Source organism: Rosa chinensis, chromosome 4, assembly GCF_002994745.2.
Source record: "Rosa chinensis cultivar Old Blush chromosome 4, RchiOBHm-V2, whole genome shotgun sequence".
NCBI classification, from domain to species: Eukaryota; Viridiplantae; Streptophyta; class Magnoliopsida; order Rosales; family Rosaceae; genus Rosa; species Rosa chinensis.
This window is the reverse complement of record NC_037091.1, coordinates 40,714,419-40,786,507: the sequence shown is the minus strand read 5'-3', so window position 1 is coordinate 40,786,507 and position 72,089 is coordinate 40,714,419. Positions and strand designations below refer to the sequence as shown.

Here is a 72,089-nt window from a genome sequence, read left to right as displayed (position 1 = left end):
AGAAAACACTAAGTTGTTATCTCTGACATACCCAGATTGGATACTTTTAGGGAGATTACTAAATTTCCCAACATACCTAACTGTTTAACTGATTATCCAGCATACATAACAGTTTACCATTTTAATCAATTATCCAGCTTACATATTATATGTTTTTTTGGTACTTTGTTCAGTATTAAGAATTAAATTATCATACTTACGATAACTTACTCAAGTACTTGTAATGCTTAATTGCTGCAAATTCTGATTACTTAGAGAGCTACTTAGTTAGAGTCCTAACCCTAAGAGAAATGGAAAACAAAGGAAATAGAAAAGCAAAAGGAAAATTCAATTCAATTCTTAGATGATCTTTACAATGCGGCTAGACTCCAGCTATATAGTTGAAATAAATGACATCATTTCGACATATTTGGACCTACTATGAGCTTACATAACCAAAAGAGCTATTATGGGCTTGGATACAAATTTGGGCTTGGTTGATCACAGAGTTGGATACTAACAACACCACCCCTCTTCAATTGAAACTTGACCTCAAGTTTAAGAAATAATTTGCTGCTCAAGCAAATAGCCACAATCTCAAACCAGAATTTTGAAATTACATAACCATCCTGCATTGTTTCCTTGTAAGTCACCCCTCCTACCCATGAATACAGTTTATACAAATCAAAGCATCTCACCAATAAATAATGGAAATCTGTCCTCTTGTCTAAGTTCATGAAATTTGCAGCAAGTGAATCAACTTAAGGCTTATACCTTATCTCCCAATCCAGTTCAATCTTAGCAAGCACTGAAATGCTATACAGAAAGTAACCCAAGTGATAATGGTGATCAATGTAAAGTCCAAACCCGAAGTCTGCACCATAATCCAATGATCCTTGTTTAGTAAAATTTCCACCCCATTTAATCTCACAAGAACCATTTTTACCAAGAATTCCATCTAACCATGACTCAATTGTATCCCTCAAGTACTTCTCAATCGCTAGAATCACCAGAAACTCAGCTGTTAACTTCACAGTAGCATTTGCAGCTTTTACAATAGGAATGTAAAAGAATATGAAAATAATGGTGATGATCCAACTTCTGGAACATTGATGCAATAGACTCTTCAGTGCATAATTAGGTATAAGGGCTATGTGAATAAGCTTCTTTCGACTTTTGGGGAATCAAAATTCATCAGAGATGTTGGCAACTATGGATTGAGAAGATGAGGAATGATCATAATATCTATTACAGAGTGTAGAACCTAACAGTTTGAAGTCTTTCTTGCTGGTTGTTTCAAAATCATGATCTACGAAAACCATGGAATTGCAATATGAAACAAAGGATATGAGATTGTTTAAATTGCATACCATAATTACAATTAGTCCACCACTCCCTGTTTGCTTTTGAGCTTCTGCTTCTAGCTTTGAAATCTCTTCCTTATAATTCAATGAGCTTCTCAAATAAATGTTGCTAATTATATCCCTCACTTTGCCCTTTGTGTGCCACAAACACATGTTATAGTGAGCCATATGAGAATCTAAGTTGGTAATGTGCAAGTCTTCACCAGAATAAAAAACAAGTCCAATAGCAACTGCTCCAGTGGGAGTGATGTGAAATTCAATATCAAACATAAGCTCTTCTCTCATTTTCACCTCTTTAAGGTCAATATACAACTCTGCCCTTTTCGCTTGCCAATGAAGACGCTCAATCTGCTCTCTAATATCTGCCATAATTTTGAGCAAACTCACAAGCAAAATAGCAAATTCTTTCTCCAACTCCTTTACAAACACATAGAACTATTTCGAAACCTAACATCATTCTTAAGAAGTTTCACATGTAGAGGACGAGCCAACATAAGCAAATCCTCATATGCTTTTGTCTCCCACTGATACTCCAAATTAAACCCATCTTTGAACATGGTGGGGATAGAACAACTATGTATCCATCATTTCTATTCACAAGAAACTATTGAATTTAATGCCACAAGAGATAAGCCCCCCAGGTATCCTCATATTCCCTGCAAACTCTTTACTTAGCTTAAAATGTTCATCTGTTAAATGAGTGTGGCCACCACCTTTATCACAAACATTCTTATCGAATCCAGAGAAGCATAATTGCAGTACATAGTGACTACTCTACTTTGAACGCTCAAAGTAATGCTTAAGTCTTGCACACAATGCATTAAAAACATTCACCACAGAACATGTACCACCAATATTCTTTCCATAATTATAGCACTTAGGTAAGGCATACTGGAAGTAATTTCCTGCCATAGCCAACAGGCTATCAAGCTCTGTAAGTTCACCTGTCCTATTTTTATCTGCATCTTCCTCCTTTGGTACAAGACCTCTAGTTGGGGACATCGCCTGAGCTAGTCCTAGAGAAGTTTGAATTGATGACAGCGGCAGCGAGCTCCCTAATTCAATGGATTGTGGATGTTGTGATAAAGAACCTAAAGGTGCAGGCTCACCATTTCTATCAATTTTACTCCCAAAACGTTCATTAGTATTCACTTCTTCATCTGATCCTGACACAATCTGCCATTTAACTCTCTGACAACCATCACCATGACTTAGAGAACAGTCGCCATAACTCTCTACACTTGAGTAAGAACCAGTACCCGATTCTCGTTCCAACTCTTCCAACAATTGTTTAGCAGGTACAAAGTTCCCAAATATAATGTTGTCATTTTCCCTTTCATCGTCCTTATCATCATCATCAACTTCACAATCTTCAGCTTCAAGTTCTTTTTCCTCTCTCTCCTGGAAATCAACTTCATCAACACCAGCAACATCAGTTTTCAACTCCACATTCCTTGACTCAGTAATAACCACTTTGTCATACTCGGACTGCAATTCAACATAATGGCTAATTTGGTCAAATCCATTCTCCAAGCTCACAACTATTGGAACCTCAATGTCTTTAATTTCAGATTCCACCATCGTGCTCAAACAGCCAATAGCTTGCACTTGAAAGGAGCCCGCAGTCATAATCGGAAAAGAACCCGGTGAGTGAAACAAGTTGATCTCCAGGCCCATCTTAGTCAACCCAGTTCCCGACTTCTGAGCTCCCCATTCCCGATTAAGCTGCTGAGGATGATAAGACTAAGGAGGTCCGTGAGGAAGAGATTGAGGGTGATAATGGTGTCCATAATAAGGAGTAGGTAGTGGCGAAGGAAAAGAGCCCGGCGGGGGAGGTAGGTGGTTGACATGAGGTGGCCGACTCCACTGTGGTAGAGGCGACGGGGACTATAATGAGTGGTACTAGTATTGGTTCAAGTACCATGTGTCTTGCTGCTGGTAGTGGTAGGGATCAAAGGTGGCTAGTGGTGGTGGCGGCGGTGGCCTCATGTACTGTTATTGCTGCAGTTTGTAAGAATCCATGGTCTCGAATTACAACACCGAAGAGATAGGTTGAGTCACTGACGAAGATATGATCGCTACTGGAGAGGTCGACTGAGAATCGATTTGAAGCACAGAAGGCTCAATCACCTGAGCTATTCATCCCAATCTCAGTTGTCTAAACTCGTTTAATATATTAGACTGGAATAAAGTCTGTTCTGTCGCCATTGATGCCATAGATTTCTGAAGTTCATGGAATCCTACCGCTGTCTCTTCTATCTCGATTTAGAGCTTCATCCTCAAATTACTTGGGTCAGGTGGACACAGCAGAGTTGATGAATATTGTGGTGGATCTCCAACTCTCCTCGGCCCCATGATTTGGAGCTCTGATACCACTTGTTAGGGTCCTAACCCTAAGAGAAATGGAAAACAAAGGAAATAGAAAAGCAAAAGAAAAATTCAATTCAATTCCCAGATGATCTTTACAATGCGGCTGGACTCCAACTATATAGTTGAAATAAATGACATTGTTTTGACATATTTGGACCTACTATGGGCTTACACAACCAAAAGAGCTTTTATGGGCCTGGATACAAATTTGGGCTTGGTTGATCACAGAGTTGGGCTTGGATAATATGGGTCTAGACCCAAAGAAGGTAGGACAATAAGAAGAAAAAAGGTAATTGCAGAGAAATGAAAAGCAACTTGTTATATTCATTGATAATTCTCTCAGAGCCTCAGGCCAGTACATATAGCATAGAAACGTGAAAGGAAAGAAATTGGACAGCTGTCCAATTTCAGATAAAGATCAAATCATTGGTGACTCATCACAATTTTCCCTGAGAACTTACTGCTAGATAACAAATGAAAACAGTAAAAGCAAGTTGAATATTGGGTCAAAGCCCCAACATTCCACCTCCCTCGACAGAAACCATCACAAACTACCCTTGAAAATCAGGAAAATGTAGTTGAAATTCATCTGCACTCTCCCATGTAGCGTCATCTTCAGAACCATTTTTCCATTGAACTAACCACCTTACCTCAGGATTGTTACACTTCTTGAATAAACTCCTCTGTAATATCTTTGCTGGAACCCAGTTACTCTTGTTAGTATCAAAGCTAGGAGGTAAAGTTGGAGATGGAACTACTGAACTTCCCAGTTTCTTCTTTAAAAGTGACACATGAAAAACTGGATGCACCTTTGCAGTCACAGGTAGCAGCAATTTGTAGGCGACTTTGCCAATTTTTTCAATCACCTGATAAGGGCCAAAGTATTTTGGAGCAAGTTTGTGGGATTTCTGACTTGCACTGACTTTTGCTTGTAAGGTTGCAACTTCAGGAACAACCAATCACCAACATCAAACTCCCTCTCGGTGTGATGTTTGTCATAGTATACCTTCATCCTTGCTTGGGCTTGTTCCATGTTAAACTTGAGGTTGGACAATAGTTCATCCCTATTTCTCAATAACAGATCCACTTAATGAACAACAGTACTACCTGGAACATATGTTCTAACTTGGGGAGGAGGGATCCCATAAAGAGCTTGATAAGGAGACATCTTAATAGATGAGTGGTAAGAGGTATTGTACCACCACTCAGCCCACAACAACATTTCTGTCCACTGACCTTGTACCTCAAAAATCAGGCATCGTAGATACTGTTCCAGAACCCTATTTAAACATTCAGTTTGACCATCTATTTGGGGATGGTATGCAGTGCTCATACATAAAATAGAACCTTGTAACTCAAAGAAATTTTTCCAAAATGCACTAAAAAATATGGGGTCCCTATCACTAATAATATTGTCAGGCATTCCATGAAATCTAAAAACCTCTTGAACAAATAATTCGACCACACTTCTAGCAGTATAAGGGTGCTTGAGAGCAATAAAGTGTGCATATTTAGTAAGCCTATCAACAACTACCATAATGGAAGTTTTACCTGCAGAGTGAGGAAGGCCATCAATGAAGTCTATCGAAATATCAGTCCAAAAGCCAGTGGGAATAGGGTTAGGTTGCAGCAATCCGGGAGGTGAAATTGTCTCATAGTGAACTCGCTGACAGATTAAACATTCAGAAACAAAAATTTTAACTTGCCTTTTGATTCCAGGCCATAGAAAACTTCTAGAAACCCTTTTGTAAGTTCTTAACCAACCCGAGTGTCCTCCACTCTTCCCACAGTGAAACTCCTTGATAATTTTCAACCTCCAACCATCAGCATCAAGGACATAAACTCTCTTCTTATAAAGCAACTGACCATTACAGTAAAATCCTTGGAAGTGATAGTTCCCTGCTCAATGCTTTCTATCAACTTGTAAGTTTCACAGAGTGATTTTTGCACACAGTATATATGTCACTCATGAATGTAAACATAGGACTCGAAATTCCCATAAAAGAGTTTAACTCACCATGTCTTGATAAAGCATCAGGGACAACATTAGTATTACCAGATTTGAAAACAATGCTATAGTCATACCTGAGTAACTTTAATAGCCACTTTTGTTATGCAGGGGTGGTAATCCGTTGGTTCAAAAAGTACTGAATAGTCCGGTGATCTGTAATTATCCTGAATGAATGTCCCAACAAATAAGGTCGCCAGTGTTCAACTACAAAAATAACTGCTAGCATCTCCTTATCATAAACACTAAATGCTAAATGTTTGGGGGCTAGAGCTTTGCTAAGATATGCTATGAGGTGACCTTCTTGAGAAAGAACTGCTCCAATCCCAAGGCCTAAAACATCACATCAACATCAATTTTTTTTTTTTTTTTTTGTGAAATCAGGTAAACCTAACACCGGTGTTGAACATAAAGCTGCCTTTAGCTCTTCAAAAGACTTTTCAGCATCTGAGGTCCAAACAAAATTGTCCTTCTTAAGCATGTTTGTCAAAGCTTTTGCAATGATTCCAAAATTCTTCACATACTTTCTGTAATACCTCGCCATGCCTAAGAAACCACGTAATCCCTTAAGAGTCATAGGTTTCGTCCAATTCTTGATCGCTTCAATTTCTTTAGGATCAACTACCACCCCTTCTGCTGAAATAACATGCCCAAGGTATTCCACACTTTTAGCACCAAATGTACACTTGCTCATCTTAACCTTTAAATGATGTTTCTTCAAAATAGAAAAAACCATAGTTAGATGTTGAAGATGCTCTGAAATGGATTTATGTAAATAAGAATGTCATCAAAAAACACTAGGATAAATTTGCTCAAGTGTTCCTTGAATATATCTTTCATCAAGGATTGAAAAGTGGAAGGAGCATTGGTGAGACCAAACGGCATCACAAGGAACTCATAGGGCCCTTGGTGCGTTCGAAAAGCTATTTTGTGTACATCAGCCGGGTGCATTCGTATCTGATGGTAACCTGACCTCAAATTCAATTTACTGAAGTACACTGAACCATGTAGCTCATCTAATAACTCATCCACAATTGGTATGGAAAACTTATCCTTGATTGTTACCACATTAAGAGACCTATAATCAACACATAACCTGTTGCTGCCATCTTTCTTTTTTACCAAAATTACTGGGGAAGAGAAGGGACTAGTACTTGGTTGTATCTCTCTTCCTGCTAAAAGTTATGCACATATTTTTTCCACCTCATTTTATTGAAACTATGGATATATACCGATAAGGCCGTACATTAACAAGAATAGAACTTGGAAGCAATTCTATTATGTGATCATGTAATCGAGGAGGAGGTAATCTAGTTGGATTTTCAAAAAGTGTCGCAAAGTCATCAATTAAAGAAACAATAGCAGGATGAACATCCTTCAACTTTTGGTTATCAGTAGCAAAAATGGCTAATAGTTCAATAAACACAGCTTCCTTTTCTTGCTTTAATAATATGGTTATAGTGGCAGAACTCACCATTGAAATTTCACCAGCAAGAATACCCTGTAGAAAGTAAGATTTTCCTAGCAAAGTGAATCACATTGACATTTTTTCAAAATTTCAGATTATATCACCCAAGGTTCTCAGCCAAGCAGCACCTAATAGAATTTCACAACCATTAACCCAGGAAGAACGAACACTTCTGTGTCTATAGGCGTATCTTGTCATTGTAACTGAATTTGTAATTTCCCGGCTGATTGTACCTTTGATCCATAAGCAAGGACAACCAATAAAGAACTACTATAATCAACCTTGATATTACCGTCTTGCAACAAACTCGGGTGGATAAATGAATGAGTAGCCCCCCCATCAATGAGAACATGGACTTCCTTTTTGTTAAAAATCCCCTTGAGTTGCATAGTCGTTGGGTTATCAACACAGTTGATCACATGTAAGGTGGTTGTCTTCTCATTCTTACTGTCTCCACATATTTCATTGGAATCACTTTCATCAAGGTCCGCATGGGAATCAACTATTTCCTCCTCAGGGATGCCTTCGATCAATCAACAATGCTCTTCCTTGACCAACTGTTCGTTTGCATACATGGCCTCCCTTATACGGTTCATCACAGAAAAAACAAAGTCCCCTAGCTCTTCTTTCATGGTAATCATTTTGAGTCCGTTTTTTGTCTAAGCTACTACTAGCATGCAAGTTAGATCGCACAGGTTGAGAAGGAAGAGGTCTCCATGTTGATGTATGGGCAGCCCTTGATGTAGAATTAGTAAGAACTGGAATTCTATGTGCAACGGTAGGGTTTGAGAATTGAGATATTTGTGAAAAGGACCTTGTACTTCTATGACCAGCATGTCTTTCTTCAAATATCATGGCCAACTCATAAGCCTAGTACAAAGAAGTTGGTCTCATTGCTCTCACATCAACTTGAATGTATTCCTTGAGTCCTCCCAAGAAACAGGCGAGCAAAATGTCATCTGAAAATCCTGAGCTCTTCTTGCATATTTATTAAACTGCGATTTAAATTCACTCACTGAACCAGTTTGATTCAATCTAATTAAGGCAGACTAATAATCAGTTTGGTTATGGGAACCAAATTCTCATTAAGAGATCAGCAAAGCCACGCCAATTTCCAGGATATTGGTGTCTAAACAGGTGCCAAACATCAACTGCCTCATCAGTGAGATGCATAGCTGCAATGGAAACCTTTTTGTCCTCCGAAATTTGATAAAACTCAAAATATTGCTCCACCTTATTAAGCCGTTATAATGGATCACCATCACTAAATGTTTGAAACTCCAACCTCATTTGCCTCATAGTTGGAAGATTAGGATCCATCTCAAACTGACCTTGAAGTTGAGGTCCATGCTGCAAGGGACCCCCATGAAATTGATTTTGAGAGTAAGGGTACTGTGTTTGCGGTGCTTGGTAGAGCTGTGGTTGCTGGAAGTGAGTATAAGAAGATGGAATTGTGGAGTATGTTGGTGGTGCATAAGATGGAATGGTCTGAGTAGACATCTGTGATGTAAGGTAATGATTCACAGCAAACGGTAACGTTTGCCTAACATTCTGCTCCTAATAGTTGGGTGTGCTCAAGGATAGTTGCCATGGAGGTACAGCTGATGAGTGATTAGACTGTCCTTGCTGTAAGGGACCCCCAAACACATAGTTTCCATGGACATAATGCATAGATGATGTAGGTAAGCCATGAAAAAATTGTGGATTATAAGCTGGTACATTAGTATATTGATTAGGAACCATAGTATGTTGATAATAATGAGATTGATATGGAAATCCATCGTAATCATACCCTTCAACTCTATCTCTAAACTGAAATGCATCATTCAACAATCGTTCCCTACTTGACATATCACTAATAACAACGAGACTACCACCAGTAGCAACCACTTTACCATTTTGTATACGAGTACTACTAGCTCCAGATCTAACATGAGTAGTAGCAGGAGGACTAGAAATGGGCATAGCAGGAGTTGCAGAAGGAACGAGTATACCTGAAGAGGCTTCCTCTGGAGTGATGCTTAAGACTCCCAACCCTTAAGGACAAATTGGTTCTGAGAATGAAATCCTCAAATTTTCTGGTTCAGAGGCCGGGATAGAACTGGAATGCAGTGGGTTTGGAGAGACTGAAATAGAGTTAGAGCGGGGCATATAGTTGACTCGGAGAGCTCGAAGCTCTTCTAGTAGCTGAGAGCAAATTTCTGCATTCTGAGCATGAATCTTAGCATTTTCAGAGCAGATCAATGCTTGAGCAACCCGAATTTCATCAACCGAGTCGTGCACCGCTTGAAGTTGAGCCTCTGCCACCGCTTGTTGTGGTAAATAATCCATCTCAATAGCCGAAAGTTCCTTCGACGACTGAGGATTGGTGCCGCCCTTACACGATGGTCCCATGAGTGTGAAGCTCTTATAAAAGATAATATGGGTCTGGACCCAAAGAAGGTAGGACAATAAGAAGAAAAAAGGTAATTGCAGAGAAATGAAAAGCAACTTGTTATGTTCATTGATAATTCTTTCAGAGCCTCAGGCCAGTAAATATAACATAGAAACGTGAAGGGAAAGAAATTGGATAGCTGTCCAATTTCAGATAAGGATCAAACCATTGGTGACTCATCACAATTTTACCTGAGAACTTACTGCTAGATACCAAATGAAAGCAGTAAAAGAAAGTTGAATATTGGGTTAGAGCCCCAACATTAATAAAAAGAAGATTTCATAGTTTCTCATATTCCAAGAAACTTGAGAGAAAATGTTTAAACCACTTTATTATTTACCAAAGTTTCAAAATATTTATTTTTCAATCCCATGAGGGTGATAATTGTATGTGATAATTTTACAGGAGATATCCATTTATTCAAACTTGAGATAATATCCTCACAAGCTTCAACTTTCTTCACCCTCAAGGGTTAGCAGAATACTTATTAAATTTAACTTAGTCGGACACAACTGATTTGTTTTATTTTCAACATAAAGTAAGGTAAAAAATAAGACACTCAACAAGTATTAACTTTTTGGACAAAATACTGTTTACTCCCTATACTTATAGGGTTTCGACATTTCAGTCCCTGACATTTCAATTTTACATATAAACTCTCTAAACTCTCTAATTTCACTCAATTGGTCATTTCCGTCAAGCCTCCGTTATATTGTTGACGTGGCAGTCATTCCCACATTAAAATATATTTTCTACCCTCATTTACTCTTTTTCGATTTATTTTTTTCTCTCTTTTTTTATTTTATTTTTTACCTCTTTCTTCTTCTTCTTCTTCTTCTTCCATCATGTCTCTGCACTTCGGCCTTCTCTTCCTCCACTCTGGTCTCTTTTTCTTCCACAAAATTTGACCAAACTGAACTATTTACAATCCCAAAACATTTTCCACAACATCAAGTGAACTATGAACACAATTATACATATTCCAATATCATCTAAAACATTTATTCCACTTGCCAACCTCAATTAGCCAGTAGAACAATCATCTCAGTTTAGCACAAGCACACCATTAAAGTACAAACTCTTGCAAAATCACAGAAACTATATAAATCGCCCTCTCAATTACACAAAACATAAACAAGAAGCCACAAATGAAAAAAATTCAGCCTAAATTTCTCAAATTCCACAGAGAAGAGCTACAAGTTCCATCGATCAAGAGAAAAATCACATTGAACTAGTTTTTGTTTAAAAAAAAAAAAGTAAAAACACTTATACACAGTCGTAGTGTACCAGATGAGAGTTTGGGAAAAGCATCACCGGCGGTTATCATAATCGACGACCTCGGAATCGGTGAAGGATCTGGAGTGCTGGACTAACGAGCGTCCGATAGAGTTGACATGGGAGTCCTTAAACCAGAAGAGCTTGCCTTTCTTGAGGACGAACCAGCGACGGCGGTGGTGAAGGGGATGAGGAAGAGGTTGCTGGAGATGGTGTGGAGAGAAAGAGGCTAGATATTCGGAAGATGAAGCAGAGAAAAGCAGAAGTAGCGGCGGAAAAATAGGAAGAGATGGCGCATAGCAAATCGTTGATGAGCACACCGGATCGTTGAATATCAATTGAAGGCCGCATTTACGCCTTGTTCTTGATCTTCGATACCTCCTCCCCAATCCCCGCTCTTCTCATCGATACAATTTGGAGATTTCGAATTGTTGCATAGTATTTTGCCGTTCTGAACCGGCATCAAGTTCGAAGCCAATTTGGAGATTCCGGCGATGGAGAGAAACGAGAGGCCGGTCTTGAAGCTCCCGCCCAATTCCGCGAGATTGTTTTGGACTCCCAAGAGCACCGCCGACAGTGAAGGCGGTGGAGAATTGGAGGAAGGAAGAGAGGATGACGACGGCGGAGGCAGAGTGAGGAAGGTGGCCACACCGCAAAGGTTGCAGTGAAGATGAGGATGTAGACGAGAGAGAGGGGAAGAAGAAGAGGTAAAAAGAAAAGATAAAAAAAAAAGAAAAAAAAAAAAAGAGTAAGTGAGGGTATAATAGTCATTTTAGTGTGAAAGGAATGTCACATCAGCAAGATAATAGAGTTTTTGACAGAAAATTGACGCCAGGGAACTATTGTGTGAAATTTGAGAGTTTAGGGAGTATTTGGGTGAAATTGAAACTTCGGAACTCTACAAGTATAGGAAGTAAACAATATTTTGTAATTTTTGCCTAACCTTTTCAGCAAAATAGGCAATCGATCTGCACCTAATAGTACGTCTGACTTTATTCACGTACATACTACTTCTGCCTTTGACGTCACTTTAACTGAAATAAATAATGATTTTAGGCATCGCCAATTGTCATTGTGCGACTAGTAATATGTAACAAATAATGATTTTAGGCATTGCCAACTGTCATGGTGGCGACTAGCAATATGCAAATTCTAGAATGAATCCATATGACAATGGTTGACCCAATGATTAATAGTAATTTCAACTTCATAATCCTCTCTTTTTTCATGCTGTATATCAATATATACGGAAAGAGAGTAGGGAGCTTCTATTCATACTTTTCATATTAGTATTTGGACCTCCCAACTTTTTTGAAACTTTAAAAATCTTATTTTGTCCTTAAATAAATAAATAAATAAAATCTCAAATATCATTCACATCCAATACCAGCGATTAGACGCCTCTCTCAAAAACCCTAAACACGTTCCCATCTCTCTCTCTCTCTCTCTCTCTCAAAAGAAGCAAAATGTGATGATAGTAAGATAATTGAAGAATTTGACACAGAAGATTGCAAATATATTTCTCAAGAACTAAAGCTGGAACTATACAAACTCAGGATAATACCTTTAACATACTAGATTTTGACAAGTCAAAGAGTCTAATGTAAAGGTGAATCGTGATATCAATCAAAAGGTAGATCATAATTATACAATAGTGATTATCTCTCACTCTCCATCTGCATCTGCTTTGACAATTATCAGTTTTTTCTTCCATGGTAAAACAAACTCTAGAATATGGTTGGAATTCACACAGAAAATGCAAACTTTCTATATGTAAATTGAATTAGATTTCTGAGAGATGACAAGAATTTAAGGGCTATAAGAACTAAAACTTTTTCCAAACATTTGAAGAAAATTTCTGAAAGTAATTGAGATACATGTTCCCACATCAGATGAATCACAATATGATTTTAGCAATGTGAGTGTCCCATGGACTGATGTAACGTCTAGTAATAGGTTTGCTTTCTTGTCATAATTGACATGTTCCGTAGCTGGTTGCTGGAGGTGTTAGTGGAACATTGTCGGCGTAGATGAAAGAGGTACACGAGTGGTGTGAAATAAGGGTAAAACTGGAAACATGTGGGTTAATTTTGGAGAGAAGGTCTAGATGCTAAAATAAGAGGTATGAATAGAAACTCCTAAGATAATAATTCTAGTAATTTTTTTATTTTTTTTTGAAAAAAAAGTTCATTGATCTAGCGATCAAAATCGCTCAGGAGGGCATTCCAGTGGGGAGCATGCAAAGGCCAGAAACGCCTAAGACTTTGAGCTAAGCTAGAACGAACTAGAAGATGTACTACACCAACCAATTGTTCTTGTACAACTAAACTCTGCTCTGAAATTTTTCTAGAAGAACTAGCAAATTCCAAAGGTAAATCCTCATTGTCTTCAAGATAATTACCAACAACGAAACCATTGTCATGACCATGAGAGTTGTAGACCCAACAATCAAAATTTGCGATTCGAGCATGCAGAAGATCAACAGACCAATCAAGACTAGACTCGACCCAGCATAAGGGACGCTGCTCGCCAAAGAACGCAATTGGTACTCACAGCATGACTATACCGATCCTTTTTTATAGAATCTAGAAAGGCTCAATCCACCTGAAAGCAAAAGCGGCGCACCCAGAAACCTCGTCCAAATTAACATAGAAGCAGGTAAGGAGTCACCTGGGTCCCAGATCCAGAATCATGGAAAGGTCTGTCCCAGCAGATGGGCCCAACACCAGCCCATAAGGATAACCCAGATTACTCTGGGCACCTCACGCAGAGAACCCAAGCACCAGTGCCCGCTACTACCCGACGTGATCAACAACCATCTCCGCCACCAGAACAAGATCAGCCACCAAGGGAAAACCAAGCCTCCACCGTGCAGGAGAGCAGAAGCCCGCCTAGCCCAATATCGACATCGCCGCTTGAAACATACTGGACTGAATTCCACCAGTCGTGCTTGTACCAGTACGAACCAGATCTGCCCGCTTGTTGACCGATCTCTTCTCCACCACTCGCCGGCTAGGAACGACTGCAATCCAACCAGAGTACCACTAGGATCCCACACCACCAGAAAGCCCCAAACCTGAAGCCATATTGCAAAGGACAACTGGCTAATCAGATCCCTTGCCGTCGTCGAAAAATCGTCTCATCGAAGGATGAATGGCGTGTAGCCATAGTGAAGAGAACTCGTACGCCTGAGCGGACGCTGGAGAGAAGGTGAAGGAGGCCTCCAAAGAGGATACCCATCGGTGGCGGCGCTAGGGTTTAGAGAGCTCTCTATCATCTTGTGTCTGCGTATGTACATACAACTGATTACATAATAATTCTAGTAATTGTGTAGAAGAGAAAAAGAATATATCCTGAAAAAACTTATTCATTTATTACCATAAAAGTTGATTGAACGGTTGAACCTTTCAAAAAAAAAAGGTTGATTGAAAAAAGAAAGGATTAAATACTGTTTAGTCCTTGAACTTTTATCCAGAAAACACTTCAGTCCTTCGCCTTCTAATTTCACACGTTTAGTCCTTGTACTCTTCAATTTTAGACCAATAGGTCCCTTCCGTTACTCTCCGTCCAAAATTACCGTTAAATCGCTAACGTGACATTCCTTCCTCATCAAAATGTCGATTATACCCCCGCTTCCTTTTTTTAATTATTATTATTATTTTTTAATTTTAATTTTTTCTTCTTCTTTTTGTTTATCTCTTCTCCCTCCATCCTCGCGACCTCCACCACCCCTAACCCATCCCCACTGCTCTCTCCAATGTCCACCTCTGATCTCCCTCGATCAGCAACACTTGCAAACCCTTCTCAATGGCCGGAAAAACCGATGCCTCCATGTTGCCCCACCACTACTACACCTCTATCCTCCAAACCCATTCTCCAACTTCAGACCGCCTCCTCTGCATCATCCGATCCGGCCAGCAGAAGAGGGCTGAGCGACGGTGATTGCGCTGTAGAAGAGGAACCCAGCTTGAAAAAAAGGGCGCTGCAGAAGAGGAACTCAACTTGTGTAATTTTGGTTGCAGATCTGCGATCTCCTCATCGAGCTTGTCCTCCTCTGTATTTTTCTCGAAAATCGGTGATCGGAGGGGGAAGGAAAATAGCATCCGAAGAGTTGGGTATTAGGAATTATAGGGGATTTGATTTTGGGGTGGGTATATGGCTTGCCTTTGATCTTCTGTTTCTGAAACTTGTGATTTGGAGTTGGGGATGAACTTGTGGGGTTATATGATTTGCCTCTGTTTTCTTTGTTTATGGGAGGTGATCGATGATGCAGGTGGCGAATGGGGAGGGCAGTGTAGGGGATGCCGCAGAGAAAGATGCTGAGGGAAGGAGAGTCTCCGACCACAGAAACTAGGCTGGACCAGAAACAAGAGGAAGAAAGCAATTGCAACATGGTGAATATAAGACATGACGAACAAAGTAATGGCCGGGAAAGTGCAGAGGGGACGGCGGAGGTCGATGTAGATAGGGAAGAGATTTCGTGGAGCTGGAAGAAAAAGAGAAAGCAGAAAAAAAAAAAAAGAAAAAAAAGAGAGAGAGAGAGAGAGAGAGAGAGAGAGAGAGAAATTAAATATTAGAAAAAAAGTGAGGGTATAATCGACATTTTGGCGCAAATGGATTGATACGTCAGCGATTTAACCGAGATTTTAGACGGAAAGTAACGGAAAGGACCTATTGGTCCAAAATTGAAGAGTACAAGGACTAAACGTGTGAAATTAGAAGGTGAATGACTAAAGTGTTTTTTAGGTAAAAGTTCAAGGACTAAACAGTATTTAATCCAAAAAGAAATTATATTTAGATGAAAAAAAAATTACAAACCCAATTCAATAAGGGAATTCATTTAGAAGATACGATGTGTCGCTTGTTAGGTGGAAATAATATAACAAACTCACATGTTTAGATGAAAAAAAAAACTACAAACCCAATTCAATAAGGGCCTTCATTTAGAAGATATGATGCGTCGCTTGTTAGGTGGAAATAATATAACAAACTCACATGTTTGTTCAAAAAATGGAGTAATGCAGGTCAAAATACAGAACCAGTTCAAGTCAATATGATGACTAGGTTTCATGGGTAGCACAGCCTTATCATTCAAATTGGAGTGAATATAGTTAATTGGATATTTGCATCCCAATTCAAATTCAAAACCACCATACTCCATCAAAACAAGTGGATGATTAGTTGGAGAAAAAGCAGGTATGCAAATCAACGTCCAAGGTGGATCTTCAATTATGATAAAATCAAAGCCAAGCTAACTGTCATCAATTCAAATCCCAGCACCAAACTTGGTCAAACCGATTTTGAATATCAAATTTCAAATTCAAATCGGAGTCATCCTCAACTCTACCTCATCCATTACTCCCAGTCTCCCCTATAAAAGGAGCTACTACACTGATGGAAAGGGGAAGGCAAGGCAGAAGCAACAAAAGGAAGAAAAAAAGTAGTGAGGTTGGGGGAGAGAAAAAGAAAAAAGCAGAGAGAAGGAAAGTCATAGAGCAACTAGCAGAGAGAAACACGTAGGGAGAGGGGAAAAGGCAAGGGAGGAGCAGAGAAAGAAAATGAAGGGAAGAAGAGAAGAATAATTCGAAGCTAAGAAGAGACCATGAGAAGCTACAAGCATCGAGCAGTGGGTATAATTTCTTCTATATGCTGTCAATTATCATTTTCACTCAGATGTTCTATTTGTTCTGTATTATATGATTACAGAATGCTAAATAGGTGATCATGTAAAACTATGAGCACTCCAAACAAGAAGTTAATGGTCTATCCTCTCTCTACAAAAGTCCTCATTGCTCTCATCCTCACAATGTCACCAACAGCTCCGGGCAAGACACAAAGTCAACATCAAGCCCTCATTCGCAGCCGCGACATCACTCCATGCTCACTTTTGTTTTCGATGTCTATATGGCGGTGCGTCCTTCTTATAGGCGGCGAAAATATATTGTGAGCCTAGAGAAAGAGCATAGAATTTCACTTCTAACTTTTGATGCCTATATGGCGGTACGTCCTGCGTATAGGTGGCAAAAGTGAAGTGAGATACCAACTTTTCTGACAACGGGAAGAAGCTGGTAATGCGTAGATGTCAACAAGACGGAGCTACAACATTGACCCTCTACCAAGTTAAAGAAACACCTTTCAACAAATGGCGGTGCCCTTCTGATAAAGGAACGCTGCATCAGGGTATGTAAACCACACAAGCAATGACAACAGTTAGAGGCAGCAAGCTTTGAATTGTAGCTCTTGCGTCATCGATGTTCACGACAATAAACTTTGGCGACAAAATCATCTCTTCTATCAATGATTATGAGGCTTGCAAATGAAAAAAAAAACAACTTTTGCATTATCGTCTTGAAAAGAGGCAGACGAAGCTGCATGCTACATGGCTATATGGCTATCTCTCTCTTAATACCGAAGCTCCATAGGCCATAGCTCCACTTTTGCCACATTGAAGGAGGTATCGATCAATTGTTCTGCAAATCACAGAGACAAATAACAAAGTCAATTTATGATTGTCGTTGATGCTCAGTTCGCTGCAAAACAAGATTGTAACATGCATGCACAAGCTTTTCTACTACCAGCTAAATTATGGGACACGGGTCCATTTATCCAAGAGACAATTGATGGATTCCTAACCAAAGTGATTAAAGAATGGAAGAAGCAAATTGAAGACCAAAGCCCACCGCTCACCGCTCCACCAATAAAGAATGATGAATTCTTTAGTGGAAACATATTGAAGAAGGGAGCATGCAGATTAGAGACAAACTCCACTACTTTCAAGTACGTCAAAATGAGAATTATGAATCCCATATGAAATATGCCACTTGATATCTACCGTGTTGGTCTTTGAGCAAGACAACAAGTCTAAGGCCAAAAGTACATGCCATGAAAGTTTGTTGGGCAATTAACCCCAAAACGTGAACCAATAAATTAATGGATTATTGATCAAATAAATATATCCATTAATTTAATAGTTTGCCTGACAATTCTCAAACAAAGTTGGCCTCCTACAAAAAAATGAAGCAAGCCTACTTTACAAAGGTCTACATCAAATCTTCGACTCCAATCTCAAAGCTTGTCTTGATGGGTGTCCAGATTAATATTCATCGTCAAATGATACAAGCTTCAGAGTCATATATGTCGACAACTTCACCAAAATTGGGGTGTCCACTCAAGATATTCAATTGAGAAATTCGCTAAAATATATGTTGATCACTCAGTACATAACTGAAAACTCAATTCCTGATGAACTACAATGGTTTGATCCCTTCATAGGGTATGTAGGCAGTCTAGCGACCCACTAGATGCAACTGCAACTCCAAACAGAATCCCTGACTCCGCCAGTCAAATTCGACCAGTCCCAAATGGATCACTGACTCCAGTCAAATTCTCCTAGCACCAGAAAATCAAATCATTCCCAAATCACACAAATTTTGAAGGCTCTAAACCTTTCAAATCTCCCAAACACAAATCCAAAATAAATGGGTCATCTACCCATTTAAATCTCAAATGCTTGAACTACGAGTGGCTTGATCCCTCTCCAAGGGTACGTAGGCAACCCATTCAAATATCCGGGTGCAGCTGCAAAAACAAACAAACACACATCCCTCAATTGGTTTCTTCATAAATGGAATCAAATGGTGTTTCTCTATAACAAATGATTGTAATTAAGAGACACATTCTGTCTTGAATGGGTCGAACCCAAAATAATAAAAACTCTATTCACTAAATGAATATGAGTGAAATTATGTTGGGTGACATTTTCGCTCACTGTGTGCAATTTTTCCACCAACAACTCATAAAAACAAAAAAAAACAAAAAATTAATTTATTACCATAAAAGTTAAATCTTGAATTTTTTTTTTAATTTATTACCATCCTCAAGCGTTTGAAACACACCACACAATTTGCATGCATCAACTAGTGAATGGTGATAGTGAGTGTAACGGTGGTCTTTGTAATTTGAACAAATAAAATATACTTCGCTAAACTTTGAATGGTATCAGTTAGTCAAAGTTTTTACTTCTTTCTCACCAGTATAAAGTAGTCTTCTTCATTGTTATGAACTTATGATTCATCATCCCTAATTTTAAGATAAAGAGCTAGGTGTCAATCTTAAGAGAAAGAGACAGAGAGAGTTTAAGTTCAAGAAGAATGGAGAGTAATGTGTATGAGAATGTTTTGGTGGTGATGGTAGGTACCGACCCGTCCGACACTGCTCAACTCCATGTCGGTGCCAAACATCGTCTTCAAGAGGGAAGGTTGTCGTGCTTCCTTCTGGAAGAAACGGTCTTTCAACCGTTTAAGTCTTCATTTGGCCAAAAATTTCTGCTCTTTACCTCTGATGCCGCACGCATTCAGTACTTCAACTTTCATGTCCAAAGACACTTTCATAGACTATGTAGACGAGTATGTTTCCCGTTTCAACGTCAGCCCCCATTACTGTCACAATGTTGAGTTAGCTTTTTACTAAGAAGTTGCTCAGAAATGGAAGGTTGCAGTGAAAAACACTAGGACAACTTATAAGGAGGTTTGCCACCAAGCGTACATCGCGGATTTCTTGGTGATTGCCACCGGAGACGATAGCCAAGCGATTATCCCAGACTTGCCTGGACTTGAGACCTTTGAAGGAAAGGTTATTCATGCGAGCAATTATAAATCTGGAGCGGGCTTTAGAGATAAGAGTGTGCTGGTTATTGGTTGTGGTAACTCTGGCATGGAGATTAGTAATGATCTCTCAGAGAATGCGCTCATACATCCATTGTTGTTAGAAGCCAAGTAAGATCTTGAGCTTGCTCTATTTAGACGCGAGCGCGCGCGCACACACAGATGCTATCTAGAGCGAAATTTCGCTTTGAAATTAAAGTGCACATTTAGAGTTTAGGGTCACTTTTAGGTCGCATATCCACATCTCGACTTTTTAGTTTTTAGGTACTAATGTATAGATTACCTCAACAAATTTTCAACCAAATTGATGATCGTTAAGGTACTGATAACTGCCTTAAAGCTAGTACGGTTCAGGGTGGACAGATTCAGTTTGTCAATTGGTTTAAGCAAGTTAGATACCTTAACGATCATCAATTTGGCTGAAAATTTGCAGAGATGATATATACATTAGGATTAATTTCAGTTTACCCCCCCTGAGGTTTGGGGGTGTGATTTCACCCCCTCAACTTTCAATTTTGAATTTTTACCCCCTAAACTTTTCAATTTCAATCAGTCGTGTCCAATTTTTACTGTTCCGTCCAAATTGGACGTTAAGTTTGACTTTTGAGGGTTAAAATGGTCATTTCAACATAAAAAAATAAAAAAATATTTTTTTTTTTTTTTTTTTCTGTTTCTTCATTTTATTTTATTTTTTAATTTTGTCTCCAACCTATATACCACAAGTTATAATAGGTTTATAAAAACAAAAAAATACTCTAGGTAGTTGAAAGCCGCTCGCTGGTCTACGATATTTGTGACATATCTCCGATAAAGTGAAGAATTTAGGATATATCCCAAATAAAGTGAAGAAATATTTGTAAAAAATAATTTTACACTTTATCTGTAAATAAATATCTGTATATTCCCAATAAAGTGAAAAAATATCTGTGTAAAATCATTTTTGGTCTACGATATTTGTGATATATGTCCAATAAATTGAAGAATTTTAGGATATATCCCCAATAAAGTAAAGAAATATCTGTAAAAAATGATTTTACACTTTATCTGTAAATATCTGTATATCCCCAATAAAGTGAAGACATATCTGTGTAAAATCATTTTTTACAGATATTTATTTACAGATAAATATTGGATATATATCACAAATATCGTAGACCAAAAATGATTTTACACAAATATTTCTTCACTTTATTGGGAATATACAGATATTTATTTACAGATAAAGTGTAAAATTATTTTTTACAAATATTTCTTCACTTTATTTGGGATATATCCTAAATTCTTCACTTTATCGGAGATATGTCACAAATATCGTAGACCAGCGAGCGGCTTTCAACTACCTAGAGTATTTTTTTTGTTTTTATAAACCTATTATAACTTGTGGTATATAGGTTGGAGACAAAATTATATAAAAAAAAATAAAAAAAAAAAAAAAAAACAAAAAAGCAGAAAAAAAAAAAAAAAAACAGAATTTTTTTATATTTTTTTATGTTGAAATGACCATTTTAACCCTCAAAAGTCAAACTTAACGTTCAATTTGGACGGAACAGTAAAAATTGGACACGGCTGATTGAAATTGAAAAGTTTAGGGGGTAAAAATTCAAAATTGAAAGTTGAGGATTTCACCCCCAAACCTCAGGGGGGTAAACTGAAATTAATCCTATACATTAATACCTAAAAAATGAACAGTGGAGATGTGGACATGCGACCAAAAAGTAACCCTAAATGCGCACTTTAATTTCATTATATATATATATATAAACTCACTCTCTTTCAGATCATTAAAATGGTTTTAGTTTGAGTTCAAAGAGAAGAAATTGATCTGTAGGATCGATCTTGGTGTATGCATGAGGAAGAAGTCCAGAATATTTTTGCCCACTGAACAAGAATAAGGAATAGTTAATTTTTTGAAGTAGAGAAGCTAGCTAGGGTTTCTTTGTCTCTTTATAAAATATTTTAGTTTGTATTTTTTTAAAAAAAAATTAAATTTTCAGTCGAAATATTAGATTGGCATGCTCTTAGCCATTCACTTAATGAATGACAATTTTTAAAGATAAAATAATGAAAAAACAGTTAAAAGAGAAAAATTTGGGTTTTCAAAACTTTGGTGGTTTCTGACTTATTCACATTGTTGTTTGAGAAAATGTAATAACATTTAGTTTTCTTTTCATCATGGCATTCTTATGTTATTGGGTAGTTTTGCAGCTTCATGTACTTAGCAGAGAAATTGTTCGGATTAGGATGATATTGTTGGATTTCCTCCTGGTGAATATGGTGGTCTGGTTTGTTTCATTTCTTGCCAAGTTTACCTACAGTAATTTGCAGTGGTGGATCCAGGAATGAAAACTTGGGTGGGCCAGAACTTTTTAATTTAAAAAATTATTGTGGAGAATCTCAACGGTGCAAGATAATTATATTAATTAAAAAAAAATACATCTAGTAGGAGAGGACATAATGAGCCTTACCCAACAAGTGCACATCTATAGAGAACTGAAAAACAAAAAATACAATAAAATAAATGTGCAATGAACTACAAGATTTAAAGCAACTAAATATAACTTTATGAGTCTCTAAAGTTGAACTCTTTAATCACCAAACCACTGCAAGTGGCCTAGTGGTTCTTGCTTAGTTGGGTGTGCTCCACAACTTAAGTTCAAATCCCGAAGCCGTCAAAAGTGGCCAGGCACTGTGCTGCAATGCACAGTTGGAGCATTTCACATGCGTCGAAGGGGTTTATCTTGGGCCTAGGAAGCCTTTGGGTTCCCCTTGACAAAGTCAAAAAAAAAAAAAAAACTCTTTAATCACCGACTCATTGTCGATAGATTTAGCATATTTTTTCTCAATGTGAAGGACCATACAAACTCATCTTCCGGCTTTAATTAAGGCCCAAAAAAAAAAAAATAGAAATTGATTAATTGAATAACTCTAAACAAAAGCTGCTAGGCAAAATGGCAAAATACCAAACTTAACAAACTTATAAAACAAACTTCTATCATTTTCGGACACATAACCAGACTAGATATTGCCAATCATGTTAATTTAGATTGATTTAATTTTTCGTCTATTGGATTTGTTTTGATCTCACTATCAACTCATTATAGGTTTTTTTGGTTATTGTTTGAAAGATTATCTGACCTAGCTCTGCTAGGGTTTCGAGCACCGTTGTCTAGGGTGGCTACTAGGGCTGGGCACCATAAACAGAAGTCCCGGTCCCATCCCAAAACCGTCCCAAAATCCGTCGGTACGGGTCGGGATCAAAATCTAAAATCTACTGTTTGGGCCCGTCCCGTCCCGTGGAAACGAGCCCGGTACCGGTACTAGCCTAATCGATACCGGTTGGTCCCATCCCGTTTGAATTAAATCTTTAAATTTTTTATATTACTTGGCTGATTTTGATTGGGTAGTTTAGTCAAATATGTGGGAACAAAGAGGAATGACCACACCTGATCACTAAACATTTTGACCTAAACGTCGTAAGCCGCTAAACTAAGAAATCAGCAGATCCCTAATTCGCTGTCTGTTCTAAGCTCTCTTCTCTAATCTCCACTCCAGTTCTTCTTCTGTTCCTTCTTCATCTAAATCCCCGATTCCCAATTTCTTTCTAATTTCCCTTCATACAGCAAGCATGATGAGATGAGAGTGGAAGTATCCTCAACCTTACTATATTGTGAGGATTTGATTTTCAGCTTAAGCTTGTTCCAGCACCATCCAAGACTCTAACTCTCTTAGTAAGTGATGAAAAACTAGTTGTGTTTCAAGCAAATCCAAGATTGTTTCAATTTCTTTTTCGTAGAATAGTTGGTAGGTCTTTTAATTCTTTAACTTTCCATGTCTGTAATGCATATAGGTTAAACCAAAATTGTTCTTGTGTACATACCTCCAACAATATAGAGGATTTGCTACATCACCAAGCATAAGTAACACCCTCTTGGGGGGGCCCACAAGCCACGGTGGGGCCCAACCGAGACATGCATCCCGTAGCCCGATGTCCAAGCTACACCACTGTAGTCGGAAGAGGCCAATACCTCGCCGGGAAGCAACCTTCCCGGTCTTGCCAACATGCCTCCACAATATGGCTTTCTACACTAGAATAGTGGGTTCTTATCTCACATTGGAAAACATGTAAAGGAAGGAGTCTCCCTCCCCTATAAAAGGAGACTCCTTCCCACTTACTCAACATCCTATTACATCTCTTGTAATCCCTTTTGGGCCGCAAGGCCCAACGCACATAGTTAAAGCTTTCAAGTCGACGTAGTTTCCTGCTAAGGCGGGAGATGAACCACTATACTTCTCGTGTCTCATTTACTCTTTATCTATCTATCTCTCTCTCTCTGTCTCTCTCTCTCTCTCTCTCTCTCTCTCTCTGTCTCTGTCTCTCTCTCTCTCTCTCTCTCTTTAAGTTAATTAGACCCCTCGGTCACATATATTAGCATCTTGTTAATAACTTCTTTTGCACACCTTGATTTTCCGAGTTGTTATGAAGCATCAAGTCTATCTTCAAAGATCTGTGCTCTATAATAAATTAATAATGACCAGAAACAGGAAAACTGGGCAGGTGATCGATGAAGAAGATAAGCAGTGCTACTGTTCTCTTTTATTTTTGTTTTATCATTTACTGGGCAAAAGAGAGTGGGACATAGCTTGTACCGTGTGCACTATTCACTTCTTTGTATTTCATAATCGAAGTACAAATCACAACACTTCTTCTTTGCATATATATATATATATATATATATACAGGTGTATGTAGTACATTGTGCTTGTTTGGTATGCTTATATGCATGGTTCACATGTTATTTTGGTATATGTGTACGTTTTCCATATGATCATTGTACTTACATAAGTATTTGTAAGCATAATTAGCTAGAATGAGCCACGCTCATGATACAGCTAGCGGTACCAACTGCCGCCAACTATGTGACCTACGAAAACATAGCCAAACAGGCTACCGCCTGAGCTCCGGCTCACCCCCAGATCACCGCTGACGCGCCGCGTCAAGTTAGCATCAGAAGCTGGGAACTGAAGCAGATCAGTCCCACATAGAAAACATGGAAGAGCTCAGCCTCTTCCCCACCTACAAAAGGTTCTCTCCTCTCTCCTTATTAATTACACATTCACTACTTACCTATTGTTATTCTGTCAACATAAATACATTGACTAACTTAGGCATCAGAGAAGAGAAGACCGCCCAGTGCGGTCTCCCTCTGACTCCACTTTGTATTTCTCTTTACAGGTAGCGGAAGCTCTGAAAACACTGCAAGTAGCGATCCACCCATGGGACCAACGTTAACAAAGACTTGGGCCACCGCTCAATCTTAAACATTAACATTAGCGCCATCTGTGGGAATCCTTGAGCAAAAGGCCATCCCACCACAACAATCACCATGACTAAAGATAGTGGGGGAAATGCTGAAGAGCAAGCGGATCAATCCGCCAACCCCTATCCCACCAACCCCACGGTTAACGTTAACCGAGCACTATTCAACACTCCGGTCAACCCCAGCGCGGAACCCCAGGGCTCATCCCAGGTACCGCTGACCCAGGGTGCGGCGCCCCACCAGGCCAAGATTTTGCCGTTATGTATGAGCTGGCATTAGCAGACCTCCACAAGGCAAACAGGGAGCGCAAACAAGAGGGCAGAGAGAAGGCCGAGGCCCAAAAGCAAGTGGTGACGCTGATGTCAAAATTCGACTAGTTAAAGAGGGCGATGGAGGCAAACACTAACCCAGCGCAGAGCGAGCAATCGTGGAGCTACCCAATGTTCTGAAACTCGGCCGCCCAGCCCGCCTAGGCGCTGGGCGGCGAGTGACCGCCTCGATTAATGGCTAGGCGTTAATGTTGGGCGGCTTGATATTGGGCGGGCGAGTAGGCGGGTGATTAGGCGCCAGGCAACTGGGCGGAAAATGCTAGGCGGTTGGGTTTAGGGTGCGGTGGTCGGATTCCGAGTAGACCCAGGATGTCAGATATGGAAACATGCTCAGAGAGGCGGTCTGGGAGTGAAGATACTGAGATGGGTTTGATGGGTAGATATGAGAGGAGGGTGGATGGCATAGTAGCTTTGAAGAGATTTGAAGGATTTCAAAGATGGGAGCTTTCTTGTTTCAATGGCTAGAGCTTTTTGGATCTGAAACAGAAAGAAATGTGAGAGAGAGAGATGGGTTTGGGGTTGATGAAGAAGAAGAAGAACGAGAACAGGAATATGGTGGGTTTGGTGGATCCACGCAGAGATAAGAAGATAGAGATTGGAAAAAAAAAAAATTTATTGGATTTCAAAATGGGATAACGTGCTCAACTTTTTTATTTCTTTTGTTGACACAGTAGCTTGATTCATTGGCTCTGTGCCTCTTTTGGGGATAAGTGGATAACGTGCTCACTATATCATTTTTTTGTATTTTATTACTCTTGCAATTCTTTATAATTTCTTATTTATATAATTATATGCTATCAAAATAAAATAAAAATTAAAAAAATACAAAACCGCCTAGGCGCCTGGCCGCTAATCCCCTGCCCACCGCCAGACTAGCGTTTAGCGTTTTTTCGAACCTTGGGAGCACCAGACGTAGTCGACCCAATACTAGCGGATTGGTACCCATACCAATCATACAGATGCAGGTACCAATTAACCCACCAGAACTATTGGGGATGGGTCCACCATCCCCGCCCCGCCTAATGATGGAGCAAGAAGCAGAGTCGCAACCGAACACCAACCGCTCGACGGCAAGGGCTAGAACTGAGGGTAATCCATCTGTCCCCAGGGGAGAGGTGGCCGAGCGGAATCTCCAGGCGGGACCCGCTGGAGATGCAACAGTCCTAATCCTAGAAAGGATGCAGCAATTAGAGCAAAGGATAATCCGAGAGGAGACAAGCGCCCCAGCGCCAATTCCAAACCCGCTCTTTGTGTCCAGGCCAGGACCATTCACCGCTAGAATCTTGTAGGCCGTCAGACCAGCACATGCAAAGACACCAAAGATGTCACATTACAGCAACATGAGGACCCCTTCGTCGATATGGACACCTTCAAAAAAGTCACTAACAACAAGGGATTTGATGACGCCGCCCTCTGCCACTTGTTCAACGAAACGTTGGATAGTGAGGCAATGAGCTGGTTCTTTGAATACCCACCGGGATCCATCGACTCATTCCACGTACTATCACACGCTTTTCTCTCTCGGTTCATCCTACTGTCCGCCGGACACCTCAATACTACTCAACTATTCAATGTCAAACAAGGCACAGAGGAAACACTGAAGGCATTCGTCACCAGGTGGCGAGCGGCAGCATCTCAGTGCCGCCATCTTGATAAAACAATGTCATTGGCAGCCTTCAACCAAGGACTCCTAAAGGGACCATTTCTCTATCATCTCAATTACAATCATCCAAAAGAGGCATACAACCACGTCATGAGTAAAGCAGTCATCCATGCACAGGCAGGATTCATCACATATGGAGAAACCCCACCATCATCGCTAGCACAGGCAAAATCCACTTAGCCCTCCTCCAGCCATCAGGAGACCGCTAACAAAATCTCCGCTGCGCCGCCTACTGATAAGAAGAGAGAGTGGCAACAGGGCAACTACCAGAGCAAGCGGCAGAAAGGCTAGCATTACAACAAGGGCAACTGCTAGTCCCATGGGGATAACCGTAATAAACAGTCGGAGTCCTCCCAGCGGTACACTGTTCATAGTCCTCACAGCCTCGTATGAGGAGATATACGACCAATGCAAGGAGCAGATCCCGCCACCACCCCCAAGAAAATACCCCAGGGTGGGGAAGCCCAGGAACACCGGCAATTGGTGCAAATACCACGAGGACAGCTGTCATAACACCATCAACTGCAATGTTCTCAAAACCGCTGTTAAGACTTTGTACCGTGATGGCAAGATGGAACAATTCAAGGTGGGCCAACTGCCACCCGTGGTGGCCAACATCGAACCCATGTGTCGCATCAACACCATCGACAGCGGTGCTTCAATCACCGACATGTCTCATAGGGCAAGAAAGCTCTATGCACGCGCTAACCATCATAAAGAAGTCTGCAACATTAGCTACGAGAGATCCGCCAAGCTTCAAAAGTCTGGTTGGGAACCAGTTACCTTCTTAGAGGAGGAAGAGCGCGGGGTGCACTTACCCCATGACTACCCATTCTTGATCGACACCATGCTCGACAAGTGGTCAGTGGGAAGGGTTCTGGTTGACAGCGGATCCGCTGTCAATGTCATCTTCAATGGCTGCTACAACCAACTCCAGCGGAACAGAAAATTGCTTCAAGATCATGAGCCCCTGCTCAGCTTCTCCGGCGATGTCACACAGCCGCTAGGTTCTGATTACATGCGCCTAGTCATCGGCACCAGCCTATGTATGGCGAAAATTCATATAGAGTTTCATTGTGGTCGACTGTTTCAGTTCGTACAACACCATCATTGGGCGACCGGCACTCAACAAACTTAAGTGCATCATCGCAGGTTACATGCTCCTTATGATGTTCCCCATGCCTAACGGCACATGCTGTGTGAGAGGAAGCCAACAGCTGGCACGGGAGTGCTATTCAACGACTGTGGCATGGTCGACGCGCTGCCATGAAATCCTAACAGTAGGAAACCATGCACCGACACCAAACATTTTTGAGGACCCTCGGGATGACGAGGTGAAATATGTCCAAAAGGAGCCTATCAATCCAGAAACATCTTTGAGGGTTATTAGCATCTCTGACGAGCACCCTGAGCTGACGGTCCGCATCGGCGCTCAGCAGACCCTAGAAGTAGCAGTGGAACTCATACAATTCCTACGTGACAACGCTGCGTCTTTGCATGGTCCTACGCTGATATGCCCGACATCTCCCTTGAGATCATCACACACAAGTTGAGCATCAAACCATCCTTTTACCCTGTGAAACAGCGGCGGAGGGCCTTCGATGAAGAAAGATATCATGTTATAGGGGAAGAGGTCGCCAAGCTCCAAGGCATCAGATTTATCCGCTAGGTCAATTATCCTCGGTGGATCTCCAACCTGGTCATGGTCAAGAAAACTAGTGGAAAGTGGCGAATGTGCATAAACTACAAGGCTCTTAACAAGGCATGTCCCAAGGATAGCTTCCCTCTACTCCACATTGATCAACTGGTTGATGCAACCGCTGGACACGAGTTACTCAGCATGATGGACGCCTTCTCCGGCTATAACCAGATCAAGATGCACCCCGCCGACCAGGAATGCACTACCTTCACCACCGACAAGGGCCTATACTATTACAATGTCATGCCCTTCGGTTTGAAGAACGCCGGTGCAACTTATCAGAGGTTGATGAATGCCATGTTAGCTGAGCATCTCGGAAAAATCATAGAGGTATACGTAGATGACATATTGGTCAAAAGCATCAAGACCAGCGAACACATGGCAAACCTCGTAATCATATTCGCCATTCTACTGGCTTATGGTATGCGTCTTAAACCGGAAAAATGTTTCTTTGGCGTCACCGCTAGCAAATTTCTGGGCTACATCGTCAGTGAACGGGGCATAGAAGCCAACCCTGACAAGGTATAGGCCATCCTCAACCTGAAGGCTCCTGAATGGAAGGTGCACGTTCAAAGCCTACAAGGAAAACTGACCGCCCTTTCTCGGTTTATATCCAGACTCACCGACAAATGCCTCCCATTTTTCAAGCTGCTGAAAAGGACCAATAAGAAAGTAATTGACTGGACCCCAGATTGTGAGGCAGCATTCCAGGGTCAGAAAGAATACTTGGCGGCAGTTCCACGTCTCTCCATTCTTATTTAGGGTGAAATACTGTACATATATCTGCAGTATCACTAACAGCGGGAAGCTGTGCCATTGTACGTCGAGAGAACCACTAGGAGCTCCCAGTCTTGTATGCCGGCAGAGGCATGAACGGGGCAGAAACAAGGTATCCCCTGCTGGAGCAACTTGCTCTCGCACTCATTGTCTTTGCCAGTACTTCCAGGCCCACACAATTCATGTCCTAACCAATCAACCGCTGAAACAGGTAATGCAAAACCCTGAACATTCTGGCCTCCTCAGCAAGTGGGCCATCGAGCTCAGCGAGTTTGACATTGACTACAAGCCAAGGACTTCCATGAAAGGCCAGGTAGTAGCAGATTTCATTGCTGAACTCACCGAGCGGCAGGATGAACCTAACTCAAGGGCAGAGGCCAACACAAAAATAATAACCGCTAAGGAACCAGCCCCCCAGCAGCAGTTAGACTGGAACCTCCACGTAGATGGCTCCGCTTGAGCCAAGGCTTGCGACGTCGAAGTCATCTTGATAGGACCAAGAGGGTTAAACGTGGAATATATGCTAAAGTTCAATTTCAAAGCCTCGAACAACATGGCCAAGTATGAAGCGCTCATTGCGGGCTTACTCCTCACCATTGATTCAGGGGCCAACAGTGTCAACATATTTAGAGACTCCCAGCTAGTCGTCAACCAGGTCAACAACAGCTTTCAGGCTAAGGACCAACAACTGGCGGCATACCTGGGGTACGTCAAGATACTCCTCAAAAAATTCAAATCTCACACCATCACACAGATCCCCATGGAAAAGAAAGCCAAGGCTAACTCACTGGCAAGATTGGCAACCACCCAACCACACCAAAGTCCGGCAGACACAAGGGTGGAGTGTCTTGACAGGCCAAGCATCACCAAAACCCTGGCGGAGGTTTTCAACATTGAGGTCAATCCCAGCTGGATGGATGAAATCATTGAGTACAAGCGCAATGGCACACTGCCAGCGGATAAGGTCGAAGCGCGGCAACTCAAGCGGAAGGCAGTCCTCTACAACATCCAGAATGGCAAGCTTTACAGCCAAGGATTCACTCATCCCAACCTTCGGTGTCTGACCCCAGAAGAAGGGAAGGTTGTCCTTGCCATGATACACGCTGGGGAATGCAAAAACCACTCAGGCTCCAGATTTCTGGCCAATCGCACAATGCGACAAGGCTACTTCTGGCCCACACTCTGTGACGACGCCAGGAAAGTCTCCAGGTCCTGCCACAAGTGTCAACAATATGCCGACCTTCCCCATGCCCCAGCGGAACCCCTGTCCATCATCATTGGTCCATGGATCCACTCCATGTGGGGCCTTGACCTACTTGGCAAATTTCCAACCGCCAAAGGAATTCAAATACATCATTGTAGCCATCGACTACAACAGTAAATGGATAGAGGCGGAACTGCTGAAGGCAATAAATACCACCAAGGTAACTCACTTCCTCTGGAAGAACATCCACTGCCACTACGACGCCCCTCACATAATCATCACAGATAACGGCACACAGTTCAACAACAAGGAACTCATATCTTTCACCGCCAACTTGGGCACCAAGATGAGCTTTGCATCTGTGGCCCATCCCCAAACTAATGGCCAGGTCGAAGCAGCAAACAAGATCATCAAGAAGCTGCTAAAAAAGAAACTCAACGACGCCAAGGGTTTATGGGCGGAAAAACTCCCGGAAGTTCTGTGGGCCATCCGAACTACCCCAACTTCCGCCACTGGTGAAACACCATTCTGTATGATGTTTGGAACTGAGGTCATCCTACTAATTGAGGTCACCCAACTAACTGCTAAGGTCAAGGGCTACTGCTCGGAGACCAACGACAAAGTCGTCAACCTCGACAAGGACCTCCTCGAGGAAAAACGCCGCAAGGCATCTGCACAACTTGCAAAACAAGCAATGGATGTCACATTTTTACAACGCCAGGGTCAAAGCCCGGAACCTCCAACTGGGGGACTGGGTAATGAAGAAGGTCATTCAGCCACCAACGGCACTCCGCCCAACTTGGGAAGGACCACACAAAATTGTGGAAGTCGTTAGCCCCGGCACCTTCTACTTAGTGGACAAAGATGGCGTCACGACGACCCACCCTTGGAAATCCGAACACCTTCGGTACTATTACAAATAGTCATGCCACTACCGGAGAGCATCTTGACTTAGCTAAATTTTTGTTCAATATTTAGCTAAGGGAAGCTACCCAACGGGTACAACCCCGCTTTTATAAACGCTGATCTATCAGCTAATCAATGAAACGAGGAATTATTCAAACCATTGTCGCCAAGTCCATGCACAAGAATTAATTGGCAACGCCAACAATATTCGGTGGACCACGTCCGCTACAACGTGCACTTGGAACAATTTTAATTCCTTTAATGTTTCGTCGATTGACAAAAACTCAAGACAGAACTCTAGCGGTACAAACACATTCATAGCAATCACATTTGCAAAAGATTCCAAGGACAATACTTCATATATATATTTAGAGTTGGGACTCCCCACCCAAAGAATGCATTGTCAATTTACAACTAAAGCCTTAGCAGCAGTACCAAATTGCCTAAGCGGCAAACAAAAAAAAAGGGGGGGAAGCTTGGGCAGTCCTCAGGGATTGTTGTGAGTGGCGTCAGTATTCTCACCCTCAATAGGCGGCGGAGCCAAGCGGCTGGTTTGATCGGACCTTAGAGCGGTGGGACTCGGAGTCTCCATAGTACCATCCTCTCCTGTATGGCCCGCTAGGAAGTTCGCCCGAGAAGCTTCGGACTAAGTGGGCACGGGATTCCGCTGGGAGTCTTTCGCTGGCCCATGATCACTTTCTCCGCTACCAGAGAGAGCCCCGCCCCTTTGAACAGCGGTAAACCCTCCTGCTGGCATTGGTGGCTGCTTCGACATACTCACAGGCTGCGACGCCTTGACTCAGTCAATGGTGCCCTTCTGCTTCAACAGGTCCAGGTTGGAGGCAGCACCAGCCTTTGCCACCCCATCATAGCTTGCTTGAAAGCCTCCACCGCGACAGCCTCTGAGCGGCTCCTCTCAGCCACCAATCGAGCGATTGTACCCTCCAGCTTCTTCAGCTCAGTGCCCTTGGTGGCAAACTCCTGCTGAAGGAGCTCAACCTTTTTTCCTTCGATACCAACTGATCCTTCAGCAGAGCGATGTCTTGCTCCAGCTGGGATATCTGGTCGCGCCGCTTAAAATCCCGCTCAATGGCCACTATCAGTTTGGCGCGGGCATTTAGGGCATCACACTCCTCCTTGGTCAGCCGCCACTCGGCATCCACCCACCTGTACTAAGCCCCCTTCAGCTCCCCCTGGAGACCCTTAATCTCCTCCCTCAACTGCCGCTCGACTAGAGGCTGGCTCGACGCCGCAAGGAAGAGCTCGTGTAGCCTGACAGACAAATGCCCAAATGCCGAACTGTAAGCCGATTGCTGGATGGTGGTCGGACGGACAGTCCCATCCAATCCGCCAAACCTTAGCCGCTCGCAGAGGTGGAAGAGAAACTCCCGCTCGAAGTCGGTCAGAAATTCGGGATAAGCAGCAAATGAGTCCAACCCTCTCGGCGGCACTTCCCAGGCCACGACCATAGTCACCTCCGGAGCATCTTTTCTCACCTTCTTCTGCTGGTGGGCCCTGATGGTCACGGCATCGTCTGCTTCCTCCTCTGCCTCATCGTCTTTTTGACGACGCTTCCTTTACAAGCCCAACCATGTGGCACCAGCGGCAACAGACCTTGGCGGCTCCTGGACGGCTATGGTCATGGCTGGTTGCGGCACCGCCTTCTCCTTCTGAGGACCTCGCCGCTGGGCGGCAACTTTCTCGGTCCTGGCAGGAGCCACATTAGCTTAACTCCAGCCAACAGCCCCTTGTTCGCCACCGCCTCCAATCGGTCTTTCCACTTGGCCAGAGGGAGGGAGGTGTGAGTGGTGGGGCATGGGTAGCACCACTGGAATTTCTGAGGGAGTCACCGCCAGACTCTGCGGATCGACGGTGGTCTGCTCCGCGGCCAGGCTAGCGGCGTACATGCCCTCCAGGAAGTCATCCAACTCTACTCACTCCATCGATTTTTCAAATGCCTCCAGACTAGCTTTATTTCCCGGTGGTGAATCTAAAAACAATAGCACTAGTTAGCATGAAGCACAAAAAGAAAACAAACGAGTCTGGCGGAAAATGTTTACCAACGACACGAGTCAGTCTTAGATCGACCAACAACTCCCAACCGGTGAGCAGGCGAAGATCAAGCAGGTTGCGGTTCAGCCAGCAGCCCTTTATCCTTGCCACACGGCACTTCTCCTCACGTGTAAAAGTGAAGCGAAGACCCGCTGCACATAAAAACAAAGCAACGGTTAGGAAAAGGCAAAAGTACAGACATATCATTTAGCAAATTACCGCCAGGCACGGTCAGTGGCAACTACCAACAACCTCGGATTGGCTGGAACTCTGACTTAATCCTATACATCGGAGTCTCATCATTCTTTCTGAAGTCATATTCCCACCCTGAGGTCACCATGCAAAAGGTCGCCCGCCAGGGAGACATCGAATCTTTCAGATTCTCTATCAGCTTGGGTGCCCCCTGTCGGCGAGTGAGGTTCACCTGTCCGCTACACCCTTGTCGCCTCACATAGACAAGTTCGTAGAAGTGCAGCACCTCCTCCACTAGGGCTGGGCGTTTGAGGCCGAATACCCGAGGAACAGATCTGGAAGCCCGAGAAACTGACTGTTTGGGTCTGGCTTTGCTGCATTTTTTTACGGTCCGGGCTAAGATAGAACCAACAACCTTGTTAACCGGCCGGTCTCGGTTTCTAATATCTCTAAGTTCGGGTAACCCTAACCGGCCTGATATCTACACCATGTATAGGTGTCAGCCTTTCATGGGCCTTTAATTATCTCATTCAGTTGACCTCAGCCTTTAGTCCTTCACATTTTGATATTTTGTTGTTTTGCTTCATTCAGTCGAACACGAACCCAGAACCCTAGCCCCTAAATTTCTTCCCTAATTTCTTCCTCAATGGCTCAACCAGTCGATCAAGCATTGAAGCCTCAAGCCTCTGTCCCAATTTCTTCCCTCAAACAGTCAATCGATTCAATCACTCAATCTTTTCCCGATCAGTCTTAACTCACTCTCCCGATCTATTAGTTCGTTGCAAAGCATGGCGTCAACTGATACAAGCATGGCTTCGGGGGGTACCCCAAATGCTATAATTCCGTCTACTGATACAAGTCAGTCCAATCTGGCAAGTTCAACAACTGTACCACCTGTTGACCCGAAAGCCAAAGGGAAGTGATAGTGATAGTGAGTTATGCATGTTCTGTTGTGTTATAGAACTGATTTGATATTTTTGCAGACTGTTAGAGGCTTAGATTGATTAACAAGAGAGTGATGCTGCTGCTGCAATGTTCATATTCATCTTTGACTGCTTTGATTGCTTCTCAATTCCTCCTATTCATCTTAAATTGCTCATTTCCTCATCATCTTCAGTTGGACAATTTGTTGATTTTGTTATATTCTTTTTAAGTTCAAACTGTGAGTACTTTGCCAAACCATTTGTGAGTTAAGTTGTGGCTACTATGCACTTGTGCTATTCTAGAATAAGTGGAAATGTGGAATGCATTAATCATTAAAATGCATTATGTTGCATTGTATTTGATTATTTGTGGAGTTTGTAATGCTTGATAGTTGATTCATTCTACTGTGGTAATTCTCTTCATTCTATGAGTTATGATTTATGTTGTATGATCATTGTGTTGCATTTTTATCTAATTCATATGAAAACAGGAAAGCTAGTTTTAACTGGGAAAGCTGGAATTCTGGAAATCTCCCAAATCTGTGTTCTAGGACCGATACCCTGATCGAATGTTACGGATCGGGTTATAGTCGGTCTGAGGTGAGAAAATACTGTGAACCGACCCGAGACCTATTACTTGGGTTCCCTAAAACTAGGACCGGACTGCAACCAGCCCTACCCGCCACGATCGGCCCTTTGCACCCAGATAGACACCAAAGTGAATTCAGCTCCACCAGCAGCCGCCACATATTAGGGCAAATTTTCCCGAAGGCGAGGTCAAACTCGCATACCAGGATCTAAAGGTTGGGGAGCAGCGGAAAGTTGACCCCTTGGCAGAATATGGCGTCATGAACGGCAACATACCCCACCGGCAGAATATAGGCTCTCTCATCAGTATTGGGCGGTCGCATCTAAACCACCCTAAGAATTCGAAACACACACTTAACTCAGTTCACGGTGGCTGCAGTCATCGGCCCGCCAGCCTCGTCCACTGGGGTACCTTCACAAAGAGCCCAGGCTGACTCAAACTCGATGCCAGTATCCTCCCTGCCAGCGGAACCACTAGCGGCGCTATTGCTATCTAGCCTCTCATCACGCCTTTTGCAGGTGGCAACGTCCTCCCTCACCCTAGAGCTCTTTGGACACTCGGTACGACCCATGGCAACGTCCGCAAGTATGGTCTGTAGCAGTTCGATATCTAGCAGATCAGACAGTGAGGTTCTTGTAGGGGCAGACGGACGCAACGAGTCAATAAACACCCTATCCGCCACGCTCAGCAACACGTCAGACCCAGAATCCTCACTGCTCGAGAACTCTATGACGCTAGCCATCATAAACCCTCAAACCCAGGATAGTTAATTCAATAGCGATCTAAGCTATCCCCCGGCCCCGTCAACTTTCATCCAAGAACATCAACAACAACCAAACCCAAAAAACACTAAAACAAGAACATGGCACATATCAAAACCCATATTCGACCATCCAGCAACCCCAAAAATCCCAACCCTCTATCAAAGACCCACACACATACCTAAAATTCACTCTAGACACTCAAAACACTGAAGAACGACAGAAATCACCCCAAAGTACCAAAAAACAGAAAGCGACAGAAAGCAATAAAATGGGGATGAGGCTCAGATCACCAACCTGAAGTCGCAAAACCCTTGCTGTGTTTGAAGGTGACGCTCTTCCCTCAAAGCACAATATGATTTGTAGAGCGAGAATCTTCAAAAACCCTGAACACGAACCTAGCCTGAACACGATGACTCAAAGTTTGAAGTGCAGAAGATGTCAAACCTACTGTGGTTTCCCTCTTTTTTATGTCAACATCAGGCAAATATAGGTCGTCCGCTAAAAAAAGACATCGTGCGACAGCCGTACACGTGCCCCACGATCACACTTACTCTCCGGATTAACCGAGGTGTCACCTCGGTTACAAAATCCATGATTACTCGCATTAATGGCTAGGAGTCGGGCATGTTGTAGAGACGTTATTCCACACGCTAACCCAGTATATGTTGGCCACGTGTCAAACGCTGTCAGATGAAGCGTCCAGCCAAAGCCACCATAGAAGAGGCAGTCTCTGCTAAGCGCAATTCCGCTAGCTGAACTTCTCCCTTTTCACCTTGCAAGTGAGGCAGTCTCCGCTAAGCGCAACTCCGCTAGCGTAACTTCTCCCTTTTCACCTTGCAAGTGAGGCAGTCTCTGCTAAGCGCAACTCCACTAGCGGAACTTCCTCCTTTTCACCTTGCAAGCGACGCAGTCTCCGCTAAGCGCAACTCCGCTAGCGGAACTTCTCCCTTTTCATCTTGCAAGCGAGGCAGTCTCCGCTAAGCTCAACTCCACTAGTGGAACTTCTCTATTTTCATCTTGCAATGGAGCACAACTCCTCTCAGTGGACCACCACCAGGTTGGTCCCAGCGACACTGCTTGCCACTTACTATCAGCAGAAGGACTTCCGCCAACGGAGATTCCCGAGGCAACGCCTTATCTTGACGACGACCGCTACGCGGCGTTACAGTCAGGCTACATCCCTCAGGGACACTAGGACATGTCAACTGTCTACGACAGCCCTGATCAGGCACGTTCAACCCCACCACTAGGGTACCAAAGTTTGGGCTCGCTACCCAACACCTTCTGCTCAGTGCAGCTCCCCTCAACAAATAATATACCGACCAAACGAAGGTCTATCTTAGCCGGGGAGTGGGGGACTCCCTGGGGGGCCTTGCAGGGGCCCACCTGAAAGGGTACAAAGCATTCACTCGGTAAGTCCATGGTTAACAACGCACTGACGCTAATTATGCTCTTGTAAGTCTAGCGGAAGTAACGCTTCGAACCGCTAGGCAACTCCCCTACCAAGATTGCCCTCCTTGACTGAGGACTTGGGGGACTTGTACTTACATAAGCATTTGCAAGCATAATTAGCTATAATGAGCCATGCTCATGATATAGCCAGCAGTACCAACTACCGCTAACTGTGTGACCTATGGAAACACAGCCAAACAGGCTATCGCCTGAGCCCCAGATAATCGCTGATGCGCTGTCATGCACCGAGCCAAGTTAGCATCAGAAGCTCCAGAAGCTGGGAACTGAAGCACATCAGTCCCACATTGAAAACATGGAAGAGCTCGGCCTCTTCCCCACCTATAAAAGGTTCTCTCCTCTCTCCTCATTAATTACGCATTCACTACTTACCTACTGTTATCCTATCAACATAAATACATTGACTAACTTAGGCATCAGAGAAGAGAAGACCGCCCAGCGCGGTCTCCCTCTGACTCCGCTTTGTATTTCACTTGATAGGTAGCGGAAGCTTTGAGAACACTGCAAGTAGCGGTCCACCCATCAGACCAGCGTTAACAAAGACTTGGGCCACCGCTCAATCTTAAACATTAACAATCATATAGAGTATTTGTAGTCAACTATTTGTTGATTCATACTTCATCTCCAGTTTAGTTATTCGATTCAAATCATTCGATGGCTAAAGCGAAGAAGGTGTAGACTTATAAGCTGCAGTGCTAGGAGGACAGTAAAGATGCATCCTGGAATGATTGAAATCTGGAAATTTTGGATACTTGTTAAGTACTAAGTGTAGGAATAAAAAGAGAAAAAAAAAAATCTGGTATCCTGAATTGGGCCCAGGCCCGACCCGATCCAGGTCGGTACTTTGAAAAAATGTAGTCCCATCCTGGCTCATCCCGAATAATATTTTCGGTACCGGGCTCGGTATCAGTTAGTAACCAGCCCGTCCTGGCCCGTGCCTAGCCCTAGTGGCTACCGCTCTTATACCGTCTCCATTTTCCATGGATAAAAGTGTAGGCCTAGGCCTGCCGTTCCTCTTCCTTTTCTATTTGGCTAGTGTCTGCCCGACGGTGTAGTGGGTGGAGATTATTGAATCTGTTGGGGTGGATTGGTTGTGGTTATTCAACCGTGATAGTGGATTGGGATGCGGCATCTTCGCCAGGAAGGGACTTGGTACATTAACTGCTTCTGGGTGGAGTTTGGCTCTGAAATCGTTGCCGGATCGGGGGTTTTGGGACAGGCTATATTGGGAATATCCTCTTGAGATGGATGTCGTAGGTCCTGGTAAGATGGATCTCACCAGCAACTGTGGTGTTCAGTCCCTTTTGGTGGAGGCTATGGTGAACGCAAAGGATCAGGTTTACATTGGAAGAGAATGGATGGCCTTATTTGTCGGTTCTTGCTTATGTAATTTCCGCTCCATGGCCGCGGGCGGAGGTGGTAGCATCATCAATGGACGCGATGGTTATTCTGATACCAGTGGCTGGGGAATGTCTGCTGTGAAGGTGATTGCTAGGGTAGAAATCAATGGCTGTGATAGAGTTGGTTGTAACAGTGCAGTCTCTCTGGTGGTAATCTACGGAGGAGGTGGTGGCTTGGTTGGCTATGGTGTGGGCGGTGACGTGCTCTTAGTTGGTTGGACCACCTGGGCTTGGTTTTGGTTGGACCGTATGTGGGTGGGCTGGGCCCTAACTTTTGTTAGGGCCTGGTCTGCCTTTGGTATTGGAAGTGGATGTGACTCTTGGGGTTTTTGGGGTCAATTATGGATACTGGACTTCCTAAGGGCTGGATATTTGGCTACATGGGTTGAGGTTGATTGGAACTTCTCAATTGGGACAACTCTGATGAATGAAGATGGAGTGGATGGTGATACTTCATCCTCTACTCCAAATGATTTTTAATTTTTGATATTGGTCACAAAGATCAATAGCTCTGAGGGTTTTATATTCTGCTTCGGAGTTCCTAGGTTTTTGTTTGAAATAATGGTGCGTGGACTTTCTAAAATGTGGGTATACTGGGGGTATATTGGGGTTCTTGTTTTTGTTTTAGAATAGGAGTCTCAAGGTACTCTAAGAAACGATTCTTTATGTTGACCTCATAGGGGTGTTTCCTTTTTATACTGCTTGCTGAATTTATATAATGGACTGACCTCTTTTGCTAAAAAAAAAAAAAAAACACTCATTATCGGAAATTCAGCATTGGAATCAAGGGAAAAGTTCATAATATTAGAATTAAAGCCCCAAATGTCTCAATAAGAATAAAACCTAATTGGGTGGGATGAACATAGACTGTATGCATACTCGATGAAACTAATAAAATAGAACACAACCCAGAACATAATCAATCCTAAAAAATATTCAACATTGAAATATCGGTACAGAGACATTAATGGAGCTCTGACAGCAGAGAGGGATGAGAGAGAGAGAGAGAGAGAGAGTAAAGCTGAGAAAATCAGTGGCATATCTAGGTAATTGGGTGTGTAGAAACGACGGGGAGTGAGGACTGATGACGGAGAGACCGATCTAAAAGTTTTGGGGTGGGCTTCACAACAAAAAGAAGTCGTACTGTTAACATTGTATATATGTAAAAATTATTCCCAAAACTATCAGGTGGGATGGAGTGCTCCCCAGCTTGTACCTGGATTCGCTGGTGGTAATTTGTCCAGCTATGGGATTCATCAACCAGCTGAAGGCTCTTTCTCCTTCAAAGCACTTATAGGAAGGACTTCAGTAATCGATCATGAACTATCAAGAAAATTCGCTCTAAAAGGATTAAGGTATGTGATCATGATCACACACACACACACAATGTGTGTGTCTATATATATACACAGAGGCGGAACCAGGATTTCAATATTAGGGGGTTCCGAGACATAAATTAAAAAAAAAAAAAAAAACCTACTCCGAAAATATCATAATTAATATAATCCATAAGTAAACAATAAATTCGAAACAAATAGATAGATAACTCTGGTTTCAAAAAAAGAAAAAAAGCAACTGGTTTTTAATTAGGATTAAATACTGTTTAGTCATTGAGCTTTTGACCAAAAAACACTTCAGTCCCTGGCCTTCTAATTTCACACGTTTAGTCCTTATACTTTCAGAATTTGGACCAATAGGTCCATTCCGTTACTCTCCTTCCAAAAACTCCGTTATGTTGATGACATGGCAATCCGTCCGCATTAAAAAGTCTATTATACCCTCACATTTTTTTTTATTCCCTTAATTTCTGTTTTCCCTTTTTTTAATTAATTATTTATTTTTTTAATTTTTTTCTTTTACTTATCGAGACTTCTCTCTCAACCCTCAAATCTCTCCGCCCACAAACCTCACCGCCCCAACCTTTGAGCCACCGTGGGCAGTAGGGAGGTGAAATGGAGCTGGACCTCATCTCCATCGATCTCACTTTCCCTCGAAGCCCAAGGAACCTACCTAGCTTCGACCTTATCTTCATCGATCCCACCTCCTTAAAGCTCAACCTCCGGATCCTCGACGCCGACAACTTCAAATTGGTGAGACGAAGAACATGGATACAAGGAAAGGTCAAAGAAGTCGAAAAATTACCAGGAGATTGCTAGATTTTAGGAATTTGTAGACTTTGTTGTTTTTGCAGAAGCACTAGAAGATCGAGACCCATATCTATCTTCTTGATCAAAAGCCTAGATTGAAACCTAGCTGGCTGGGACTTGATGGCTTGTGCTCAGATCGGGTATGGAAATATGGCGACGTTTTGCTTCCAGATTTGCAGCAACGTCTCCGGCGAGTTCTTCGAGGCCAGTGCCTCAATTCTCCACCCCAAGAACTTCGACGCTGTGAACTACACCAAGCTGCTGAACCTCACCGCTAACAGTCCATCAGATGATTCTGAGGTTTCAGAATTTGGGATGGGGACGAGTTTATATTCAAGACTTTGAGCATGAAATCCAAGCTTCCATTTGTGGACATGATAGTTTCGCTTGCGAATTCGCCGCTGCTGTTCGTCCCATACGGCTACTCGCTCGTTAGAATGGACAGATTCGTAGAGGTACATGTACTTGTGCAATGTGTGATTTGGTTTATTTGTTTGATTGTGATTTGAGTGGTCAAGTTTTGATCTTGATTAGAAGTTTGGTTGTTTGATCAATTTTGGAATTAGAATTTTTGTTCGTTGATTTTTGAAGTTTAGTTTGCAGTGGGGTTTTGCAGGTCGCCATTGGAGAAATGGGGAATTTTCATTTTGGATATGGTTTTGGGCGGCGGAGCAGTAGGGGTGGGGATGAAAAATTTATGGGTTTCGAGGGTTGGGAGTTGGTGGTTGGTAGAGAGGAGATTGGAGGTTTTGGAGAGAGGGTAAGCAGAAAATAAAAAAGTGATAAAAATTAAAAATTAAAACTTAAAAAAAAAAAGAGGAAAAAAAGGAATGTGAGGGTATAATAGACTTTTCAATGTGGATGGATTGCCACGTCAGCAACATAACTAAGTTTTTGGACGGAGAGTAACGGAATGGACCAATAGGTCCAAATTCTAAAAGTACAAGGACTAAACGTGTGAAATTAGAAGGGTAGGGACTGAAGTGTTTTTTGGTCAAAAGCTTAAGGATTAAACAGTATTTAGTCCTTTTAATTAATATTACTGTTAGTGATTGTTTTATTAAATTTTCATATATGAATTGATTATCACGTGGATTTGGGAGGAGGAGGGGGGTTCCTCTTCATGATCGGACCGAAACACAGTTCCGCGACTGTATATAATCTCCATTGATGAGAGAAAGCTTCATGCAACGTTCCACACTCTAACTAGTTTAACATTTTGATTTCCTTTTTTAAAAGAGAGTAAAACTAAAAGTTACATACTTTTTTTTTCTTCGGGTTAGAAATTTTTTTCTGCTTCTGATCATGCATAATACTAGAGCAAAATTAGTGGTAATTAAAGTTTCTATGAAATCAGGTTTTGGCCTTGAATCCCTTTTTATTACGAGGCAAACCATTGATGAAGCAATTGATGTGTGCTTCTCAGAAAACTAACTGAAGACACATATCAATCTTTTATAAAAAAAATTTATTAATTCAAAAGTGCTTTATATCTAGGAAAAGTAATTCTCAACATGTCAATGCAAGCACGTACTCAATATGCAATCGGGACTTTTGTAGAGAGGGGTGCATGGCGTTGCCTCCATCCAGGTGGGGCAGTTGGGCTACTTTCAGTTTTTAGGTTTTCATATTTTCATCTTTTCATCTTTTTAGGTTTATGGTCTAATATATATATATATATATATATATATAGCTTTTTAAATTTAGAAAATTACATAGTAGCACATGACTAAAGATGTAAACACAGAAAACCCACTTGCCAAAAGATTTATATAAATTAGGACATAAGCCCAGACCCAAAAGTCAAATAATGCAAGCCTGACCCCCAAGTTTAATGCAGAATGACCAAAATACTTAGTTTAATGAAATATTTACGTGTATGCCACTGACCCAATACCAACACCCTAAAATGAAAATCCAAAGCCGTCCGAGCTGCCTTTGCTCCCGGACCCACCCGTTGCTTGCCCAATCGTGCCAGAAATCATGCGACGCCCTATGGCGCCGGCGCTGCCAAGGTAAAGCAGTAGATCTCTTGCTTCCTGCTCCGAATTTGCCTTGTTCAAATTAAAACAATACAACAAGAATGAATATTCATGAATGATTTGGGGATTCAGGTTCCGGAGTCTAGTGACAGCATGACATGTTCTCGGATCAGGGAGTCGCCTATGCAGCCCTAGCTAGCAGAGCCTCCGCCATCGAAACTGGAACTAAGCTCTACATCTCTAATCCCGACTATGGCGTTTCCAACGAGGACATCAGGGAGCCTCCGCCATGTGATTTTGTTGTTCCTCCCGATCCCCTACCTCCTCGGCTTCCTCTTCTTCTTCGTTGTCGCCCTCATCTTCATTGAGTTCTGCTGTGGCACCCGATCACGCAAGTGCGACTGCCACGGTTGCAAGGGCTTGAAGAAGGCCATGGAATTCGATTTGCAGCTGCAGACGAAGGAGTGTGTCAAGACCGGGTCTAAGAAGATCGATAAGTTGCCCTTGAAGGGCGGGAGTGACGCCAATCCCGATTACGAGTGTCTCCAGTCCGAGCTCCGAAAGATGGCTCTGCCCAATGGCTTTGCCGTCTTGCTTTTTAGGGCACGGTGTGGGTGCCCCGTTGCCAAGCTTGAAGGCTGGGGTCCCAAGCGAGGTCGTCGGCATAAGAAGTGAGTTTTCTAATTTTACCCTCAAATGCAATTGCTTTTGTTTCTGGAATTTGTTTGTTTGTGAGGATTGATTCAAGTAGTATAATGTTGCAATGATGATTCAGTAACTATAGTATAATGCATTGATTGATTAATTGATCGATCTGGATAATTATCAATTTTTAGTGGAGGGATTGCTTACTAGATGCTATTAATTGGGCATTTCAACTTCAAGGCGGTTATTTAGTGTTATGAAAATGAAATCTCTAATAGGTTTTGGAAGGTTAATTCTGCGTATGGTGTATATATACATAGTTATCAAGTCTTAAGATTTCTTGTTCATTAATTCTGCAAGTATAAGTGTAATGAGTGCAGTAGCAGAACACGAGTACGAGGGTAGTAGCAAAACTGGACGAGCATGACTGCAGTAGCAGGATTAGGCGATGACAAGTGCAGTAGCAGAACACGAGTACCAGGGCAGTAGTAGAACTGGACGAGTATGAGTGTAGCGATTGTAGTAGCAGGATTAGACGATGACAAGTGCAGTAGCAGGATTTGACGAGTGCAGTAGCAGGATTAGGCGATGACGAGTGCAGTAGCAGAACACGAGTACAAGTGCAGTTGCAGAACTAGACAAATATGAGTGCAGTAGCAGGATTAGGCGATGACAAGTGCAGTAGCAGAACATGAGTACAAGTGCAGTAGCAGAACTGGACGAGTATGAGTGCAGTAGCAGGATTAGGCGATGACAAGTGTTGTAGCAGGATTAGGTGATGACGAGTGCAGTAGCAGAACATGAGTACAAGTGCAGTAGCAGAACTGGACAAGTATGAGTGCAGCAAATGCAGTAGCAGGATTAGGCGATGACGAGTGCATTATCAGAAGAGGGGATTTGTGTTGGGAAATGTACTAGTGAGATGAAGTTTAGAAAATTTTGGTACTTCAAAATTGTGGAAATTTCAATGGATATTTTGCTTAAATTAAAATTTAGAAAATTTGATGGAAGTTTTGATATATGGGGTAAATATTTGTATCTAAAACTAGTTTTGAAGATATTTTGGAGAGTTTAAAATATCGATAAAGATAAGTTACGAAAAAAAGTAATATAAAAAATATTATTCTAAAAAAAAAAGTAACATAAAGGGATTATTCTAAAAAAAAAAAGTAACATAAATGAATTAAAAGTCAAAAGAAGTAGTTAAGGCTAAAAAAATAAATTAACTCATGACATATGGCAAGTGGAGAGCAGACTGTCCTTATTTGTAATATTTAATCCTTATAAAGGGATTAGAAGTCAAAAGAAGTAGTTAATGGTAAAAAGGTAAATTAACTCATAACATGTGGCAAGTAGAGAGCACATTGTCCTTATTTATAAGATTTAATCCTTATATGTTTAATTCAATCTTTAAAGGATGTATTTGTTAAGTCATTTTTTGTCAATAACTTATATGTAATTTGTTATTTTAAATACCTATAGAAGGGTAAAAATAATGTTTAGTGTTTAGAAATTACCAGTCACTGTTGTAGAAGGTACGTTTACACCCAATCTGTATAGTATTAATGGAGTAGGTGCAAGCCTGAAACAACATAATTTGTTAGAAATTACCAGTCACTGTTGTAGAAAGTAGGTTTACACCCAATCTGTATAGTATTAATGGAGTAGGTGCAAGAGGAGAGGATTGTATGCACCGACAGTGCAAGTGCACTGACGGTTATTTTAATCTCTAAAAAAACAACAGCCACTCATTTAAACAACATAATTTAGTGGTCGATGCAAAAGCATTTAACAAATTAATATACCAAAACGTAGGAAATGACAAAGAGCTAAATGGCTTTCGTTCAGCAAATGTAATTAATAATTAATTTAACAAAAAAGCAACTAGCTAGTTACAACACACAATCGGATGACATGGATTTATCAGATGTCTGAATCTTGTTCTCTCATCTCTTCTTGGAGAAAATGCCAAAGGTCAGATTCGAAACTTCGTTCGGCAACATTGACACATGTTTCGGTCACTGAGGCCATATCTTGAACCCATAAGTTTGCTGGGACATGTTCCGCTGGTACAATTTTCCACTCATCAAGTCCATTTACTAGAGGTAATGATATGTTTATATTACTATTTTTTGAGGTTGCTGGTCTGTCACCCAGAATATGTAAACTTTTTGTGAAGGTCCGTGGTCGAGGCTTTATTATAGGGGTCTTTGTCATTTGTCGAGATTTATCTTTTTCGATGTTCAAATCCATATTTCTCCTTCGCCGAGCATTCCAATAGTTTTTCACATCATTTGAGGTTCTTCCTGGAAGTCGGCCAGCAATCAATGACCACCTTTATATACATGGTATAGAGAAAATAAGAAATATATGTTATTGCGGTTGCATTACTTTTGCACATAAATAGAAGAGGCATAAATAGTAAACGCAAATGTAAAACATAAAAATAGTTATGTTGGATCCGAAGTGTACAAGAAATGGCAGATACAATATGATTTTTTATTTATTTATTAAATTTCTACTGCTTGCTCTACCCTCAATTGGACGCTAATTGTGCATTTTAATTTTTGATTCAATTTGCTATGTTTTATCTTCTTTATGTTTTGGCTGACATCGCTTATTGTTGTTTATTCTTAAGGATCTTGGCCCCATGTCCCTCTTAGATGTTATGTTTTTTGTTTAATAATTTTTTTTTTTGATTTTCCAAAAAAAAAATCTCAACCATTAATATTAAATTCTAGGGTGAGTAATCACCTGGTGTGGTACCTTTCAAAAAAAAAATCACCTAGAGTGGTAAAGCTGGTTGAGCTGTCTAGTATTCGAATCTCAACTCCAACCAATTTGTGGCCAGTAGGTTTGACAAGCCTCGGGTTCACGTCCCTACTATAGGGAATTAGTCTGGCTTTGTTGGGATACCCTCGTGGACATTGGTCTAAATACTAGTTGGTGAGTGTGTTATTAACTCGCTAACATAACCTAGGCAGTTTGTTACCCCACCCCTAATAAAAAAAAAAAGTGCGGCTATTATCACCTTACCATTTTCTTAGTTCACCTTACAAAGACATAAATTATTGAAAGACTATATTACCCAAATGTAAAATGATTAATAAGTACACTAATATTTAAAAATCCAAATATATAAGAAAAAATAAATACATAAGTAATTAATTAAAGGGCTGTTAATTAAATATAAAGACTACTTAATTTCTTATTAGATAACATTACTTTTTATCTTCTCCACCCAAATTTGAATTTATTACTATTTTTTTGTCTTTTTGTTGGCTCCTCATAGTTAATTCGTTATTCAATTCATAAAACTATTAATGTTAACTTCATCAAAATCTTTGCAATACCCATTGAGAACACCGCAAATAAAAAATTTAAAACACCGAAAAAAAAAATCAATCCCTTCTTCATTGCTCATAGTTGTAAATTTACTAATATTTTTACATGGATTAAAATAGTGAACATTAAAATTGAAAACAAAAATGTTAAAAAAGGAAGTAAATCAGATTATAATTTTATTAGAAAACTTTAATATATTTTATTTTTTTATTGGTATAAATTAAATGAGAGATTTTCGTTAAAAATATTTATTTTTTAATTGGATATGTCATATAAGGATATTATTCTTGGAAAGAGAAATGGGTTATATAAGTAAATTTAATACTTGAAATTAAAATGTAGGGTGTAATGAGCAACTTTAATATATTTTATTTTTTTATTGGTATAAATTAAATGAGAGATTTTCATTAAAAATATTTATTTTTTAATTGGATATGTCATATAAGGATATTCTTGGAAAGAGAAATGGGTTATATAAGTAAATTTAATAATTGAAATTAAAATGTAGGGTGTAATGAGCAAGTAGGGAGAACAAAGAAAATGATAGGGTGGCAATAACCGCACCCTAAAAAAAAATCAAGAGTGAGTCACCACAACATTTTTGGTTACTTTATCTCAAGAAGAAAATTACTTAGTAACTGAGTGTATGCTTATTAATAACTAGTCTTCTATGAGTCGAACTCAGAACATTCTACTCACGAATGGGAGACTTATGCCAATAAACCAAATATACTAAGTGTTTATATTTTTGGTCATTTGAAAGTTATTATACATGTTAGATAGTATATCAATATTGTATTAACTAGTGTGTAGCATTTTTGTTTTGATTTGTCTTATATTTGATGCTTCAAAATGTCCAAAAACTAAAAGTTATTGGTAGATAATACATTAGTTTATTGTCAAACAAGAAAAAGTTTTATCCATTTCATTGAATGAGTAAATGAACAGAAATTTTTCTTTCGTGTTTGGGAGGGCAGAAAGGATGTTTTTTTTTTTTTTTTGATATTTTTGTCCCGGAACTTAATTAGTTATAGAGAAATCGATAAGTAGTATGTAGTCCTTGCCTGTTTCCTAAAAGCTTATAAAGCTTAATCATCAGATCGACTTCATCATCTTCAAATTCTCCTCTCTTGATGGTTGGCTTCAGGTAGTTCAACCACCTCATTCTACAGCTCTTTCTGCATCTCTTTAAGCCTGCAAGTATGTACATATATTGCAAACAATAAAACAAATAACCTTATAATTGACATCAGCAACATATCATTTTACTAATTCTGGCTAGAAACATGCATGAACCAAAATTAGTAAATACAAAGTGCATGTATATATAAAACACACACACACGGAGATATATTGGGTAACGAATTGTAAGCTGTAGAATGCAACTCTCAGATAGATCAAGAGATGATATTTATATACTACTAACCTGCTTGGAGAGGAATCTTGTGCCATCTTCCTTCTCCACGTTTTTCAATGCATTTCCTGAGAAGATGATCTTCCTCTTTGGTCCATGCACCTTTTCTCAACTCCATATCAGAATTCAGTAATGAATTACTGATATGATAATCAGAAGCATCCACAACTTAAGCCCCGGCCCCGGACGTTTGAATATATATATAGTTAATCTCAAAGAGAACGTCCTCAAATGGTTGGCAAATAATCGAGCCACTGCATCCATTAAAAAGATTAAACTAAGGTCATGTCGTGCATTTCTGGTGTCCACAGATTGAGTTATATATATGTACAGTTCTTTTCAACAGAACATAGGAATAGCAGTAGTAGACTTACTGTACAATTCGCTCGTCTGTTAACGCACCGTCTGCTAACTGAGTACCTGTGATCAATGAAACCAACCACCAGAGTCTTTTGTTTTTGTTTGTCTGATGAAACCACTTGAGTCAACAATAATGGTGGTGGTAATTGTGATGGTGAAACTTCGGAAAACAAAATTGTGCTAAAAAGTATAACTTAGCTACTACTTAGCCAATGTCCTTGCTTTGCTTCCTTTCTGGTTTAATTGCTTTGCTTTCCTTTTGGATGGCTTGTTTTCCTTGTCTTACATCTCCAACCATTTAGTCATAAGCCAAAGCCATATGCAAAATTTGACTCCCCTAGTGTCATTACTATTCATTCAATTTTTCCATCTCCAACCATGTTTAGTCAAAAGCCAAAGTCATTTAATAAATTAATCATTTTAGAGAATTAATTAACTACAATATGAATTTATATATCATACATAATTATGTTATATAATATATCGTCATTAATTGATTAAAAAAATTATTTATTTATTTTTGGGAATCTATATATTCGTGCCACGTGTCAATGCTATTCGGATCCGATATCTTATCTCTATCTCGGTTGAGATTTTATTTATCACGTGATAAGATAAGATTTTCTATCTCAACTTTATTACCGATTCTAGTGTCACGTGTCAGTCGTTGAAAGGCTGGTTAGATTACGTTTTTGATTTTTATTTGCCACGTGTCGTATCCTATCTTCAGATATCATTTTCCAACCCTCCATAAATTATGAAGAAGAGGGTTGGTATTTATAGAATTTGTTAAAGTTACTGTTCCAACAGGCAAAAAACAATTTTCTGATTTTTTAGAAAATTTTCTTTTATTTTTTCAAATTTTTTTGGGTTTAAAACACATTTACTTTATTATTAACCGTTGATTTTAATCCATACAATTTTTTGAACTGTCAGATTAGATATTCAGTATATATATATATATATATATATATATTTATTAACTTTTTATGTTTAGAAAAATTTAATCTGGGCCTTTCATTTTAAATAGAATTAATGAAGTTGAATCTGGGCCGTTAGATTTCTTACCGTTGGAGAGCTTGTTGCCCGTTCTGCGCTGCTGGGCCCCATGTGTCGGCTGCTTCTCCAGCGCGTGTCTCGCGCATCAGCCACTGCGGAGCCGTTATTTTGTCGTCATCCGCGAGTGGGTTCTGTCTTCTCCCTCTGGCGCGTCGCATTTTTCAGCTACACATGTAGCACATGTAGGCGGGGCCCGCCGTTTCTCTTCCCTCCCAGCTTTGGCTTTCGTTCTTCAAAGTTGAGTCATTTTGACTCAGCTTATGGCTCAATAGCCAAAATGACTCCACATGCACAATGATTGGAGACGCTCCCCACAAAAGCCAAAGCCAAAATGGCTTATGACTCTAACCGTTGGAGATGCTCTAAGTTCTCTGGCTTTGGTTGTCCTGGGCTTTACCCTCCCCTCTTTGGTTAATATATATACTCGTTTATTTACCCCCAAAAAAAAAAAAAACTTTTTGACATCTTGGCATTTTTTTTAATCTCTATAGCTTTGCCGACCTTATAACAGGACAAAAACATCATATCCAAAAGGTTACATGATTACGAGAAATTTTTAATTACACATCCCATTTTTCTAAATGTACATCCTATATTTTTGTGAAAATTTTAATTTCTATTTTATCCTCTTTCAAACTAAATTAGTTAAAAAAAATAATAAACCCTCTGAAATCCTCTATTCTGCTTGACGTCAAGGTGAATATCCAAGCAACAAGTCTTATGAGACTGATGCTTGGTTTTTTTTTTTTTTTTTTTTGGTGTCAAAAGTTTAGGTAAGAGGGAGACTTCCCTACACTACCAAGGACAGAGCAAACCTACGACCTCAACCCAACATGACTTATCAAACTGGCCAGTATCCCAGTCCATTGGTATGAAATTATGTATGACATTTTCTAGATTGCCCACCAAGTGAGAGATTGTTGGTAGCGGGGATCTAACTTGTGTGAGTTTACACCTCAAGTACGCCCTTATCAACTGAACCAACTCTCATTGCCTCATTGGCTGGTCATTTATCACCAAGCTGATACTACTAGCTTTTATTTTTTTTTTAAATTGAAATTAAGTTTAATTAGCAATTGGCTAGCTTGAATTTTATGATAAAAAAGTTTCAACCACTGCAAATTTTTTTAGATCTATTTATCGATTGAATTGATGTTGCAGTCAAGTATGAAGATATCTTTCATTTCATCAAAATCATTGACCTTTTTTTTTTGGTTTAATTCTATAACTGAATGTATGTTGTTCTAATTTCACGTACCAGTACTCTTCAGTTCAATAACCTACAATTGCTTTGAGAGAGAGAGAGAGAGAGAGTTGGGGGGGCTCTTCAGTTCAATGACCTATTTGAGAGAGAGCGAGAGAGGGGGAGGGGGGCGGCGGCGCCCTTCAGTTCAATAACCTACAATTGCTTTGAGAGAGAGCGAGAGAGGGGGGAGAAGGGGGGGGCTCTTCAGTTCAATAACCTACAATTGCTTTGAGTGAGAGAGAGAGTTTTAGGGGGGCGGGGACCCTAAACTGCTGAACTTGTCTACCCCTACTAGTTTCACGTACTAGTACTCTTCAGTTCAACAACCTACAATTGCTTTATGAGAGAGAGAGAGAGAGAGAGAGAGGGAATATTTGGGAAAAATGACTAAAAAAAATTAAGGGGTGTCATTGAACAAATAGAGATGTATGTCTTAATAAAATTACTCATTCATGCACCGATGAGTATAAAATATGGTGACGTGGCTAAACTTGAGTCACTCAATGGATAAAAAAAGCAGAGACAGAAGCTGCTGAATGGTAACTCGTCTACCTAATAGTTGAACAAAAAAAAAGGTTGGAAATTTTTCTTTATAGAAAATAAAGAAAGAAATAAAAAATTACAATTATTGCTTAATTACATAATTTGTATGAATAAGAAATGCCAAATAAGCATGGCAGATTGTTGACAACATCAACTCCATATCACTCTTGGGGATGGAAGCTTCAAGATTTGGCGCAGTTTTATATCATCTGATTTTAAACTTTGTCATGGGGGGAATTCATCAGCGGAAGAGTGAGATCAAAATAGAATGAGAATTTTTTTTTTTTTGTTGGTCTGATCATGAGAAGGGTTTAGTTCCTGCAATCCTTGATGGGGCCAACGGCTAAGAAATAAAGGTGGCATTTTCGCCAGGATTTGGGGTGTTCGATGGCGACTGGTTTTGGGTCTTGACATGATATGGGATATAAAGACAGTTTGAAAATTGATTGCACCACAATTGAGTGACTTGATAATCAAAGATTTAGTAGTTTAAATTATGTGTTCTTGAGATATATCGTCATCTGCATGTCATTGAATAAACAAGTTAGCCGATTGATCTGAATGAGCGGTGCTTCTCATATTTATTGTTGCTTGACCGTTAAATTTTGGATTCAAGCCTAGAAAATTGATGTATTAGTCATTCTGACTATGATAAATAATAAAACTATTTAATTAAAAAAGAAAAAGAAAAAATGAAGAGCAATTGCACATTTATGATGGCTTAAAAAGGGAAGACGGAATGAAACTCTCAAGGACCCCATGTACGAACTCTGAGATGGACAGTTGCAGGTTCATCGATCACACTCTTGCCAAAAATATCAGAAAGCTTTTCATTAGTTCCACTCCAAACAACTGTATGTTTACTGTGTACTATGTACTATGTAGTATGGCCTATGGGTAGCAGGGTAGGTATATATAATAATTGAGAGCAAGAACAAGATCGACGGGATATCCTTCTTATGCCCTTGAAAGTTGAAAGATACCTACTAACTGATAAGCCGGAAAATGGACAGTATTGGTTTGTGGCCGTAGAGTCTCCATTCATACCAAAATAGATACTCGCAAAGGATTAATTTAATTAGGGCGTACCTCGCCGGGGGAAATTCTAATGTAATGGTGGGTATCTCATACCCACATTTACAAAAGTGAGAACAAATTTTGTTGTTAAAGTTGTAATTTGAGTCCTACTTTGTGTAACCTTATTTCTAATAATGGTAATTACACCTCTTACGACATTTTACAAGTTTTTGAACAAATTCGTTGTCAATGTTGTAATCTTAGTTCTAATAATGGTAATTACACCTCTTACGACATTTTTACAAGCTTTTGAACAAATTCGTTGTCAATGTTGTAATTTTTGTTTAACTATATTTAAATAGTGTAAATGAATATGGTAACTTTTGTTCTCAATGTTGTAATTTTGGTTCAAATACTTGTAAATTTTTGTTCAAATAGTTGTAAATGAGGGTATCTCATACCTACCAGTACATTAGCTTGTCTCCCTGGCCGGTTTCAGCATCACTAGTACAATATCATGCGTGATGCTTGCCTTTTATGGCTGATTCTGCGGTTGAGTCTGGATCTAACCAAATTTAGGTTCAAACAAATTCCAGTTTTGAAAGCTGATGTTCTCTTCAATTTCTACAAGTTTCTGGTAATTTCTTTTCAGAAATAGTACGAACTTGGTTGGTCATCTAATTAAAACCAGCAAGCTGGTCCATCTTTCCAATTTAGATCTAGCTAGGCAGCCTAGGCTCGTCCCTTCCACCAGTCGATGACTCAAAAGGGTCCACATCTCGAAAATGGTCCACGTCTAGTGCTTGCTCGACAGATCGAACAATAAAAGTTTGATTTTGATCGAATTGGATTTCTGAAATATTGATTAATTGAAACATTATAGACGTCCTTTGCATGGCCCCAGAACAGAGCGGTCTTCAACTCTTAACCTAACAAAATGTAGGATGGATCCTACTTTCTTATACGTGTGTCTTCAATCATGTGTGGACCTAAACCTCATATTCAAGATAGAACCAACTAGGATTAGACCTGTAAATGGACCGGATTTTGATCCGGACCCGCTCCAGATCCGTAGCTATTAAACGGGTTTGGATCGAACATTTTGATCCGTTGATCCGTTAATGATCCGAATCCGTTAACCCGTTTAATAAACGGATCGGATTTGGATTTAGGTCGATTCGATCCGTTAATGATCCGACCCGTTTTAGTAATAAAAAAATATTATTTTTTAAAAATATAAAATATAAAATATAAAATATTAAAGATTTCTAATATTACTTTTTTGCAGAAATCTAAGAGGCAGTCTTCGTAATTTTATTTTTGACAATGTAATTTTATTTTTGGTGATACTCTTCATGTAGATCATGTTATTTTAATATTTTATTAATATCTTATGAGATATTATGATATAAATTTAATATTACTATTTAAAATTTAAAAATATTTGAAATTATAAACGGATTGGATTAGCGGATCGGGTATCCGTTAATCCGACGGGTACGGATTTGGATCGAGGTATCAATGATCCGCCGGGTTAACGGAGCGGGTTTGGATCGAATTTTTTTTTTAGTAAACGGATTTGGATTTAGGTCGATCCGATCCGAACCCGGTCCATTTACAGGCCTAACTAGGATTGTCACTCACTCACTTGATTTAGTAATTACCAAGCCGACTAAGGGCAGAACCGTTATTCATCTTGACGAGTCCGACCCCTCCACACTTTTGTACGGATATACAATTTTATATTTATAATATTAAAAAAAAAATCCATTAAAACCTCTTTCATACACTATGATTGACCTCCCACCTCCACCATCTCCCTGCTCCCACGTGATAAGTAAAAAATGAAAAAAATTTAATCGGGCAAAACTTCTTTCTTTACTTAATTAATTAAATCAATAGACAAATCCATAGGAAAATTTCAATTAAAGAGGAAAAAAAAAGATATGTTTGGTTGACAATAAGTAAGATAATAAGAGGAATCCGAACCTCTTGGAGCGACCTTGGTTTCGAAACCTAGGTTTCGACTGGCGGCGGCGTTTCTTTCTTTGGGTAAGGCGGCGATCGTGGACAGCGGCGACGTAGGGAGGGATCTCTACGGCGACCGTGAGTGCGGCGAGGGATTTTTCTCAGCCGTGGTGGAGGGTTTCGGTCCAGGCAGTGAGTGAAGAGGTTACCTTCGTGTTTATTGTCTGGGCTGCAGAGGCTGAGTGGCCGAGTTAGATCCAGCGGTGGCGGTTTGGTCTCGCAGTCGCAAGGCTCTGAGTCGGGGTTAGTGTCGAAGATCGTCGCTTGGGCTATAGTTGCGGTTCTACTGGTGCAGTGGTGGTTTGGAGGCGGTTTAGCAGCTGTTTGCGGTTGCTCAGAGGCCGGTTTTCATCTGGGAGATTGGCGCCTGATGGGTTGGTGGAAAGGACGGCCACCGGAGGGCCGGTCTGAGGCGGAGGCCAATGGGCAGCCGAGCGTTGTGGCAGCTGCTCCTTTTGCTCAGGTTTGGGCTTGAGTTTTCAGACTTGGACTCAACTTTGGGCTGATGGACTCTATTTTATGGGCCAGGAGGGAGGATGCTTGGCCATCCTTATTGATCACTTAGTGATGGGAGTGGCCCGGCCTAAGAGATGGACATTCTTGGGCATGTTGGGCTAGCATATGGTCCATGGCCAATCATTTTCGGATCAAGACTGCTACGGGAGTTGGTAATTATTTGGAATAAGATTGGCATTTTTTTCAAGCGGCTTATGGATAAGGAATTGCTCCTATTTGTTTGCTAGGAAGTGGCTCTCTGTTGGTACTGCAATTGCGGGCCTGGATAATGGGGATGCTAGTAAAAGATTTTGCCCTAGAAGACACGAAGTTTCTTTGTTTATAAGTTTGCTAATCTTAGCGAGCTTATCATGGACTTGTAATGAGTCTGTTTTGCTTAGAATAGGGTTTCCAGATTTTCTTGCCGGCTATCTTGTTGTAAGTATAGTTAGACTCTAGCCATTGGCAGTTTGCCGGCTATTGATCTTAATGATATCAATTTCTATTCAAAAAAAAAAAAAGTAAGATAATAAATTCAAGAGTTTTTCTATTGGAACCTCAAAATTTACTCACTTGACCTGTATGCTTTTTACACCTCTTATCAAATTTTCAAATACTAAATTTACTCACTAAACCTCACTAAACTTCCTCAAATAACCTTACTCATATAATTTGCATACAAATTATTATCTTTAAAATAAAAAATTTAGTCATTTCAATGATTTAATCACTCTATAAATCTTAACTAAATATACATTTCTTAATCAAACTTGAGTTTCAAAAATTAATGTCTAATCAATAAGAAAATGCCATGAACTATTTTGTTTTTTTTTTTTCTATTTTAGCTGTGCAAAAAAAACATTTTTTTTTTAAAGTTTTTTTTTTTCTGTATTTTTTGTACCACATGATTAATTATTATTATTATTATTATTATTATTTTATATATATATATAATGGATTGACTTAGATTTAGGTCATAAATCATAAGAGGATTTATTTTGTTTTCCCTTACCAATATGCGTTCAACATATATATCATACATTTTTATGTCACATGATCTTAATCATATTTTTAATTCTTATTAAATATATATGAATGCTTTAATGAGTATGTAGTGAAATTGAAAAATGAAAATAGATAAGGAAAATAATAAGAAATACAATATAATATTATTGAATTGGAAAGTCTACATAAAATAAATATAATATTTTGGGTATAATTATTGTCCTTAATAGTCATTTTACAGTAGATTATATATGTCATTAAATAATTCATAATAGAGTGAGGGCAAGTGAGCAGATTTGGAGGTCCTAATAGAAACTCCCAAAATTCAATCAAAAATGAAAAAAAAAAGTAACATAATAAATTAACAAAAAGTCTTTTATGAGGGGTACTTTACCTCATTGCTATTTGATGATGTTATATTAACATCTTGTCCGATACTCTTCGACTTAATAAGGTCTTCACTGATACTCAATTAAGTTTTTTTTTTCCTTCACTATTTTGCCCTCACCCCTTTGTCACAGAGAGAGAGAGAGAGAGAATGGAAGAGAGAGAAGTCATAGGAGACTTTGTCGGATTCCAGTCACCAGTCGTCGGCCGCATGACTTCTCTGAAAACCTCATCGGAGGTCCCTAAAGAGGTCGTCGGAGATCTCATAATTGAGGAGCAATAAAGGTTTATGAAATCTCATCTGAGGTCCCTGAAGAGGTCATCGGAGAGATTTATTGCCCCCCCCCCCTAACAGAAACCTTTATTAGGGGCCAATAAATGTTTATTAGGGGGAAGTGGAACTAATCTCCCTAAAATTAGACAAATAAAACTTTAGTTGAGTAAGAAGATGGGAAGATTACGTCAATTTAAAAACTGTTATTGGGGAGGGGGAGGCATTAAACCTTCATTGCCACCCAATAAACCTGAATTACGAGATAATAAGACATTTTTTCTTTCTTTCTCGGCCTTTTGCCCACAGTTTACCCAAAAAAAAAATAATAATTGAATTGGCACTTGAAAATGCTTTGGGACACCCACTTCTTCTTCACTATCTTGGACGCATTTCCTCATATAACAGTCGGCTTAAGCTCCAAACAAGCCTTCAACCGGAAGCGTAGGTAGCGACAGGGTCGAGAACCAAAGGCTAACGGGACTTGCATGCCAGTTGGGCGACTAGCTTCATGGTCGTTAACTAGTCGACGGAAACGAGTCGAAGTTTGTGATGCATTGGATCAGCGACTACTGGGATTGGACAACGTAGAGTAGGGCCCATGACTTCCGGCTTTGCATCGAGATCAGAGTTCGCCACAGGCAACGTAGCTCCAAACAGAACTTCTTTGTCATCTTTCAGGCGAGGCGGCGCCATTCTGAGGCTTTGCATCAAGACTGAGTTCGACTCCGGCGAGATACCTCTAACTGGAGCTTCTTCGTCGTCTTCAAGCGTGGACGCCATTGTTGCCATGTCATCCAAGATTGTGATGTCAGAGTTCGACGCCGCGTTGGAGGTGGATATCTCGCGGGGGGGGGGGGGGGGGGGGGGGGAGAGGGGAGAGAGATCGAGAGAGAGAGAGAGATATATATATATATATATATATATATACACACACAGATCCTATCTAGAGCGGAGCTCCGCTTTGAAAATTTACGTGTGAAGTTCGAGTTTTGGGTCACTTTTTGGTCGCATATCCACATCTCGACCGTTCAGTTTTTAGGTACTAGTGTATAGATCATCTCTGCAAATTTTCAGCCAAAATGATGATCGTTAAGGCATTGATAATTGCCTTAAAGCTAGTACGGTTCAGGTTGACAGATTCAGTCCGTCCATTGGTTTAAGCGAGTTAGATACCTTAACGATCATCAATTTGGCTGAAAATTTGCATAGATGATCTATACAATAGTACCTAAAAACTGAACAGTCGAGATGTGGATATGCGACCAAAAAGTGACCCAAAACTCGAACTTCACACTTTAATTTCAAAGTGGAGCTCCGCTTTGGATAAAATCATATACTATATATATGAGAGTGGCATAAAATGTAGTTTATTAATTAGGTTAAGGGTAAAATTGATATTTTACTAAAAATTAGATTAGTGGGAAAAAAAAATTTGTTGCTGGGATAAGTTGGATAATTTTGGCTATGTTCAAGTAAATCCTTATTTGTGTGTTTGGCCTAAACCCTAAGTTACTTGACCTAGTGGTAATAGGATTTAATTAGAAGGATCTAGATATTCCTATTCAATGTATGATTACCTTTCGTTGTATGATTCGAATTCTATGCATTGTAATTCTTTATATAAAGAGGCCTCTATTGTCAATGAGAATACACAGCAATTCTTTCTCAAATATCGTTTCCCTAAAACACGTTATCAGCACGAAGCCCTAACCCTGAAGCCCTAAATTCGTAGCCTTCAAATCCCAAAAACTTCCGCCGCCCACCTTGAAGCTCTCACCTCCAGGAGTCCAGAACTGGCTGCTCCATCCCCAGAACAGGCCTGAAAAATACCGAACCGGCCCCGAGAAGGAGCATAAAACTTCCTGCCCGGTTCACCCTTTTTCCGTCAACCAATCACCGTCATCTTCTGTCAGGAACTGAAGCCCTATCCCAGAATCCCGGAACAGGGAAAAAGATCACTGGAAACGGCCAGCAAAACCCGTGATATCCCTAGCCGGTCTGCCATCTGCCATTCCCTGCACTTGCAGCACCACCGAGCCCAATGTCAGGAGCCCAAAAGAAGAAAGCTCTCAGCCCAAGGCCCACTGCAGAAGAAGTCAACTGCCCAGAAGCAGAAGTAAAGCCCAAGCCCATAAGCAGAGGACAAGCCAAGACTAATCTGAGACCAAGCCGAGCCCAAGCCACGGCCCACTGACACAGGCCCAACAAGACAACACGTCAGCAGCCACGTCAGCATCGGTGACATGTCACCGCCGATGACTTTTTCTGCCAGTTTTCCGGTGACCTATTTCAAGGTATTTTTTACTAAACGTTCCTTTTTTTTAGAGTTTTTTAATTCAATTTCTTTTCTTTTTCTCGGGGACTTGCAACCTCCCTTCTTCTAACCCCCCTTTCTTCATCATAGGTGAGACCAAATTAAGCCGAACTGTGGGGGTTCGTGCTCACTCCAAGCTTGGAGCTTGTAAAGTCCTCCAAACATAGAATTTGTTGAGGTAAAACGATCGACCACAAACATCATTGTTTCGATCTAATCCAACCCCTCTTGGAATCGAATTTCTTAGAAGCGACTACGCTCAGAAATTTTATATGTTTTCGTGGTAGCCTTTTACGCTCCAAAACTAACCCTAATTTCTTGTTCTCTTTCAGGATGAGTAACCTGAACAAACTGGACTTCGCTCTATTAGAAACAACTGGCTCTGGATATCACAAGTGGGTTCGTGATGTTCGCCAGCATCTTAAGGCCAATGGAATCCTGAATACGATTCTCGAACCTAGGCAGGACGTGCTAACTATTGAGCAAGCTCAAGCTTTGGAAGCAAATAGAGCAGCCTTAGAGGCAAATAAGGTGAAAGCCATCATCCTAATGACTCGTCATTTGGATGATTCACTCCAGTACAAGTATATGAATGAAGAAGACTCCAGAAGGTTGTGGGTCCCACTCGGAGAAAGATTTGGCAACTTCTGTGACTCCTTGCTTCCTGACCTAGAAGTGAGATGGCATAGCCTCCGCTTCTATGATTTAAAGTTAGTTCTTGACTACAACTCGGAAGCACTTCGCATTAAATCCTTAATGGAATTCTGTGGTAAAGAGATCACAGATGCGATGTCGATTGAGAAGATTCTCTCTACCTTCCCTGTCTCTGCATTGATGGTTGCTAAGAACTATCGAATTGATGTTACTGCAGGACGGATCACAAGATTTCATGAGCTCATTGGAGTTATGAATGTCGCTGAAAAGCATGACAATGTCCTTGTGAAGAACTATAATTCGAGATCGATGGAAACAAAGCATATTTCGGAATCCAATTATAGTCGCGCCCCTAAGAGAGAGCGCCAAGAGCGAAACCCTAATCTGAGGGATATTTATGGACGTTCTAGTCCATATAATCGCTCTACTTGGAAAGGTAACATCCAAAATAGGCAAACACGGAACCAAAGAGGTCAATGTGGAAAGAGAAAGGGAGGCAACGCCTCTGGTCATGTTGGTGGCGCCACCAACATTAAGAGCCATCTAAATGACGCATTCAAAGCGCCTCAATCAATGGAGTCTGAGCAAAGAGATGTATGTTCTCGATGTGGAGTATCCGGTCATTGGGCACACATTTGTAGAGCTCGTGAAGAAATTGTCACCGCCTACAAAGCATATTGTGAAGCGAGAGAAGCTCACTATGTGGAACAAGAAGATCAAGAAGATGATCTAGAATGAAGGGTTAAAGACTACAAATCTGGCTGGGATCAATAGATCGCTAATTCTATTTAAGTCTTTATTTTACCAAGAGACGTAATGGGCAATTGTCATATATTTTTGTAGTAGATGCAAATGGTTTAGTCTCTCTTCAAAGTAGGCTCACCCAAAGTAAGTGTGATGTCTAGGAAGGTTCTGAGATTAGTGGTACTTAAGTGAACCTTGCTCCACCGACATCTCTCTACTCACCTGGTCACATTTATTTTGAAATTACCGGAATAAGTTAGACGACTACTATTGTTTTGCATTAGCTAGCATTTTGGATTAGATTTTCTTTGGTCAAAGAGACAATGATGTAACTCCGTTGGCTACTGAATACAATTTTGAGTTCTTTTCATTATGACTCTATTTTGATTCTGAGCATATTACTTTGTGACTACCATGGCTGGGTCATCAGTATTAATTCAAGGACATGGAATAGCCCAAGTTTGCCCTGCCAAATGGCACCTTGATTACTGTCACAGAAACTCTCTACGCTCCTAGGGCAAATAGCACCTATGAATAGCCAACGGATTCCATGCAAAAACGTGTGTAGAGAACGGAAATGAGTTCCTTTGCAATACCTATAACACTTGTGAACAAATGTGCATCTTAGAGAAGTTTATGTGTCTCTCTAGTGGACTCTATGTCACTATTCGAGCTATTAAATCCATTGAAGTTATGAGAGAAGATCTCTTGGATTTAGACACATATTGGCTTTGTTATGATAGGATAGGTCATCCTAGTCATGATATGATGATCCGTCTACTAAAGACTTTACATGGACATCCTTTCTCTCAAGCGAAATGAAGCATGAATCAAAAGTTGATTCCTGGACTGAGTGTGACCGACGCTACTGCTTAGGGCACCGCCTCTATCCACCACCAACCTAGGGCTGGCATAGTCCTTATCCATGATGCCATGGATAGCGTACATCATGGTGATGACGCGCTAGGTGATGCTGCAATCATCAACTTGCTTCAAATAGTGTTTCAGACGCTCAGGCCTAACCAAAATTCTCATTGGTTGCTTTTAAAGTCTCTCGCTCGTTTTACAAAGCCCGTTCCTTAGGAAAATTAGGACTGAGACCGTCCTATGCAAAGGATATGAAAATACTCATTATGTTCTTACATAGAATCCGTGGGGATTCTGTGGACTAGTTCAACTAACTTGCTGACATTTAAATATATCATGATATTGGTTGACACGCAAACATGCCAGTCACGTGTTGTGCCATTGTCCACCTGTAAATGCTGATTATGCTACACTCCTAGCACATATCATATGACAACGGGCTCACTCCCCGGATCATCCTATTCCGTCAATTGGACTTGACAATGCTAGAGTTTACATCGAAGACTTTCGATGGTTATTGCATTGGGATTGATGTTGGACATTATATTCTCATGTACACATCCAAATGGTCTCACGGAAACGACTACGATGGTTGTCCAGACATTGGTAATGCGCACTAATCTCCTTACATCCGCTTGGGGTGATGCAATATCGCATGCAGCTATGCTAATTCGTCTATGACCAACCGCCACTCAATCTACCTCTGCGTTACAGTTAGTGACTGGGTACAAGTATCGTACTTACGCATATTTGAGTGTGCCAATTGCGTCGCCACAACGCTCTATGACAGGTCTTTACAGATGAATGGGCAACTCGGTTGGATTTAAGACTCCAACAATCGTCCGCCACTTAATTCCCTTGCAAGGAAATCTAATTACCTCTAGATTTGCGGATGTCACTTTGATGAGACAATTTTCCCGTCGTTAGGGGGAGATAAGAACACGGATGTTCAGCAGGAATGACAGGAATTGTCGTGGCCTGTCCCCACTATATCTCATCTCGATCCCTGTTAAAGTGACGAGATCACACAAATATGCTGCAAACATGCCTACAAGGAAGTACTTCCCTACGAGAGGACGTAGCGCCACCCTACACGGAGGTAGGCATGGCGCCAACGCCAAAGAGAGTGGCACTCTAGAGTTACAGGTCATTGCCTCATGGGAGGCCCATGCGTTCGAAGGATACTTTGGCACATTCCAATCCTTTGATCATCAAGACTCAAAATTCGTCTCATGAGTATCTTCCGGCTTATGGTTATCGTTAGAGGACGCCTCAACGTCAGAACCTATTCCTGAGAATATAGAGCTGTACAAAAATTACATTAGTGTACATGAGACGTGGGATAAAAACTCCATCATAATTGATGATGTAGTCACGCATTTCGTTGCGCATGAGTTTGTTGAGTCCGATGATATCGAACCACGCTCCGTTGATGAATGAATGCCAACGTAGAGAAATTTGGCCTAAATGGAAAGATGCGATCCAGTTAAGATAGATTCTCTAACGAAGATGAAGGTTTTCGAGCCAGTGATGCCAACACCTCCTAACATAAAACCTATTGACTAATAGGTCTTCATTAGAAAGCGTGGTGAGAAAAAGATATGGCAATCTCACCTTATGGCGTAGGGCTTCTCACAAAACGCCCTGGAATCGACCAAGATGAGACATATTCTCTCGTAATGGATGTCATTGCACTCCACTACCCTGTCAGTTTGGTAGTTTCCGAATAACTGATTATGCAACTTACAAATGTGGTCACTACATATCTCTATGAGGATCTAGATACGGAATATACATAAAGGTTCATGGTGAACTTCATTTACCCAAGTCAAGTGGCTCTAGACCACAGAGCGCGTTTACAAAGAGGTTGAAACGCTTACTAAAGTGACTACTTGATTTCGAAGGGATATACCCATGCATTTCCATAACAAGTTTCAGATTCTATCGCGGTTCATGTTGGACATGATATTCATTGGAAGCCCTTAAAGAGTTAAGGGAAACCACTGAACACTTGAAATCCGAGTTTGAGATAAAGGATTTTGGGAGAACACGATTATATCTCAGTTTGGAACTTGAGCATCGTGTTGATAGATGCTTAGGCAGTTTAACAAGGTCAAGCCTTCAAGCACCCCCATGATCGTTCGTAGTCTTGATCCTGAAAATGTTCCTCTTCGTTTGAAGGATGATGACGAAGATGTGCTAGAGGCAGAAGTGTCTTACATGAGTACAATAGGCGCATTATTGTACTTACCCCAATGCATAAGGCCGGACATCTCATATGTTGTGAACTTGTTAGCTAGGTATAGCTGTGCGCCAACGAGACTCCATTGGATTGGTGGAAAAAAGATATCTTTTAGTACTTGAGATGTACGATTGATATGGGCTTGTTCCATCCCTACAGAGAGATGATGGATTCGGACCCATCACAAACCAGGATCGCCGCCAATACTGGCCTGCATCCACTATCCCCATCCCAAAACGACATGTGTTTTGGAAGGTTTTGCTGATATTGGGTATCTCTCTGACCCATACAAAGGTCATTCCCAAACTGGTTAAGTGTTCACCATGGGAAAAGACCGTGATATCTTGGAGTTCTACAGAACAGACCTTAGTCGCTATATCTTCGAACCATGCAGAGATTATTTCTCTTCACGAAGTGGTTCGTGAATGTCTATGGATTGGATCCATAATTATGCATGTTCGAACAATTATGGTTTGAAGTCTACCATAGATTAGCCTATGAGCATTTAGGATAATGCTTTTCGTTTTGAACAAATGAAGTAAAGCTACATCAAAAGCGACAACACCAAGCATAATCAGCAACCACAGACTATCCTCAAGATCAAAGTGAACTAGGTTCGATCTGAGGACAGTATGGCAGACTTGCTCACTAAGCCATTGCCTAAATTCCACTTTCGAGAAACATGTTGGTAGCATCATTTGGGAAGTTATCCAAACTCCAATGATCGTAGCCATCAGGGGAAGGTGTCTACATGTATGGTCTCAAAACGTGAAGGGTGTGTTGTGCTCTTTTTCCCCTTCGACTGAGGTTATTTTTTTCCCACTAGTTTTTTGTTACACGACAAGGTTTTAAGCGAGGCAACTAGAGAAGCACCGCGTTTGGGTGACACAAGGGGGAGTGTTCAAGTAAATCCTTATTTGTGTGTCTAGCCCAAACCCTAAGTTACTTGACCTAGTGGTAATAGGGTTTAATTAGAAGGATCTAGATATTCCTATTGAATGTATGATTACCTTTCCTTGTATGATTCGGATTCTATGCATTGTAATTTTCTATATAAAGAGGTCCCTATTATCAATGAGAATACACAGCAATTCTCTCTCAAAATATCGTTTCCCTAAAACAGGCTCATCTTAATGCTTTGAGTCAAGGACCCTATATTATTAAACTTGTTATTAATGTGGAACTCAACCTTTCTTTCTTCTTTCTTGAAGTGTTTTGAAGGGCAAGGGCTCCATGTTGGAGAAGAAAGGGCGTGCAAACCCCATCTAGCTATTACTTAGCTAACAAACACATATATGTACTTTCCTTCTCAAAATGCGCTAGGGCTCATCAATCAAGAAACTGGGATTTGGGTTTGGGCTTGGGCCTTGTTCCAAAATTGGTGTGTATAATCCTCAGCCCTAGTTCTAAGGGCAAGGAAAAGATATAGGTAATTGTGGCAAGGGCCTATTTACTATGTCTTGCTATTCTCCATAGTTTATAGGCTTGCTTTTAAATAAGTGAGCGGTTAGTTTGAATAAAGGTTGTTTGTTTCTATGTATCACAGTAGTTCTCTTACTACAACTTCTTGATCCGTCTAGTCGAAGGCAGCAAAAGGATATGTAATGGCCATCTTGGCGTGAGTTAATGAAATCTACATTTCTTAAAAAAAAAAAATGTACTTTCCTTCTCCAATATGGGTTCCTCGTCCGTTTAAATATATACCTTTGCCTTTCATCTTTTTCGGGTGACATGCAAGCTCAATTTTTTAATAGATAATACTATAAACAAAATAATCAGACTAACTGACTAATGTACTTATTTGATTGCTCAATCCGTAATTAATAACACTCAAACAATTTAGGGATTGAGAGAGTAATTTTGATATCTAGCATGAGAAACATAAATATTTTAACTTTTTCAGTCTTAGAGGGGAGAATTTCACAAATGGTCACTCAACTATGACTCATTCGACACTTTGGTCACTCAAATTTCAAATATATCACATTGGTCACTTAATCATGGACATATCACTTTAGGCTTAGTTTGGGATTGATGTGCTGTGAGAGGAAGCACTTCCGAACTTGCTGTGAGAAGAAGCAGCTGAGGTGTTTGGTAAGCTGTCTTTAAAAGTGTTGTAAGAATGAAAAGCAATTTCTAGGTGTTTGGTAAGTTGTAGGGCAAAAGTGCTTTGACTGGGTATAATTACCAAAATGGTCATACATGCTAAGATATGCCACTAAAATATATAATTTTGTTTTTTGATTATGTAACCATACCAACTTGAAATCTCATGTATTATCCTTGTACCCTTGATGGACCAAATAAAAAATTTACATTAAAACCTTCAATATGCATATTATATCTTACTATTACACAAAATCAGTTTGAAATATTTGGATTAATTTCCCGATTATAGTTCAACGGAAACCATTACACAAAATATATAAAAGTCACTTGAATTTACAACTAAATGCTAAGTAGATGCATTCGTTAGACTTTGTGCAAAAAGAAATGAAGCTTACATAAAAAGGAATGTTACATTAATTTCATACATCTCAGTAATGTTCAAAACTCACAAAACTAAAATACAAAAAGCACATGTCTGAATATCTGGTATACTGAAAACTGTAAACTCTGAAGTACTTGGGTGATTGGAAAGCTTCTTTTCCTCCATCTTCACTAAATTCTGGTGATTTTGAGAAGTTGCTGGTTGCCCTGGCAATCTGATTCAAATTGAGATGTACAGACCCAAGTCTAATGAGTTTTGGAGAGTTTGAATATCTAGGACTAGGTGGGTTTCAGTACCTGTAGATTTCTTCTTTCCCATTTGCTTCGTGTGATGGGAAAGAGAAAAAAAAAAAACACAAAACAAAACAGCTCAGAACAAATATGCAAACCGTAGAATTCAATGACCAATTGTAATTGGAACTAGGCACCATAAGAGATCAGATTGCAGAAATTACAATTCAGCTTTACAATTACAATTGTAGAACTAGGCACCATAATTGGAACGGCTCCAGCTTTACCTTCCCCTAATTCAAATAAGCAAAGCAAACCGCAAAATATAAGGGGGTAACATTATACTATGTTTGGAAGATCAAATTGTAGAAGAGATTGGAATTACAATTCAGCAGAGAGATAAACAAAAGGATAGATTTTCTTTTGCAATCAACCCTGATTTGTGGTCTTCAACAGTCATACAACCTCTAACCCACTCTACCAACCCTTCACAGTAAACAGGATGAAAAGTAATCATCCGATCTTCACTTCCAATTTTGCAAACTTCCATAAGTATTACAGAATGTAAAGTATGCATCTGCAAACACTTACATCCCTTATCGATCTCCTCTTGCATATCAGCAACACAAACAGAGAGATTTACACGGTCAGAAAAATCTAACAAATGGGTTCCACTATACTCTAAAGCATGAACTTAAGAACTGAACTTTAACTCTTCAATAGTTCAAATTCACATAAATTTTGAATCTCTAGTCCAAAACTCTAATCCAGTGGAATAAAGTTATCACCTTCAAAAACCCAAATGAAACATAGAGATACCCACAAGTTTCAAAGAAGAAAATAAGAGCTTACAGAGTCACTGAGCTCAAGGCCACCCTTGAAAAGCTCTCTACCACTCCTTGTAACTACGATGACCTTCATCTTCTAGAGCCAGAGAGAAACAGACCCACTTCACAAAATTGAGCAAGCAACGAACCCTTTAAGTTGCAGAATGGGAATCAACGAAGGGTGAGTGAGCCGTAGTTAGATCTGAAAATGGGTTTATGGGGGTGTCTTTAATAATGATGTGGGAATTCCAGTGTTCTTGAAGGTTTGTGAAGAGCCAAGAATTCTGGATCATCTTTGTTCGAGTTGTCGAAGAAGAGAAAGAATTGGGTAATCAATGTTCAATGTAAATTTTAGAAAAGGACGAGGACAAATAAGGCAATTCAGTCAACTTCATTAAAAGCTCCGTATTTTTCAGCTCGGTTCCGCAAAAGCCACTTTCAAAAGCTACTAAAAGTAGCTTCCGATTTTTTGCTGTAGCCAGCAGCGCTTCTGCCCAGAAGCCAGAATATGGGAGTTTACCAAACAACCTCACCGAGCATCAGAAGCACTTTTAGACTAAAAGCATATTTCAAAAGCAATGCCAAATTGGGCCTTAGTCACCCAAGGAGCATTTTATCTCACTTTAATCACTTCTCCCAATCATTCTAATATAGATTTTTCAATTTTTCACAATTTGTTGGACGAAAATATCATTAATATTGTGGCAAATAATTTTTAACGAAGTGACTAAAGTGAATAACAGAATTAAAACTTGGTGACCAAAGTGATATATTTAAAATGTGAGTGATCAAAATATCGAATAGATAAAAATTGAGTGACCATTTGTGATATTCTCCGGTCTTAGAGTGTAAGTAGTGAGTTGGATGTGGACACAAAATAGCCTAAAACTCGCCAAGTATAACATCCATCGTGGGAAATGCCTGTGTGCTTCCCTCCATTTCTAGCACACACTGCACATTCAAAACCAAACTTCTGATTTCTGTGAACCAATGCCACCGGCGAAACATCCCTGAGAAACCCGCTTGTAACAATCAAATTCCTTCATTTCCCAAACTCAATGTCAACCCTACCCTGCACCACCTTGTCCCTCCCTCGCCACCCAAACCCAAAACCAAGCCCAACAATCCTATTCACCACACCCACAACCCTCTTCACATCCCTCTCCTCCTCCACCAACCTCAAGCACCTCAAACAAGTCCACGCCCAAATCCTCAAATCCAACCTCGACCGCTCCGACTCTCTTCTCTTCAAACTCCTCCTCTCCTCCTTCACCCTCTCCCCGACCCTCCACTACCCCCTCTCCCTCTTCACCCAAATCCCGAAACCCCAAACCCATCTCTGCAACAAGCTCCTGCGTGAGCTTTCGCGGTGCCGTGAACCCGAAAAGGCCCTCTTGGTTTATGAGAGGATGAGGAGGGAGGGCGTGGCTCTCGACAGGTTCAGCTTCCCGCCGCTGTTGAAGGCCGTGTCGAGGGCTTCGGCTCTGGCTGAGGGGATAGAGATTCATGGGCTTGTGTGCAAGTTGGGCTTTGATTTGGACCCGTTTGTGCAGACGGTTTTGGTTAGAATGTACGCTGCTTGTGGGAGGGTTATGGATGCACGCCTGGTGTTTGATAAAATGCCTAGCCGGGATGTTGTTGCCTGGAGTATTATGATTGATGGGTATGGTTCTAAATTCTCAAGTTTTAACTTGGATTATGGTCACATTGTATGACATTCATGTTTGTGAAGCTTGAAATGTCTTTGTCTCTGTATTACTTTAACCATTATTCGATGAAATGTTTATCGATGCTAATTTGACATGTAATATATATGTACAAACAGGTACTGTCAGAGTGGCCATTATGACATTGCATTCAACCTCTTTGAAGAGATGAAGAATTCGGATGTGAAGCCAGATGAGATGATTCTTTCCACCATTCTTTCTGCCTGCGGCCGTGCTGGGAAGTTAACTTATGGGAAAGCAGTCCATGACTTCATTGAGGAGAATGAAATTGTGGTCGACTCTCATATACTGAGTGCTCTTATCGCACTGTATGCTGGTAGCGGTTGTATGGATTTGGCTCAGCAATTGTTTGACAAGACGTCAGAGAAAAATTTCGTAGTTGCAACTGCTATGGTCTCTGGGTATTCAAAACTAGGACGGGTTGAAGATGCACGCTTGATTTTTGACCAAATTGTTCAGAAGGACTTGGTCTGTTGGAGTGCTATGATATCTGGTTATGCTGAAAGTGATCGACCTCAAGAGGCACTTAGATTGTTTTCTGAAATGAAAGTTTCGGGATTAAGACCTGATCAAGTCACCATGTTGAGTGTCATTTCAGCTTGTGCTCATCTTGGTGCACTGGATCAAGCTAAATGGGTTCATTTATATGTTGATAAGAATGGATTTGGTGGAGCTTTGTCTGTCAACAATGCCCTCATTGATATGTATGCGAAATGTGGAAGCTTGGAAAGAGCAAGAGGGGTGTTTGAGAAAATGCCGAGAAGAAATGTGATAACTTGGACCACTATGATTAGTGCCTTTGCCATGCATGGGGATGCTAGTAATGCACTCAACTTCTTCAATCAAATGAAACTTGCCAATGTAGAGCCCAATGGGGTTACATTTGTGGGTGTGCTTTATGCTTGTAGTCATGCCGGGTTAGTTGAGCAGGGTAGACAAATCTTTGCATCGATGGTGAATGAATATAATATCACTCCTAAACACGAGCACTATGGTTGCATGGTTGACCTCTATGGCCGTGCAAATCTCTTGAGAGAAGCTCTTGAGGTTATAGAGACAATGCCCTTGGCACCCAATGTTGTCATTTGGGGATCTTTGATGGCAGCTTGTCAGATTCATGGTGAGATTGAATTAGGAGAATTTGCTGCAAAACAGGTTCTTGAGCTGGAACCAGATCATGATGGAGCCCTTGTCGTCTTATCAAACATCTATGCAAAAGAAAGAAGATGGGAAGAAGTTGGTATGGTGAGGAAAATAATGAAAAATAATGGCATCTCAAAGCAGAGGGGATGTAGCAGGATAGAACTGAAGAATGAGATATATGAGTTTTTAATGGCAGACAGAAGTCATAAACAAGCAGATCAGATCTATGAGAAGCTAGATGAGGTAGTTAGGGAGGTGAAGCAAGTCGGTTATACGCCCAATACATGTAACATTTTGGTTGATTTAGAAGAGGAGGAAAAGAAAGAAGCGATTCTCTGGCACAGTGAGAAGTTGGCTCTTTCTTTTGGTTTGATAGGTGCAAAAAAGGGTTCTTGCATTCGCATAGTTAAGAATCTCAGGATTTGTGAAGATTGCCATACTTTCATGAAGTTGGCTTCAAAGGTGTATGATAGAGAGATTATTGTCAGAGATAGGACTAGGTTTCACCATTACAAACATGGTTACTGTTCTTGTAAAGACTACTGGTAAATTGGTAATTGTAATCTTCATATAATATCATATCAATGAATTTCACATGTGACTACTGGTTTAATTGAATTTAGAAAGTTAGACCCAGAATTTTAAAAAGAGGATCAAGGCACCACAGCAGATCTATAAGAATAGACCGAGATACTACATTTTCTATCTGGATTCATAAACCCATGTAGGAATTGGTCTTTTGCATCAGCTAGGCAAAATATACATTTTGAACTATCCATAAGAAAAACGATTAAATGATTAAGCTCAACAGGTTCCACATACCAAACAGGACATTGGAATCTCATTTGTAGGCTTCTCACAAGATATGAGATCATGATATCTGCTGAGAGAAGACATGGAGCCTCTGATATATATCCACTGATTCTCTTCATGTTGGGATCTTGATGTTATATTCAGCAGTAACTTCATAGTACTGGTTATTTCCAAAAGTAGAGGGGAGCCAAAACTTCTGCTTAATCTTTCCAAGTGCTCTTGAAAGTTTATATTTCAAGAAAGAGAGTACTGCTGAAACCAATCTTTGGTTGTGAGATACTGAACTCCGTCGATACTCAAGAAGCCATGTATTGGGATCTAACTGCACTGCTGAGGCACCCCAATTCCTTTGCACCCAAGACGAGTTTTCCTTTCGAATCACATAGCCAACCTTTCCATCTGACCACTATTCAACCACAAAAGAAAAAGGGGTTGAAGAAAAGTGGAATAGGTTTGTGCCTAAGTTACAAATAATCGACACACTTTTGTAAATATAAACGTTATACAGTGAAAGTTTTGAGCTTTACCTCTGTGACTCTGCCTGATAAGATTGTGTAAGACCGAGACGAAAACCCAGTTGTGAGCAACCCTGCAGTCTGCAAAGGCCATCCCCATATGCTCACCTCTTCAATTGCAGATTTGAACAGTTTACAATGTGAACTCAGAAGCAAACCATCCTAATTGATATCAGAGCACAAGTTTAGAACATAACCAAAATGGGTTGCAGAAAAAACAATGACTGAAAGCTTCAAACTTTTTGATGAATAAGAACCTGGGTAATTTCCCAAAGAGAATTAGGATAGCTGCAATTTGAAACCTTGCCAGGAACAAGACCCTGCATCTCTTTCTGCAAGAACCTCAGCCTCCCATTCAAATCTTGCACAACCCAAGATTTCTCACCAGCATTTCTCACAATCTCAGGTGACAAAACAGGTTTCAAAACCCCAGAAGCCAAATTAGAATAAAACCCATAAACCACCACATAAACCAAACTTAAACCCAGAACCAGTTTCCAACAATCCCACCCAAAACCCCATTTCCTCCCCTCCTCTTTCTCCACCACACTCTGCTCAAAATCCAATCTTGCAGAGGGCTTAAGATCCGGAGAAGCTTGAAACCGAGGAGAGGTCGATATTGGGGTCGACAAAACCGAAGCGTCAAAAGAAATGGGAGTCTGCTCAACACTAGAATTGGGCCGATCGGGCCTCGAAGACGAGAACTTTGTCATCGAGCTCTTCTGGAC

General features: G+C 40.6%; 4 protein-coding genes, 1 long non-coding RNA gene and 1 pseudogene across 5 annotated transcripts in view; 4 read left to right on the top strand and 2 right to left on the bottom strand.

Moving 5' to 3' along the window:
- The first annotated feature begins 16,322 nt into the window (after positions 1–16,322).
- Positions 16,323–17,866, top strand: LOC121052979. Its single transcript, XR_005810436.1, has 2 exons — positions 16,323–16,528; positions 16,617–17,866. It is a non-coding gene; the product is annotated as an uncharacterized LOC121052979 (long non-coding RNA).
- A 1,182-nt stretch (positions 17,867–19,048) lies between these two features.
- LOC112199311 lies at positions 19,049–41,339 on the top strand (annotated as a pseudogene).
- A 1,889-nt stretch (positions 41,340–43,228) lies between these two features.
- LOC112199310 (uncharacterized protein At5g19025) lies at positions 43,229–43,651 on the top strand. Its single transcript, XM_024340344.1, has one exon. It carries the CDS (start codon positions 43,229–43,231, stop codon positions 43,649–43,651), a length of 423 nt encoding a protein of 140 aa, XP_024196112.1.
- A 1,748-nt stretch (positions 43,652–45,399) lies between these two features.
- Positions 45,400–48,861, bottom strand: LOC112200243 (transcription factor MYB90). Its single transcript, XM_024341275.2, has 4 exons — positions 48,755–48,861; positions 48,393–48,634; positions 48,031–48,160; positions 45,400–45,956 (listed from the first exon to the last, which is right to left on the bottom strand). The coding sequence occupies exons 2-4, from the start codon at positions 48,496–48,498 to the stop codon at positions 45,545–45,547; spliced, it is 648 nt and encodes a 215-aa protein (XP_024197043.1). The 5' UTR covers positions 48,499–48,634; positions 48,755–48,861; the 3' UTR covers positions 45,400–45,544.
- A 19,204-nt stretch (positions 48,862–68,065) lies between these two features.
- Positions 68,066–70,652, top strand: LOC112196319 (pentatricopeptide repeat-containing protein At4g14820). The gene is made up of 2 exons (XM_024336635.2): positions 68,066–68,826; positions 68,989–70,652. The coding sequence occupies exons 1-2, from the start codon at positions 68,222–68,224 to the stop codon at positions 70,580–70,582; spliced, it is 2,199 nt and encodes a 732-aa protein (XP_024192403.1). The 5' UTR covers positions 68,066–68,221; the 3' UTR covers positions 70,583–70,652.
- Positions 70,653–70,728: 76 nt separating this feature from the next.
- LOC112196320 overlaps positions 70,729–72,089 on the bottom strand; it is a 1,658-nt gene continuing 297 nt past the window's right edge. The window contains exons 1-3 of the mRNA XM_024336636.2: positions 71,619–72,089; positions 71,374–71,523; positions 70,729–71,252 (exon numbers count right to left, since the gene is read on the bottom strand). The exon at positions 71,619–72,089 is cut by the window's right edge and continues 297 nt beyond it. Of these exons, the coding sequence (XP_024192404.1) occupies positions 70,962–71,252; positions 71,374–71,523; positions 71,619–72,089 (912 nt within the window). The 3' untranslated portion in view covers positions 70,729–70,961. The remainder of the gene's footprint in view (positions 71,253–71,373; positions 71,524–71,618) is intronic.

What these genes read in the sequence shown, in the direction of transcription:
- LOC112199310 (XM_024340344.1), top strand. Translation starts at nt 43,229, where the DNA reads ATGGCGTTTCCAACGAGGACATCAGGGAGCCTCCGCCATGTGATTTTG.
- LOC112200243 (XM_024341275.2), bottom strand. Translation starts at nt 48,498, where the DNA reads ATGGAGTTGAGAAAAGGTGCATGGACCAAAGAGGAAGATCATCTTCTC. An exon ending in CAAGATTCCTCTCCAAGCAG is followed by an intron (nt 48,161 to 48,392) that starts GTTAGTAGTATA and finishes ACATACTTGCAG; the next exon opens with GCTTAAAGAGATGCAGAAAG. An exon ending in TATAAGCTTTTAGGAAACAG is followed by an intron (nt 45,957 to 48,030) that starts GCAAGGACTACA and finishes ATGTATATAAAG; the next exon opens with GTGGTCATTGATTGCTGGCC.
- LOC112196319 (XM_024336635.2), top strand. Translation starts at nt 68,222, where the DNA reads ATGTCAACCCTACCCTGCACCACCTTGTCCCTCCCTCGCCACCCAAAC. An exon ending in TGGAGTATTATGATTGATGG is followed by an intron (nt 68,827 to 68,988) that starts GTATGGTTCTAA and finishes ATGTACAAACAG; the next exon opens with GTACTGTCAGAGTGGCCATT.